Here is a 71,820-nt window from a genome sequence, read left to right on the forward strand (position 1 = left end):
TTATTACAAAAATTAAATACAAAATATTATAATTTTTTTTAACTTTCTTTCACTATTTTTTAATTTTTAACCGTTGATGTAATGTTCCTAAATCTCAATATCCCATAAAACTCATATATTTATAGAATGAAAAGTTACTCATTATTGGTGAATTTTATCTTTTTAATACTATCAGTTTAATATCTTGTTTTGTTTCTTTCTATAAGAGAATTGTGAATGTATAGTTTTTTACTCGTTCTGACCTTCTTAGAGTTTCAAGAAAAATTAATTTTATTTTTCTTTGTTTATTGTTATAAGTTGTTTGGTTTTTTTTTTTATATCTAATATATTATATTTTAGTTGAAAATTTATTATCATTAAGAGATTATTATATTTTGTAGTTAAATAAATTTTAACTTTGTTTTTTTTATTTAATAAAATAATAAAATATTTATATAAAAAAATATATTATTTAATTTTTTATAAAAAAATTAATACTCGAAAAGCTCAACAAATTCTTTTACCTAAAATCTCCAACTCTGTTGGGCGAACTCCGCGTATCATATTTTAACTAATACAATAGTGTTTGCAGAGAGAGACGGGCACGGATAAACAGTGTATTGGATGAAAAAAAAAAAAAGGGACAGTGGTGGGCAAAGAGTCAATAAGTTACAAGTTATTAAAGAATGATCATTAATTATTGGAGTGCTATTCAGTGACTGCACCAATTATCGCATTTGCTAGTTATTTCTAGAGTTGAAAAGGTCATGCATTGGACAAAAATGTAAAAACAAAAAAACATTTCTTGTTTTGATTTTCAAAATTTTCAAAACAACACAAAAATTGAAAATGGTACCAAATTCAACCGGATTATAGAATTATTTTTAGAAAAATTCTATATGCAACTAACTGTTTTGCTCTCAACATCTATATTTTGGGAACAAAATTATATTTATCTTTATTTGTAACCACTTACCATCTCACTTTATTTGCCACCCATAATCATTGGCGACCGTATTATTGCCGGCAACCCAAACTTCCACCGATGACTGCAACAAACATGGTCGCCATCAACTCCCACCTCTCACTTTCTCATATTTTTCTCTCGTTGGCATTATTTGCGATTGCCATCATCACACTCGAACCCCATGGTTTGAAAGCGTCTGAGAGTTCAAGTACAATAATGATAGTTGTGAGGAATGTCGATGAGACAGAGACACACAGAGAGAAAGAGGAAAGTGAGTTTGGTGGGAGTGACATTGACGAGAAAAAAAGAATGAGTGCGATAATGGGTGGGAGTTGATGATGGTCGCCAGAGTTTGGGCCGTCGGCGATAATGGGCGACAATGAATGATACAAGTGAATGACTGTGTACAAGAATATTTTTAAAAAATAATTATGAAATTATAAAAGGTGATTGTGAAAAGCAAAACAGTTACTTACAAATAAAATTTGCCTTTTAAGTCTCATTTCCATTTATTTTTTCTCAATTCAATGGAGGAAATAAAGGTAAATTTGTAAAAAAATGAACAGAAAATATATTTTGTTATCAATTTTTAGTTTACTCAGTTAGTGCCATGTCAAAAACTCAAGATTTTAACTTCTAAAAGAAAAATTAGCTTAAAAGAATGAAGTTATAAAGAAAAAAAAAGGAATGAAAAAGGGCCCAAGAAGCAAGAACAATTCAATCAATGGAGCCGGGGCAAAGACATTTTTCAAATCCAGGAATGGTGCCGGATTCCGACACAAGTGGTGCGTTTTAAAAAGACGCCATCTTTTGCTTACTCCATGGACTATAGCTCTTTCCCCGAAGAATCACACGAGTAGTTCCTTTTTGCTAGCTATTTTTAGCTTTTCCCGAGATGTGGTTTAGGGTTTCGATTTGAAGTACCATCTGGTCTGAGTAAGCATGGCGACATCTCTGATCTTCTTCTACTACTGCAGTTTTTCGTCGGTTCTATCTTCAAGTTCTCTTGTTTGTCTGTAATTTCGTATTGTTTCCCGCATATTGAAGCATCTTTCGTGAATTTGGGGTACCATGCACGTGCTCTTCGGTTGCTTTCTTGTAGGGGTATAGTGTTTCCTTTTGGTTTGGGGATTTTTTTATTTATTTGCTCTTGTATTTGTTGATTTTGCTTCCCTGTTCGCTAAATGTCAAAACTTGCAAACTGGGGGAAGCATTTCCGCTCCATTTCTGCTTGAGTTTTTTTTGACGGTTTTGCTAATTTCGTTCCTTGCTAGTAATACGTTTCATTTTTAATTTATAGTATCCCGTTGTGGTAAGCGGTACTCTTTCTGTTGTTCAAGTCCAGATCTTGGTGACTAGATGTAGCCTTTGCAAGGGGTGAGAGTGTGGAAGAAGAAGACACAGGAGGAGCAAAGAGTGCTGTTTCTTTCTGGAATTTGCGCCTGTGGGATCATAATTTAAGTGGCTTACAGTTTGACTGAAAATGGAGCAAGGCTTTGGCTCTGATTCTGTCCCTGCTCCTGGGTCTGTTGATAAGTCTAGGGTTTTGACTGTAAGGCCCTTACGATGCCTTGTTCCAATTTTCCCATCACCATCCTCATCTTCATCTCCCCAAGGTGGGCCGTTTATGTGTATTCCTCCAAATGGTCCTTTCCCACCTGGGATTAGTCCATTTTACCCCTTCTCTGAGACTCAAAGGACTGATGAACAAAATCCTCAAGCCCCATTTGGTGTAACCAACCAAGCTATGCATTCTGGTTTTAACAATGCCATTGCGTCACCTGTTCCCATCAATTCATTTAGAACACCGGACGCACAGGCAGTAACAAACTCTACCCATTATTCTGGTGCTGCAAATGGAGTTACAGGGTCTGGGAGGAGGAGTACTAGAAGCCGTGCTGCTGGTGTTCAGTCAGACGTTGCAGTCATCAATGAAGATGGTTATAGTGACTCCCAAAATCAGAGTGACCAGTATCTGAGTAGCTTCAGTATGCATGTTATTGATGCAGAAGATAACAGTAAGTCAGGCAAGCGAAGAGGGAATTACCAAAAGAGGACAAGGAGTGGTGCTGACATCATTGCATCACCTGTCGTTGATGTTGATTCAGTGGCCAATAGTTTCCTGGCGTCGTTAAGCCCTGCAGTACTTGATGCCCTCAGACAAACTGATGGTGACAAGGAGTCGGTTAGAATTATACTCATTATATTTAATTTGCTTCGACGAAGGATTACCCAAATTGAAGATGGAAAGGATACAACTCCAGGCATTACAAGGCGCCCAGACTTGAGGGCTGGCACAATCCTGATGAATAAAGGATTTCGGGCAAACATCAAGAAGAGGGTTGGAGCTGTACCAGGGATTGAAATAGGTGATATTTTCTTTTTCAGGATGGAGTTGTGCTTGGTGGGTCTGCATGCTCCATCCATGGCTGGGATTGATTACATGACCCTCAAGGTTAGTCAAGATGATGAGCCTGTGGCTGTCAGTATTGTTTCATCAGGAGGGTATGAGGATAATGTTGAGGATGGAGATGTGTTAATTTACAGTGGACAAGGTGGGAATATTTACCGGAAAGATAAAGATGTAATGTTTCGGGATCAGAAGCTTGAAAGGGGCAATCTTGCCTTAGAGAAGAGCTTGCGGAGGGGTAATGAGGTAAGAGTTATTCGGGGTGTGAAGGATGTTGCACATCCAACTGGGAAAGTATATGTCTATGATGGCCTTTATAAAATCCAGCAGTCGTGGATAGAGAAAGGGAAGTCTGGTATCAATATTTTTAAGTACAAATTGGTTAGACTTCCTGGCCAACCTGAAGCATTTTTGATGTGGAAATCAATTCAGCAATGGAGGGATGGTCTTGCTTCAAGGGTTGGGCTAATCCTGCCGGATCTTACTTCTGGGGCAGAAAATTTACCAGTTTCTCTTGTAAATGACGTTGATGATGAAAAAGGCCCTGCTCACTTCACATACTTTCCAAGTCTCAAATATTTGAAACCATTTAATTCACCACAAACTTCCTTGAGCTGCACTTGCAGAGGTGGATGCCAACCTGGTGACCTCAATTGCCCTTGCATTCAGACAAATGGAGTTCTCCCTTACTCTACACTTGGGGTTCTTCTGAGCTCTAAGTCTCTAATTTATGAGTGTGGTCCTTCCTGTTTATGCCCTCCTAACTGCCGGAATCGAATGTCCCAGGCAGGTCTGAAAGTCCGTCTTGAGGTGTTCAAAACAAAGGATAAGGGTTGGGGTCTGAGGTCCTGGGATCCCATCCGTGCAGAGGCATTTATCTGCGAGTATGCAGGAGAAGCCATTGATAAATCCACGGGAGAGGAGTTTGAGAGTGAAAATGAAGAGTACATCTTTGATGCAACTTCTATCAGCGAACCATTACCACTTATACATGGAAATTTGAATGAGTCTCAAAAAATGCCATTTCCGCTTGTTATAAGTGCACAAAATGGTGGTAATGTAGCTAGATTTATGAACCACAGTTGTATCCCAAATGTACATTGGCAACCAGTTTTGCGACAGACTAATGGTGGAAGTTATCTCCATATTGCTTTTTTTGCAATTGTTCACATTCCACCTATGAAAGAGTTGACATATGATTATGGGTCAGTTCGGTCCAGCAATGCAGAGCAGAGGAGGAAAAAATGCTTATGTGGATCGTTGAAGTGCCAAGGTCATTTTCCTTGATGGCTCTTTTCTGAAGTTGATCCTGGATGTTGCTTGCTATTTAATTCTCCCAGACTAAGGTTAGGCATCTCCTACATGCATATGTTGAGAAGTTTTGGTCTTTTCTTCTGTTGAACAATTGAAGTCTTGATATATATAACTGGGCTGTTCATGGTACAATTGTTTTTAATGACTAAATTTAGTATAATCGTTAACTGTGCATGGTAGTATCTTCCCTGCCTTGTTTTCTCTTGGGTGGCTTTTCAAATTATTTGTGCATACTTTTTTTGGTCTTTATTCTCCCCTCTCAGTGCTCTCACAAACACTTGAGCTCTTGATTGGATTATGCCTACAAGTATAATACTCAGTAGAATTTTAATCTCTGCAGCTAACTTATATTTTAATCAGTGTTGTGGATTCTTTTCTTTACTGTTGATAATACTACCAACAAAAAAGAATAAAGAAACTGCCTTGAATATATTGATACCCATGTTATCTAATCTACAGCAGGGACGTACTCAACCTCTTTATTTCTTGATTCACTGTTATGTCCTAAGTTGCAATTTCTCACTGTTATGTCCTAACTTGCAATTTCCACATTCTGGATTTGAAACAAAAATGCATGTACTGATCTTTAAACTTACTTTAGAACCTTGGGGCCCTAGACCTTTCAACTGCTGAGATTTGTTTTGTGTTGAGCTGGAAAACTGAGATAATTTATAGGAAATCTTTCGTTTTTAGGCATAGTCTTTAAAAGCAAATGTATGCACTGAGAAATTTATTTATCTCTAGAAGGCATTTATTTCACTGTTGGATATTTCTTCATAACAAGATGATTCTTTCTGTTCTGAATTGTTATTTTCTTTCTTCAGTTAATCTGTAGGTATGGGAGAAAGAGCTTCATGGTGAAAGAAACTTTTGCCTTCTCTTATTGTACATATCTGATAGCTGTTTGGTGTAAAAGGTACTCTAGAAATTTAGGTTCCCTGTTTTTCTGTAGTATATGTTCTCAGAAAACCTTTTTATGGCTGCCTTGTTGATGTATTGCTGTTTCAAAAATCGTAACATGGATCTTTTGGGGTGGATTGTGTTTAGATCATGGAGTTTCTTTCACATATATGCTGATCTTCTTAATACCTAGTGTGTTGCTTGAGTAATTTTATTACAATTTGTTATTGTGGTTAACAGTATATATGTTGAGAAATTGTTCCACTACATATGATTGTTTAAGAGCTAAGAAGATGAATATAAATATGAAAATGCACACAACAAAACCTTTAGGCTAGGGATGTTGGGTTGTAAGGGGAAAAGGGATGCCTTGGTAGTTATTTCTATATCTTTTCTTGTTTTTTTTTTTGGTTAAAAGGAAATTAAGCAACAAAGAAAAATGAAAACACTACACTAGGTGGGCGTTTTTCGTTTTGAACATAACTCCAGTCATATCCCCATTGAGAACGTTAACCATCTCCACTAGGGTTCTCTCCAAAACTTCTAGACTTGTGTTAGAATTAACTTCCCTGTTAGCTGGGAAGTCTTGCAATGTGTGATTGATACTGCATTTAAATCTTCTAGCCAAGAAATGAAAATCCTCAATAATTGCTTTGAGAGGATGATTCCTCATAGCACCACCTTGGATAAGATTTATTGCATTTTCAGAGTTGGTCTTAATTTGTACACCAATATATTCTCTATTATCACCTGAAGACCTTTGTATACCCCTCATCCCACAAATTCTAGCTTCTAGGCCACATATTGCTAGTACAATCAACAAATAGGATCCATGTTGTTCTACTCCCTTTGTCATAGCCCAATAAGTGCAATCAATGACGTGCATGGACTTGAGGACTTTGATGCACGGAAATGCTGAAACGTTGTTGTTTTGGCATTTCCAAAACATTTCATACCTCAAAACCTCAAGAAACACACACACACACAAAGTTTCTGGGCCATTTTTGTAAATTTGAAAATGTTTCGGGGCCGTTTTGCAATTTTGAAAAAAAAAATTGAAGACACATTTTTGCTTTGGAAACACATTTCTTGTATTTGGTGATCATATTAGAGATGGAAAAAATTATGTCTCTAGTCGAGATTTGGGTTTAAATCTAAATCTCTTCCCCCCCCCCCCCCCCCCCCCCCCCCCCATTTTGGGAGAACTTTTAGCCTTAACCTTCCTTTGTTGCAGTTGCCATCGTCCTTTAGTCTTCTTGTTGTCGTTTTGTTGTTCTATCATTTTCCTTCCATCTTCTCGTCATTTGGTCATCTGCTTGTCTTCTCATCAGCGACTGGCAACCGTAACCACCACCACATTCAAGCTCTTCGATTGGTGATTGCAACTCCGTCCATCTTCTCGTCTTCGACCGCAAGAACAACAATTTGTGAGTATATATATATATATAGTTGTGAATGTATGTATATATATATAGTTGTGAGTAATTTTGATAGGTGTTTCTTTGTTGTTTTGTTCTTGGGATCTAAATATTTTGTTTTGGGTTTTGGAATGATAGGTTTGATTGATTTTTGTGTGTGTGTTGCGGTTGTTATTGTTAAAAAAATAGAGTTTATGTTTCATAGAGAAAGAGAATGATGACGAAGTGGAAGAACTTTCATAAATTGTATTATATTTGATTATTTTCTTTCTTTGGATTTATTGTTTGTTTTTTAATTATTAAGTCATGATTCATGCAGTGTTCTAAAAATCGGCCTAGGTGGCCCTTGACCGTCGTGATTTTGGCCCAATCGGCCCCTTTAGGTGCTGGCTCGGCTAATCGGCCACGGCGACCGCCAAGCCGCATGGGCCGCCTAGCCCCATGAACTGCCTCCGTCGCACATTAAGTTTAGTATAAGTTGATTTAGGGTGTGTTTGATAGCATGAAAAATACATGAAAAATGTCACATCCAAGGAATTGAATTACATCTTTAGTGTTTGACACACTATATTTTCCATGGAATTGAATTCCATGGTACAATCATTAAAGCATGTTTTTGCCTCTTTTCCATGGAAAATTCCATCTAGGGGGGAGATGGTTTTTGTTTTTCATGTAAGTTGGAAAATGCTTTCATTTCCAACTAAATGTTATCAAACACACCCTTAGGGTTTTTCCCCCCTTACCCATTCTCTCTCTCATCTCGCTATCCCCGTTTGCTCTCTCTGTTGCCGTCGACCGTCTCTCGTCACTTGCTCTTTCTGTCTCAGCCTCTCTCGTCGCACGTTGCCGCAGCCTCTTATGAATAGTGAACTCGCTTCCGCCGTCGTCGCTGCTTGCTTTCTCTAGTTGCAGCTGCCATCGATGTTGCCATCGCCGCTTGCAGGAAGATTTGCTCTCTCTGGTTGCTCTCTCTGAGTCTCAACCTTGGCTCTTTCTCGCCCCTTTGGTTTATATATGCACAATATTATATATATAATATAATAATTCTATTAATATATAGGCATATCATATATATGATGTGTTTATAACTTTATATGTATATATATAAATAGAGATAGATTTATATATATAACCTTTATATATACGATTTGTTTATATATATATGAATATATATGTATATATGTGTATTTAGGATAATATAAATTTTATTTAAATAATTTTTTTATGCATCGCCTAGGCCCCACCTAGGCGCCAGGCTGGCGCCCGACTAGCGCCAGCGCGTTTTAGAACACTGGATTCATGAATAATAGAACTTGTGTTTATGTTTGATTGAATAATTATTTTTTATAATTTTCTATATTAAAAATTATATTTACAAAAAAGGCCTTTATGTTTTTTTTATTTACATGTTTCCCCCACGTATATATCTGTTACCTTTTTGAAAAATTTTGGGGCTGTTCTCTTCATGTTTCGATTTTCAGTTTTGAGTTTTGAATTTATTTTCAGTTTTGTGTTTTGAATGTCTATTTTGAGATTGTTAAAATGCATTCTTTTTGTCTGTAACGTTTTCTGCGTTTTGAAAATTTTTAGTGTGATAAAAACAACAAAAATGACTTTTTGTTATTTTGAGTTTTCTTTACAAAATTTTTCTTTGTTTTCAAAAATGTGTTTTTTAAAATATGAAAATAAACACGTTTTCACTGTTTTGGAAAACTGAAAACTGAAAACGACTTGAAAACAACAAAGATAACATGGCATTTGTTTCTCCATTTTTGTTTCATATCGTATCCATTTTTTATTTCTATTTGCTTTTCCATGCAACCTAGCTTGAGGATCTGGTAGATGTGTGGTCCATGATAGGATCTGCTAGCTTGATTTCAATAGATCTTACGGGGGTGATAAGGTCATATAGGGATATCTTGGTATCCCATGGTCTCGGCGTGGGCGAATACCACAAGAGCCCTAACTAGGGAAACACGTGATCCACCATGCTTTAATATGAAATGAGGATACATCCATCTATAACCTTTGTGTCAATGACAATTCTGTTGGAGAATCTAGGTGACAACAATATCCTAGTATTTATTCCTTTCCTATTGTAATAATTTTTAGAGCTTAGGAAATCTTTCTAATTTTCTCAGTCAACCTTCTAGATTAGGAAAGAAACCCTGTAAATATTACATTCTCCTAAACATTGTTGTTAAAATCCCGATTTTATGCGTACGATTTTACGATTTTACGATTCGAAGACCTTCAAACGATTCAAATCCCATGTAAAATCCAATTTGGGATAAAATCCTATAAAATCTCGATTTTACATGTACGATTTTACGATTTTACGCTTCAAAAATCCCTAAACGATTTTACGATTCAAAGACCTCCATTGATTTAAGTTGTAATTTAGAGGATGCTTCCAACGTCTCAATGTCACATAGCATCTGACATTGGAACTTATGCAATGAATTGTTATATTTTGCCTCTAAATTAGAACTTGATTTAACATTGATTGCATAAGTTCTAATGTCACATAGCATCTACATTAATTGCATAAGTTCCAATTTACTTGATTTAAATTATAATTTTTACTTGATTTAACATTGATTGTATAAGTAAATCAAGACAAACAAGTAATTAATTAATGGACCACCCAACTCCAAATCGGGATATTACTTGATTTAATCAATGTTAAATCAAGAAAAAATTACAATCTAAATCTAATGGAAGACGTTGGAAGCATCCTCTAAAGAATTTTAAGCTATATTTTACCTCTAAATTACCTATATTTTGCCTTTAAATTGCCTATACCAACCTGCTAGTTTTTGAGCTATATTTTGGAAATATCATCTTTTGAATTATAATAAGGAATAATTAGGTTATTAAATGATATTAATTCATTTTCTACAAAATTATGTTATTATAAACATATATTTACAAAAATTAAAGGGTATTTTTAATTATCTCTAAAATCTTACGATTTTACGATTCGATTTTACGATACGATTTTATGGACCCTTTGTCGATCCCACTTAAAATCCCGATTTTAACAACCTTGCTCCTAAAATAGGAAACCTATTCTATTTCTATATAATCTTTAACATCCTAGATTAGGTAATGTTTTTTTGTATATATAACCCTATTTTGTTCATGGTATTAGAGTCTAGTTTTACCTAGCTTGGAATAACCAGACACTATGGCCTCCTCCAACCTTGAGAATGTAGTCCAGACAACTGCAGAATCCTCTATCATCTCCCACTCACCATTTGCAACCATCTCATCCATTCCTCTATCAATTGACAGTCATACCTTGCAGATTACTCAACATAGATTGAATAGGAAAAATTTTCGGTAATGATCTCAATCTGCTATTTTGGTAATCAAAGGCAAAGGCAAGTTTGGCTATCTGTCAGGAGCAATTTCAACTCCACCAAAGGATACAACAGATTATCAAATATGGGAGGCAAAAAATTCTATCATCATGGCTTGGCTTATTAACTTGATGGGGCCAAAGATTGGACGAACCTACCTATTTTACAAGGCTACTAAAGAAGTTTGGGAGGCAGTTTAGGAGATATACTCTAATCTTAAAAGCACGTCATAGTGTTTTGAGATTAGATATGCTATTCATACCACTAAATAAGGTAATCTTAGTGTTACTGAATACTATAATACCTTGATGTAACTATGGTAGGAGATGGATCTTTTCTATGATCCAAGTTGGGAATGTCCTACCGATAGCCAAATTGACTTTTTTCAAGGACTCAATGCTGATTTTGATGAGGTTTGTGGTCGCCTACTTGGCACCAAACCACTCCCATCTCTTCGGGAAGTATTTGCAGAAGTCAGAAGAGATTTGCAGAAGTCAGAAGAGATGAAAGCAAAAAACGTGTGATGCTCCATTCATTTGTGGACCCAAGTTCTAGCTTTGCTCTTGCTATAGTTAAGCGTGAAGAATAGCCTAGGGACAAACAATGGTGTGAGTACTGTAATAAACCATATCACACAAAGGAAACTTGCTTGAAAATACATGGGAAGCTAGCAAATTGGAAGCCAAAGAATAAAAGGGAGAAAGAGCGGCCAGCCTATACTACAACACTTGCCCCCACACTAGAAAAAAGGTACAAACTTGAACTTGACTACTGAGCAGCTAGATTTTCTGTAGAAGCTATTGAGCAGTACCCATCTGGCAAAGGTTATCTGCCCAATAATCCCCTAGTCTCTTTGGCCCAAGAAGGTTATCTGAAATACTCATTATTATCTAGAAAACTGAATGAAAATTATTGGATCGTAGACACAGGAGCATCTGATCATATGACAGGTTCTATAACTACAATAAATCAACTTTAGCCTAGTGATAAAGAATTGCCAGTCTTGATGGAAGATGGTACTATATCTTCAGTTATGGGACAAGGGACTGCTTATGTATCTGGTTTGCAACTTAAATCTATTCTATATGGTGCCTAAATTGAAATACAATTTGCTGTTTGTTAGTAAGCCAGCTAAGGACATGAATTGTATTGTGATATTCTTCCTTTCTCAATACATATTTCAAGATTGGCTTTTGAAGAAGATGATTGGCAGTGCTGAGGAAAATGATGGGCTCTATTATGTTTCAAAAGATGATGCTTTTCCAAGACATTAGTCACCACATAAGCTTTCTCTCAAACGCCTTGGTCATCCAAGTTTCTCATATCTAAGACTTTTGTACCCACATTTGTTTATCAATAAAGAGAAAGTGTCTTTTTAGTGTGAACATTGTATTTTTGCCAAACAAATCCACAACAATCACCCAATCCATGCTCACATCCCTTCCAAATCCTTTTACTTAATTCATAGTGACATTTGGGGACCTGCACACATACTAAATTGTGAGATCCTACTGGATCTGGCAATGGTCAATCCAGATCTTCTTCCGAATTGATGGTGATTTCAGGGAAATCAAGAGAATCACCGAAGGAAAGTGAGAGAGAATAGAATTGCAGAGAGAGAGAGAGAGAGAGAGAGAGAGAGAGAGAGAGTGGGGAGGGAAATTCAGAAATGTTCATTCAATAATCCAGATACTTCTCAAGGTGGGGGTAGGCTACAATTTATAACCTCTCCCCCGCGCACATAGGTTCCTGCCAAATATAAATAAGCACTAACCACATTCTGTTTTATTTGCTATTGCCACACCTACTACTTGCCAGTGTTCTAAAAATTAGCCTAGGCGGCCCCTGATCGCTGCAATTTTGGCCTAATCGGTGCTGAGCGGCGCCTAATCAGCCATGGCGGTCACTTAGCCGCATGGGTTGCCTAGCCCCATGAACCGCCTCAGCCGCTTGCTCTCTCTGTTGCGGCGCCTAAGTTGATTTAGGGTTTTTTTTGTCCCTTACCCATTCTCTCTCTCGTCTCACCATCGCCTCTTGTTATCTTTGTTACCGTCGTCACCGATCGTCTCTCGCCACATTCTTTTTTTGTCTTAGACTTTCTCGTTGCATGTCGCCGCTGCCCCTCTTGTGGACAGTGAACTTGCCGCCGCCGTCGCTTGCTCTCTCTAGTTGCAGCCGCCATCAACGTTGCCATCGCCGCTTGTAGGAAGAGGGTTGCTCTCTTTCTCTCTCTGAGACTCAACCTTTGCTCTGCTCTCTCTCGCTCCTTTGGTTTATATATATAATATATAATATAATAATTCTATTAATATATAGATATATTAATAACTTTTTTTATATATATAAATAGAAACAAATTTATATATATAATCTCTCTATATATGATATATATATATGAATACATATGTATGTATGTGTATTTAGGATAATATAAATTTTATTTAAATAATTTTTTTATACACTGCCTAGGCGCTAGGCCCCATCTTGGCGCTCAACTAGTGCCTAGCGTGTTTTAGAACACTGTTACTTACCACTTGCACAATTACTATTATGCAAGTACATGTAAAAATACCCTTCCCTTAGTAGGTTTGCTGCTTGAGGGAGCTGATTAAGTAAGTTTGGGAGGTACTCCCATGTGTTGTCGGACGACTTTACAAGTACTTGCATAATTGGTGCTCCTTGGGGATAGATCACCCGCCTATCCACAATAACAACTAGTTCAGGGGCCTCATTGGTCTTCAACACTTCCAAAGGTAGGTGGGGATTCACCTGTTGTCCCCCTACGGCCTTGTTCAACAAAGACACATGGAAGATCGGGTGTATTTGGGTACCCTTCGGTAACTGAAGCCTGTAGGCTACACTCCCAATCTTGGCTACAACATGAAAATGACCAAAATACCTGGGGCTAAGTTTGGAGATGGGCTCGTAGCTAGCAACTCGAGGTGAGGCCGTTTCAACTTCAAATACACTTCTTCCCCTACATCAAATTCCCCCTCACTTCTCCCATGGTCAGCTAACTGCTTCATACGATTTTGAGCCATGGCAAAGTCCTTAAGTTGTTGTAGGACTCGCTGCCTCTGTTGTAAGTGCTCATCCACTGCCACACTTGTAGGTCTTGGAAGGGTTGGCAATAGGGGGTGGATTGTAACCAAATAGAGCTTTGAAAGGGGACATCCTGATGGCTCTGTGATGGCTGGAATTATACCACCATTTTGCCACTGAGAGCCATTTGTGCCAGCCTCTAGGATTCACAAAACACAATCATCGAAGATAGGTCTCCAAGCGTTGGTTGACCTTTTCGTTTGCCCATTTGTCTGAGGATGATAGGTAGTGGATAGGTTCAATTTAGCCCCTAATGATTTCCACAAAATCTGCCATAGGAGACTGGTAAATACTTTATCCCTGTCAAATACGATAGTCTTGGGAACACTGTGCATCTTCACCACCTGATCTAGTAAGACTCGGGCCACTTCTTGTGCAGTATAGGGGTGAGTGAGGCCTAAGAAGTTTGGCAAACTTTGTAAACTGGTCCACCACAACAAATATACAGTCTTTCCCATTCGATTTTGGTAGTCTTTCCCATTCGATTTTGGTAGCCCTTCTATAAAATCCATCGACACACTCTCCCATACTTGGTTTGGGATAGCACGTGGTTGTAGTAACCCCGGGTAGGCTATAGTCTCATGTTTGCATCTCTTGCACACATCACAAGCTAAAACGAATTGCATTACTTCCTCCTTGAGCTTAGGCTAGCAAAACAATTGCTTAACCTTGTGGTACGTGTTCTGTATTCTAGAGTGTCCCCCCATAAGTGATTCATATAAGGCCTAGAGTATCTTTTTCTTCTTCAATTGCTCACTGCTCCCAATTACAAGCTTCCCCTTAAATCTTATCATCGCATTCTCATAAGTATACCCCTGTTTACTCCTTGGATTTATAATCAGTTGCTCTAGGAGGGCCTTGACTCGTTCATCCCCTTCATAACTCCTTACCACTTTCTGGCACCAATTGGGTATCACGACAATGATGGAAGCTACCATCCTTTCCTCCGTGCACCTAGATAATGCATCTGTTGCAATGTTATCCTTACCCTTCCTGTGTTGAATGACATAGTCTAGACCCATTAGCTTGGTCATTCCTTTCTTTTGCAAGTGGGTGTGGAGTTTCTGTTATTGCAAAAACCTCTCATAGTCTGTTTTAATAATAAACCTCCTTCCCTTCAGCTAATGTCTCTAGTTTTCTTTCTATTGTAAATATGACTACCAGAAGCTCCTTCTCATATATGCTGAGGCCTACATGCCTCGAGGCTAAGGCCTAGCTTATAAAAGCAATGGGTCTTCCCTCCTGCATGAGAACAACCCCTATCCCTGTCCCACTTGCATCTGACTCAACCACAAAAGTTTTGTCGAAATCAGGTAAACTCAACACTGGGGATTCACTCATTGACTTCTTCAACAATTCAAAAGCATGCTCTGCCTCCTGACCCCATAAAAGCTATCATTCTTCAGCAAATCTGTTAAAGGTTTGCTGATTCCCTCATACCCTCTTAGAAATCTTCTATAATAACCAATCAACCCCAAAAACCCTCTCAAGGCCTTAAAGGATGTAGGCCTTGGCTAATTGGTTATGGCTACCACCTTGTTGGGGTCGGTACTTTCCCCCTGCCCAGATATAACATACCCTAAATACTCCACCCGACTTTGTGCAAAGGCACATTTTGACCTCTTGATATACAACCTATTGAGTTTGAGAATCTCGAATGGAGCCCTTTTAAGTGTTTTAAATGAAGGTCAAAGGTGGGGCTATATATCAAAATGTCATCAAAGAACACAAGTATAAAGTCTCTGAAGTGGGGTTCAATGATCTAATTCATGAGAGATTGAAAGGTGGCTATAACGTTTGTTAGGCCAAATGACATGACTAGAAATTCGTAGTGACCATGGTGGGTACATAAAACAGTCTTAAGTTTGTCAAGGGGATTCATTCGGATTTGATGGTAGCTGAATCTTAGGTTAAACTTAGTGAAGATAGTGGCATGTTTTAGTTCATCTAGCAAATCTTCAATAAGTGGGATTGGGAATTTGTTCTTGATGGTAATTTCATTCAATTGGCGGTAGTCAATGCCAAATCGCCATGTACTATCTTTTTTTTTTTAACTAACACAGGGAAGCAAATGGGCTATGGCCGAGTCTTATGATTGATTTCTAAAGCATCTCCTTAACCAAATTTTCCATTACAATCTTTTGGTTAGGAGAGTATCGATAGGCACATGTATTGATAGGGTTTGGTTAGGGGTAGGGATCTAGGTTCTACAAATAGATTTTCAAACTCAATAAGTAGCATATTAAGGAGATTAGTTTGATGTACCTCTAGGTTAGCTTGTGGGATAGTGCTAACCATCAACATGAATTCCTCTTCTGTCTTCAACTCCTCAACTCTTCTTTCAGTGGCTTGGATGGAGAATAATTGAGCTACCTGATTCATCTTTTGCTTGAACATCTTCTGCAACCTTCTCTCGGTTATCATCTTACAAACTCCCCACTCCCTACTCCCTATTAGTGTCATGTGCTTTCCTTCCTTCTCAAACTTGACCTCTATTCTATTAAAATCGAAGCAAATCTGGCTGACGTGGGTCATCCAATCCACACCTAACACCACATTGCAACCTCCCAATTTAAGGAGCCTCAAATCAGCTTCAAATCCTTCTCCCTGCATCTCCCAACAAAATCCTGCACATGCTGATTTGCTTATGACATTGTTGCGATTTGCCATAGTCACTGTCAATGGCTGTGTTGGGATCAGGGGGCATTTCAATCTCCTGGCCATTCCCTTATCCAAGAAATTGTGGATACTCCCGTTGTCAATGAGGATCATCAGCTTATTGTTCTCCACATTCCCCTCAACCTTAATGATTTTGTTGTTAGTCAAGCCCTTTAAGACATGCATGGATATCTCCCCATTGCCCTCCTCCTTGTGGTTGGGGTGCTTCCTCCCCCTCTAACAACTTCTTACCTAATAAACTAGTTACCATCCAAAGTCCTCAACTACCAAACTCCTTTGCACACCCTTTTGGCCACATTCCCTCATGTTTGACTCTTAAGTTCTTCTCTCTCTCCTGAAGTGTTTGGCTGTATTGTGTATGTTCACCAAGTCAATCCTACTTGTCACAAACTTGAGCCAAAAGCCCTCAAATGCATTTTTGTTGGCTATTCTCCTACTCAAAACGGATACAAATGCTACTGTCCACTCTCACAAAAGTTCTTTGTCTCTTGTGATGTGACCTTTTTTGAAGACAAATTCTTTTACCAAGTGCTTCTATTCAAGGGGGAGATATTAAAGGAAGAGTGTCATTGGGATCCCACGGTTTCTATCACCTTCTTTAAATTCTGACCTGACCCCATTTGCTGCTCCTGATCTCACCCAACTAGCTACTCTTGACCAACCCAAGTCAGCTACTCTTGATTTAAACCAAGCCCCTTGTCTTTGCCCCAATCCACCAACTCACCCAACTAGTTGAGCCAGTGGTGACTAGTCAAGGAGGAGGATTAGACTTAGAAAAACCTATTGTGATTTATTCTAGGCGACCCAAAGGTCTTGCTCCTCAACTCAACCAATCATTGGAACCAGAGGCTAGTCCGTCAAGAGAGGAACACACTGAGGTTGACAATGACTTGGATATCCCCATTGCTCTTTGAAAGGGAGTAAGATTCTGTGTTAAGTATCCAATTTCCAATTACTTAACATACTCTAGATTGTCTCCACAATTCAAGGCCTTTATCACAACAGTTGATAGAGTGGCTATTCCACAAAATATTGAAGATGCTTTGAAAGATCCAAAGTGGAAGGAAGCTGTTATGGAAGAAATGAAGGCGTTGATTGGAAACCATACGTGGGATGTTGTTGAATCTTCCAAAGATAAGAAAGTAGTGGGATGCAAGTGGGTATTTACCGTCAAATACAAGTTAGATGGGAGTATAGACAGATATAAGGCAAGATTGGTAGCTTAAGGGTTCATACAAACCTATGGAATCGATTATGATGAGACATTTGCTCCTGTGGCAAAGCTAAATTCCATAAGGGTGTTGTTGTCTCTTGTTGTTAATTTGTATTGGGAACTGCAACTAGACGTCAAGAATGCTTTTCTCAATGGTGAATTGGAAGAAGAAATTTATATGAAGATTTCACTAGGTTTTTGAGAAAGGAGAAAAAGTTGGCAAAGTGTGTAAGCTGTATCATTCACTTTATGGATTAAATGTAAGCAGTATCGTTCACTCTTTGGATTAAAATAATCACCAAAAGCCTAGTTTAAGAGATTTAGTTCTACACTTACAAGGTTTGGGTACATGTAAGGGGAAACATATCATACTTTGTTTACTAAACATGCAGCTAGTAGTAAACGGTTAATTTTGATTGTGTATGTGGATGATATTATAATCACTTGTGATGACATTTAAAAAATTGTTGCACTTAAATAGAGATTGAGAGATGAATTTGAGGTCAAAGACTTGGGCACCATGACATTTTCTAGGAATGAAAGTGGCTAGGAGCAAACAAGGCATTTTAATCTCTCAAAGAAAATGAGAGATTAACAGTTACACGTCTCGAAAGAAATTGGAAATGGAGGATAACTGAGGATGATCCCCCTGTTGATAAAGAAAGATACCAGAGGTTAGTTAGAAGACTTATTTATTTCTCTCTCACTTGTTTGGATATTGTTTATGCTGTAAGTATTGTGAGTCAATTCATGCACTCACCTACTTAACAACATCTAGCGGTAGTTTATCACATTCTAAGGTTTTTAAAGGGGACATTAGGGAAAGGGTTACTGTTCCAGAAAAGTGATGTTGAAGGAACTAAAGGATTTGGTGATGCTGACTGGGCGAGTTCTGTGATGGACAGTCGATCAACATCTAGGTTTTGGATTAAATTGTGGGGAAACCTAGTCACCTGGTGGAATAAGAAGCAATTTGTTGTGGCGCATAGTAGTGCAAAAGCATAATTCAGGGCTATTACTCAAGGAATCTACGAGTTAATTTGGTTGGCAAGACTGATGGAAGACCTAGGGATGCCCCTGACATTACCAACAAGGGTGTATAGTGATAGCAAGTTAGCTATCCGCATTGTTACAAGATGAATCATGTAAGGATTGATAAAAGTTTTATACAAAGGGAAATTGAACAGGATGGGATTGTCATGACTCGAAATCTGGTATGTCATGACCGGCACTAATCCCTAGGCCCAGCGGCCCCAAAATGGACTAGTAAGCCTCTTCTCTAGCTCGATTTGAATAAAACAATATTACTGACAAGATATAGAACATGAATAAAATATCAATTCACCTTCTAACATAATATCTCAATATTTCATATACAGCAGCTGTACAAAATAAGAATATCTATCACACTGCTGTCAATAATACATACCCGATCCCGTATCTCGGGCCCTTGGCACAATTATGTGCCAACAAAAATAAAGACAAAACATCAGACTCTACAACACGTGTATGTCTCCACAGAGCATCCTATAATACATCCGGAATCAAAAGAGGGTATGATATCATACCAAAAGATCTGCTGGACCAATAATCAAAAGGAGAATTCCCTGAAAATATTTTTAATAAAACGAGGTGAGTCTTGTGGACTCGCGAGTATAAGGTATGTCATGCCCACTAGGAGAGTATACAATAAAATGCTAGGATGATCATCATGAGTATAATAACGTAATAACAATATAAACAGTGGAAATATGAACCATAAGTTTAAATAATTTGAGGTTTCAAAAAAAAACATAGTGTAAGATAAATAGGTGTCTAAAGACAACCCTCATAAGTTGTTCCCTAACTACCTAAGTCCCCTATACTTTTGTATGAGATGCATGCACTGATTCTGAGGACACACTAGTAGAAACTGGCCTAACGCCTATATACACATGCCCACAAGTATATATATCGGCACATACATCATCATCACACAATATCATCATAAAGGCCCACGTGATAGCAATGCTGAAACATACTATCCGTGTCTCTCATGGCCTTGGCATGCCAAGCCTCACAGTACCATGATCTTTTCCTGCTGTGAGTCACCAGGGAATCTACTAGATAGTCCTTTAATAATAATGCAAATGATACCCTAATTTATGCACAAGTCATAATCATTTATCATTTCATGTGGTGTCTAAAATACACCATATCATTCAACATTTCACATTCTCAAAACAAGAAATCAGTTAGGGTATCTTTCTGTTTATGTCTCTCCTAGTAGGATGAAAATATTTCATGCAAGTTAGAAATTTAAGGGTATTTTTCTATGATCCGCATATAAAAATCATGTACGAGTTATGCATATAAAAATTTATACAAGTTTATAATATTTATGAATGAAACAGTATATACGTGCATAATATAAGGTAAACATAACATATCCTGTCTACTCGCCTGGGAAACGATGACTCAAGTCCGAGTCTGGGGAAAAGATCGAACAAAATCCTGAGAATTTGAGCCTACAATAAATAGAATGAGGTGTCACATTTAGGTAACAAGAATTACGACGTAATGAAATTATCGAAAATCCTAACCATTGCCTAACACCCTGAATCAATTATTTGGTACCTTGGCCCGCGCAATATTCAAATCTGGCGTCATGGAATTCGTCGAGCTAAGCCATCAACTACGTCATCATGTCTCGCTTTGCTTGCTACGCGTAAGTGTATAGTGGAACTACACACCCACTTATAGGCTGCAATATCATAATATATATATATATATTTACCCATAAACTAGTTTTTTTTAATATAAATAATATATTTTTTTATCTAAATTCCTCATTTATAAAAAATACATACATATATATATTTATAACTAAATTGATAAATTTTCTTAAAAACTTAATAATTAATTAACAGTTTAATAAATGGTTTAAAAGGAATAAATTGCAATATTCTAGCCTCAAAATAGAAGGAATCCATCAGAAATCAGGATTCGAAATAAACCCACGTCATCATCATAGGCTAGCCTAGAACGCACTCGGGGTCAGTCTTGCTCGGCCTCGAGTCATCTAATAGGACTTCGTCCTTAAGACTCCGATCAACAAAATGACTCGCCAATCATATCGCCAATTCTAGGAGACTTAAAGAGAACCCAAATTAGATCAACCTCGATATCCTGAGTAGGACCAATCCAACCAAGTCATCATAGGTCCACGGACAAGCGACAAGAGAGAACAAGCCGAGTGGGCCAGCCCAAGGGCTGCCACAACTGGGTCAGTTATGCCCAACACATTGGGCCATCCTAAAACCCAATCGAGCCCTGCCATCCTAGGCTAAAACCTAACCCGATATGCCCAACACCAAAAGCCCTCATTTCCTTTTTCCTTATATTTTATTTATTTTTATTTTTCTTTTCTTTTCTTTTCTTTCTTTTTCTTTTCTTTTTCCTTGCCATCAAACTGCCGCCGCCGGCCGGCCAAAAACGGCCGACCAATATACCAATACGAAGCCCTCGCCACGAATAACAACATATATTAAAATGAAACCAATCGGACGGTCAGATCTTAATAGATCTGAAAATAAATTTTCGGCCAAAAATAGAGGCAAATCTGGCCGTCGCCGTTCGCCGGCCATTTTTTCGACGATCAGAAACTACCCCGAGGTGCGCAACACTAAGGAGAGCAACATACCCAAAAATGAGAAAGATCGGACGGCTAGATCTTTGTAGATCTAGAGTCAAAGTCTCGGCCAAAATGGATAAACAAACTGCCAACGTCGCCGGCCACCGTGGCCGGCGATTTCCGGCGATCCAAGACCGCCACCCAACCCCCTCAAGAAAACCGACCAACATATCCAAGAATCAAAGAAATCCAACGGTCGGATCTTCGTAGATCTGACATTAAACATTCGGCCATCAAACCCCATCGTGCCTCAACCCATATTTCACGAAAACAACAAGAAAAATCGAAAAGATGAAGCCAAAGCACTTACCTCCTTGTAGATCGGGGGCACTTTAACGGTGAAAACGAAGTCGGATCGTCGATCGAACGGTTGGATTGCTCAAAATCGCCGAAAATCCGAGACAGCACCCACTATGATCCAACCAAGCTTGCAATATGAAGAGCAACCTGTTAAGATCTTAGATAGACAGGTTAGAAAGCTTAGATCTAAAGAAATAGCTTCCGTTAAAGTTCAGTGGAGCCACCATAGTGAGGGTGAGGCCATTTGGGAGATGGAAGATGCTATGAAAGAGAAATATCCTTATTTGTTTCCGTGAAATTCGAGGACGAATTTTTATAAGGGGGGAAGAATGTAAAGATCCAAAAAAAAAAAAAAAAAAAACTAAATTAATTAATTTAATTAAATTATATATATAATAATTAAAAAAAATGAAAAATATAAACAGAAAAGGGGGAGGCGCTCGGCAGCCCCCCCCCCCAAACAGAAACAATACTCTTTCTCTCTCTCTCTTTTATTCTCTCATTTCCCCTCTCGGATTTTCGGCGATTTTGAGCAATCCGACCGTTCGATCGACGATCCGACTTCGTTTTCACTGTTAAAGTGCCCCCGATCTACAAGGAGGTAAGTGCTTTGGCTTCATCTTTTCGATTTTTCTTGTTGTTTTCGTGAAATATGGGTTGAGGCACGATGGGGTTTGATGGCCGAATGTTTAAGGTCAGATCTACGAAGATCCGACCGTTGGATTTCTTTGATTCTTGGATATGTTGGTCGGTTTTCTTGAGGGGGTTGGGTGGCGGTCTTGGATCGCCGGAAATCGCCGGCCACGGTGGCCGGCGACGTTGGCAGTTTGTTTATCCATTTTGGCCGAGACTTTGACTCTAGATCTACAAAGATCTAGCCGTCGATCTTTCTCATTTTTGGGTATGTTGCTCTCCTTAGTGTTGCGCACCTCGGGGTAGTTTCTGATCGTCGAAAAAATGGCCGGCAGGCCGGCGAACGGCGACGGCCAGATTTGCCTCTATTTTTGGCCGAAAATTTATTTTCAGATCTATTAAGATCTGACCGTCCGATTGGTTTCATTTTAATATATGTTGTTATTCGCGGCGAGGGCTTCGTATTGGTATATTGGTCGGCCGTTTTTGGCCGGCCGGCGGCGATCGCCGGCGGCGACAGTTTGATGGCAATGAAATAGAAAAGAAAAAGAAAGAAAAGAAAAGAAAAATAAAAATAAATAAAATATAAGGAAAAAGGAAATGAGGGCTTTTGGGGTTGGGCATGTCGGATTAGGTTTTAGCCTAGGATGGCGGGGTCCGATTGGGTTTTAGGATGGCCCAATGTGTTGGGCTTTGACTGACCCAATTGTGGCAGCCCTTGGGTTGGCCCACTCGGCTTGTTCTTCCTTGTCGCTTGTCAGTGGACCTAGGATGACTTGGTTAGGTTGGTCCTACTCAGGATATCGAGGTTGATCTAATTTGGGTTCTCTTTAGGTCTCCTAGAATTGGCGATATGATTGGCGAGTCATTTTGTTGATCGGAGTCTTAAGGACGAAGCCCTATTAGATGATTCGAGGCCGAGCAAGACTGACCCCGAGTGCGTTCTAGGCTAGCCTATGATGATGACGTGGGTTTATTTCGAATCCTGATTTCTGATGGATTTCTTCTATTTTGAGGCTAGAATATTGCAATTTATTCATTTTAAGCCATTTATTAAATTATTAATTAATTATTAAGTTTTTAAGAAAATTTATCAATTTAGTTATAAATATATATATGTATGTATTTTTTTTTATAAAGGAGGAATTTAGATAAAAAATATATTATCTATATTAAAAAAAAACTAGTTTATGTGTAAATATATATATATATATTATGATATTACAGCCTATAAGTGGGTGTGTAGTTCCACTATACACTTATGCGTAGCAAGCAAAGCGAGACATGATGACGTAGTCGATGGCTTAGCTCGACGAATTCCATGACGCCAGATTTGAATATTGCGCGGGCCAAGGTACCAAATAATCGATTCAGGGTGTTAGGCAATGGTTAGGATTTTCGGTAATTTCATTACGTCGTTATTCTTGTTACCTAAATGTGACACCCCATTCTATTTATTGTAGGCTCAGATTCTCAAGATTTTGTTCGATCTTCTCCCCAGACTCGGACTTGAGTCATCGTTTCTCAGGCGAGTAGACAGGATATGTTATGTTTACCATATTTTTATGCACGTATATAAATTGTTTTATGCATAACTTGTAAATGATTTCTATATTCAAATCATAGAAAATATTCTCTTTTAATTGTTCCTAAATTATATGAAATATTTTTATCCTACTAGGAGAGACATAAACAGAAAGATACCCTAACTGATTTCTTGTTTTGAGAATGTGAAATGTTGAATGATATGGTGTATTTTAGACACCACATGAAATGATAAATGATTATGACTTGTGCATAAATTAGGGTATCATTTGCATTATTATTAGAGGACTATCTAGTAGATTCCCTGGTGACTCACAGCAGGAAAAGATCATGGTACTGTGAGGCTTGGCATGCCAAGGCCATGAGAGACACGGATAGTATGTTTCAGCACTACTATCACGTGGGCCTTTATGATGATATTGTGTGATGATGATGTATGTGCCGATATATATACTTGTGTGCATGTGTATATAGGCGTTAGGCCAGTTTCTACTAGTGTGTCCTCAGAATCAGTGCATGCATCTCATACAAAAGTATAGGGGACTTAGGTGGTTAGGGAACAACTTATGGGGGTTGTCTTTAGGCACCTATTTTTCCTACACTATGTTTTCATTTGATACCTCAAATTATTTAAACTTATGGTTCATATTTCCACTGTTTATACTGTTATTACGTTATTATACTCATGATGATCATCCTAGCATTTTATTGTATACTCTCCTAGTGGGCATGACATACCTTATACTCGCGAGTCCACAAGACTCACCTCGTTTTATTAAAAATATTTTCAGGGAATTCTCCTTTTGATTATTGGTCCAGCAGATCTTCTGGTATGATATCATACCCTCTTTTGATTCCGGATGTATTATAGGATGCTCTGTGGAGACATACACGTGTTGTAGAGTCTGATGTTTTGTCTTTATTTTTGTTGGCACATAATTGTGCCAAGGGCCCGAGATACGGGATCGGGTATGTATTATTGACAGCAGTGTGATAGGTATTCTTATTTTGTACAGCTGCTGTATACGAAATATTGAGATATTATGTTAGAAGGTGAATTGGTATTTTATTCATGTTTTATATCTTGTCAGTAATATTGTTTTATTCAAATCGAGCTAGAGAACAGGCTTACTAGTCCATTTTGGGGCCGCTGGGCCTAGGGATTAGTGCCGGTCATGACATACCAGATTTCGGGTCGTGACAGATTTAAAACTCACTTATCTTCCTACAGATAGTCAAGAGGCGGATGTATTCACCAAGGTTATATCAAGACTGGGTTTTGAATCACTTATTCGCAAGTTGAGAATGAGGGACATTTATTCATTAGCTTGAAGGGGAGTGTTAGAGAATCTGGATGACAACAATATCTTAGTATTTATTCATTTCCTATTGTAATAAATTTACAGCTTAGTAAATCTTTCTAATTTTCTCCGTCAACCTTCTAGATTAGGAAAGAAACCCTATAAATATTATGTTCTCCTAGAATAGGAAACCTGTTATGTATATTCTTCAACATCCTAGATTAGTTCTTCAACATCCTAGATTACGCAATGTTTTTTTTTGTATATATAGTAGAGAGATCAATGAAATCAGTGAGGTGAATTTATTCTAAACCCTATTTTGTTATGGTGGGGTGACATATCCTACAAAAGTAATAAGTGGTAAAACACATGAATGACAAATTTCCCCTTTTCGTTTGGAATTCGTAAACACAAACCATCCATTGAAGGGGGAAACGTCAAGTTATGCATAAACCATGCAAAAGTATCATTGTGTAACGGCATACAACCCCACGATCACATACATCAAGGGGTAAATTCCATCTGGACCCTATGTGGTTTGAACCATATTCACGCAAACCCTATGTTGTTTGAACCATATTCACGCAAACCCTTGTGGTTTACTTTTCACATTTAAGGTCCTTATGGTTTAAACTCTCTATGAGTTCTACCTTCGCACGCGCGCACGCACATGCACACCCTATTTCTATAATGCTCTCCCCATTCTTTTGATGCAGCCAAACGCGTTTTCAAGGGAATCATATTCCCTTTCCCATTCACTCAACCAAATGTAACCTAAAGGGCTTGGTTTGGATTTGAAGTTGAAAACATTGATTTTCTCTATTTAATTGGTAAGATATCATTTGGGTTTTTGATTCAACTTTTTTTTTATCTGCTTTGTTCTTGATGGATATTTTAACACAAAGAAGTTTTGCAGGGAGGAATTGGAGACAGAGAGAGAGAGAGAGTTTTATATTTTTTTAACAGTGTTAGTAGTGAAAGGGGTGTTTATGAAGAAAATAAAGCATAGGGATCTTAAATTTCAAAAGTAAACCACAAGGGGTTTCATTGAAAATGACCCAAACCATAGCTAGGCTAGGTGGGATTTATCTTAAAAAGTAAAACATATATGAGATGATCAAAATACTAGCTATGGGGCATAGTTGTCAAAGGTGAAAGGTGCAAGGTGCAAAGGACGCTGAGGAGCAAATTGGTGCTTGGGGCCTAGGCGTGAGGTGTAAGGCGAGGCGTGAGCCTCGGGCACACATAGGCACACTTTTATTCAAAATGCATATAAAATACTGATATACTATTCTTTTTAATATGTATCTGTAAGGAGGTAGATGCAAACTCATAAAATTATAAATGACAACTAACCAACGCCATAATAACAATTAATATTATTGTAAAAAAACAAATAGTTTCTTTTAATTGCAAAAGAGATTAGACGAAAAAAATATTAAAGCAAAACACACTACAAAAAACAATTAGTTTTTTTCTAATTTCTTTTGCAATTAAAAGAAAGGGGAGAAAAAAACTACGGTAGAGCACACAACACAAAAGGTTATAGAAAAACGATTAGCTCATTTTAAATTATAAAAGAAGTACAAGAGAGACAAAAAAAAATTTAGTAGATCACACATTGAAAACATTTGTTTCTTAGCAATTAGCTTTTTTTTTTTTTTTAAATTGCAACATAAAGTAGAAGAAAGAAAAGAAAATTAGAGTAGAACACAAAAATTAGAAGAAAGAAATAAAAATGAAGTAGAACACAAATATGAGCAGTTCTTTAGTGAGTGAACATCATTGCCAAAGGATCCCAGTGAGTGGGAGATCTGACAGACCTTTGGCTTACACTGCGAGGTTTGTCTCTCGCCAAAATACAAGAATATGCAATCAAATCAACAAGAAATAAGATCTAAGATGACAAATGAACAAGGAAATAAGGTTTTAATACACTTGTATATACAAGGAATGCGCCTCAAGCATGGTGCTGCACCTCAGAGGTGATGAGGCCTCACGCCTAGACGCGCCTTTGACAACTATGCCATGGGGTAGGGGTTTGAACTGCACATCAAATCTGCATCGTTATTGGAAGGACTGAAAGAACATCTAAAATAGGTGGTCATCTTCTTCAGTGACAGTTGGCTTTTTTTGTTGTGTCTTTTTCAAGACAACAATGATATTCTGCCCCTTAGATTCTCTTTCAACATGGGTGTTGGAGCTTCTGGTGATACCTCCTTCAATCTTCTGGCGACTATGGCAGCTTTATCTTTGGTGGGCATGCAGCGGTGGTGCCCATGTGTCACAAGCTTAATGGCTTAAGTGTAATAAACCTATAGATGCATAGCTATAGCGGTAATAACAGAAAGCATGTGATGGGCCGTTCTGCCTAGGCCACTTGTAGGCAATTGGTTGCAATAACAACCAGGTGGGTTAGCCTATAAAAGGCAGTGTATATGAGGATGAGATCTATCAATGAATACATTCGGATCTTTCCCTCTCTAATTTCTCTCCCTCTCTTCTTTTTCTCCTTAATTCAAATCCTCCCTCCCTTTCTCTTTCTTAAATTTCCTGGCTCTTCCAAAATTGCCCAAGCCTCATATTCGAGGCTTGACAATTGGTATCAGAGCTAGCGGCCTCGACAGTGTTTGTGGAAGGAATTGCGAAGCAGAAGATGGCGGAAGGAACGAGACTCAAACAATAATGGAAGCGCTAGAGTTCGGAATGTCGCAGACACACGAAGCTATCACCCAAAGTAGGGAAGATGTGGCTGCAATGCGAGAAGGAATGCGAGAGGAACTGGCGACTTCTCGTGAGGATATGCATCGCGAGCTGGAGAGGCATAGAGAAACGATGGATCAGTTTGGTCAAAGGATCAATAGCATGTTTAATATGCTATCATCCTTACCGCAATTCCGTTTTCCATCGAAATTCCCCCCGCGATTTGGAGCTGGACCGAACTCGAATGGATTTGGAATACTTCTGAGACCTCCAGGAGAAGCGGAGTCGGAAGGAGTGTAAGGAATTGACACGGACCCTCAGGTAAGAGAATTTCAATTACAATCTGGTACTCACACGCCAATGCCAAGGCTGGAGATACCATTGTTTGATGGAACAAGGCCAAGGTGGTGGATCCGCCGGTGTGAATGTTTCTTCCAATATTATAATGTAGCTGAGTCATAGCGAATTACACTGGTCACAACCTATCTTAATGATACGGCTGATTCCTGGTTTCAAGGATGGTTTAGGTACCAAGGACTTGAGGTGAGATGGATTGAATTTGCTAAAGAATTGTGTAGGCGATTTGGAGAGAAGAATATGGCAGATGTGATAGAAGAATTCAATAAACTTCGGCAAGAAGGGGCTATAATGGAGTATTTGGAAAAATTCGAGGAACTAGGAGCCTTAATGTGGAACGCTCAACCGACACTTATTGAGCAATATTTTGTGTCCAGCTTTATTAGTGGGCTTAAGGATGAGTTGAGATCAATGGTGAAGATGATGATGCCAATTACAGTTAGGCAGGCAGCAAAAAAAATCAGATTACAAGAATTGACGTTAGAAGCCATCTACAAAAGGAATAGGGCCTCCTCTCGTATAGGACCACTAATCAGTTTACCTCCTAGTGGACATGCTAGAGAGATAGGAGCGACGGGGAGTACAGGTCCACTGAGAGGAAGTCAGCAAGCCTTGGCGATTAGAAACCCCACTATGGAATAGAGGAGGCAGATGAGGCTATGTTTCAAATGTGGAGACCCTTACAGTCCTGGCCACCAATGTAGAAGGCAACTACTAAACATGGAAGGTGGTGAGGAGCAAATACTAGAGAAGGAGCAAGAAGACCTTGAAGAAACAAAGAAGGAGATTTCTTAATGTGATTCTGTCGGTGAAGGAGGGGAAATTTCATTTCATGCATTGAAAGGGGAACATGCGGGGCAGATCATTAAGGTTGAAGGAAGAGTGGGCAAGAGAAGGATAATGGTTCTGATTGACAGTGGCAGCACCCACAACTTTCTCAATGAAGCAACTGCTACTGAATTAAATTGTGCTTTAGTGAATACTTCCCCCTTATTCGTAACTGTAGCCAACGGAGTAAAATGTACAGCAATTATAAGAGTGTAGGGTTTAAATGGTTGATGCAAGGGGAAGAGTTCTCTACGGATCTAAGAATTCTGGAGCTAGGAGGTTGTGACATTGTTCTTGGGGTGGATTGGATGAGGACAGTCAATCCTTTGACTTTCAACTTCAACAAATTGGAAGTCATATTGGATTTGAAGGGAAGGAAGCTGACTTTAAAAGGGTGCCTCGAGGTAGGGGAATGTAAGATGATTACAGAGAAAAGGTTACAGAAGCTGTTGAAGAAAAGGAAAGGGCATATATCCCAGCTGTTCTCCATTCAAACTATGGAGAAGGATGAGCAGGAGGGCCCTCCCACCACCGACCTCTTTGCAAAGGTAACCTTTCCTACTGTATTACGCCCATTGCTTATGGAATTTCAGGAATTATTTGTGGAACCACACACCCTACCCCCAAATCGCCTGATTAATCGTACTATACCTTTGAAACCCAATTTCGAGTCGGTGAACGCCTGAGCCTATTGTTACTCCCCTTATCAGAAGGCTGAAATTGAAAGACAGGTCAAAAGTATGCTCCATGCTTCCATTATAAAACCTTGTCAAAGCCCTTTCGCATCTCCCGTTCTTCTCGTCAAAAAGGAGGACGGTACTTGGCGCTTTTGCATAGACTATAGACAGCTAAATGACCTTACTGTGAAAAACAAATTTCCCATTCCCTTGATTGAAGATCTATTAGATGAGTTAAATGGGGCTGCCATCTTTACTAAACTAGACTTGAGGGCAGGGTATCATCAAATCAGGATGAACCCTGCCGACATCCATAAAACAGCCTTCAGAACACACCAATGCCTCTATGAATTTCGGGTGATGCCATTTGGACTCACCAATGCCCCAGCTACTTTTCAGGCCCTTATTACCTATTTGCCCCATACTTGCGGAAATTTATCCTAGTATTCTTTGATGACATTTTAGTTTATAGCCCTAACCTCAAACAACACCTACCCCACCTTCAAACCACATTTGAAATCCTGAAATTTAATCAATTGTTTGTTAAACTCTCCAAGTGTTCCTTTGCAAAGAATGAGGTAGATTATCTAGGGCATATCATTTCCGGCCAAGGAGTCAGTACAGACCCTACTAAAGTTGCAACAATGTTGGAATGGCCTAAGCCTTCATCTATAAGGGAGCTGAGGGGATTTCTTGGCTTAATAGGGTATTATAGAAGGTTTATACAGAATTATGAAGTGATCAGTAAGCCATTGACTGAGCTACTCAAGAAGGACAATTTCGGATGGAATTCCCAGGCTGAAAATGCTTTCAACACTCTTAAAAAAGCAATGACACAAGCCCTGGTTCTGGCTTTATCGGATTTCTCTAAGGCCTTTGTGGTGGAGATCGATGCATGCGACATTGGGGTAGGAGCAGTGTTGACACAAGAAGGAAAACCCTTAGCTTACATCAGCCAAGCACTGGCTGCTCGACACCAAGGGCTAAGTGTGTGTGAAAAAGAATTGCTAGCCATGATCATAGTTATCGACAAATGGAGACATTATTTGGAAGGAGCCCCCTTCATAATACAGACCGACCATGACAACCTAAAACATCTTGTACAACAGAAGTTGCATACACACTTGCAAAGGAAGGGAATATCCAAATTGTTGGGCCTGAATTATGTGATACAATATAAGAAGGGGAAGGAGAACATTGTGGCAAATGCTCTGTCACGAAGATCAGAAGCAGGGGAATGTAAGGCCGTTACCGCAATGGTGCCTGATTGGGTCAAAGAAGTTATTGAAAGCTATGAAAAGTTTGATTGGACTAAGTCCCTACAAACTCAATTGGCAGTCCGGCATACCAATGAACAAGGGTATTCTATGTCTAATGGTCTAATCAGGTTTAAGGGCAGATTAGTCGTGGGAAATGACAAGGAACTAAAAGCCAAAATCTTACAGGCACTACATAGTTCTTCATTACGCGGGCACTCAGGGGTTAGAGCTACTTATTATCGGGTTCGACAAATGTTCTTTTGGCCTGGCCTCAAAAAAGAAGTTATGAAGTTTGTGGCAACTTGCATGACATGCCAACGTTGCAAACATGAACAAGTGGCTTATCCAGGATTGTTACAGCCACTGGCTATACCGGATCAAGCGTGGGAGGAGATATCCGTGGATTTCATTGAGGGCCTACCCAAGTCAGAAGGCCGAAATGCGATCCTAGTTGTGGTCGACAAGCTGACCAAATTTGCTCACTTCATTGGCCTCACACACCCATTCACAACCCAAGAAATTGCCCGAGTGTTCATTGATATAGTGGCCAAATTGCATGGACTACCTAAATCCATCGTCTCGGATCGAGACAAAATATTTACCAGTCACTTCTGGTAGGAATTGTTCAAGAACCTAGGGGTGAGTCTACATATGTCATCAACATATCATCCTGAGTCAGATGGGCAGACCGAAAGAGTCAACTAGTGCTTGGAATCTTACTTGCGATGTATGTATTTTGCTTGGCCTAAGAGTTGGGGTAAATGGCTATCTTTAGCTCAGTGGTGGTATAATACAACTTACCATAGCACTATCAAGAAGACTCCCTTTGAGGCTCTATTCGGATACTAGACACCTACAATGCTTGCCATGACTGGTGCCAACAGGGCGTGAACTAACGCAACTGAGTATTTGCAAGACAGACAGGAGATGATTTCACTACTCAAACAGGAGTTGGCTATCGCTAACAACAGGACGAAGCAGGTCGCAGACCGCAAACGAAGTGATCGAAACTTCGAAGTAGGCGATCAGGTCTTTCTAAAGGTTAGACGCTTCCTACAGTCCTCCTTTTCCACCATCACCCCCACCAAGTTGAGTCCTAAGTACTTCAGACCATTTTGTATCTTGGAACGGGCGGGTCAAGTCGCCTACAAGCTGCAGCTACCTCCCAATGTGGAATGCCATCCCATATTTCGTGTCTCTCTCTTGAAGAAGTACATCGAGCCTAATGCTATTGTGAGCTCATAATCGCCTCCTGTTGCTGAAGAGGCCGACGGAGCAGTGGAACCACTAGCCATCATCGATAGACGGGTAGTCCATCAGGGCACCTTACCTCTCATCCAAGTGTTGGTCCAATGGTCCAATCGACACCCTGAAAATACCACTTGGGAATACCTTCCCCAGCTGTTGAATCAATTTCCACGAGCTGCTCAATTACTCACCTTCCTTGGGGACAAGGAAGATTTTAAGGGGCAGGGATTGTCACAAGCCATTAGGCTTAAGTGTAATAAACCTATAGATGCATAGCTGTAGCGGTAATAACAGAATGTAATAACATAAAGCATGTGATGGGCGGTTCTGCCTAGGCCACTTGTAGGCAATTGGTTGCAATAACAACCAGGTGGGTTAGCCTATAAAAGGCAGTGTATATGAGGATGGGATCTATCAATGAATACATTCGGATCTTTCCCTCTCTAATTTCTCTCCCTCTCTTCTCTTTCTCCTTAATTCAAATCCTCCCTCCCTTTCTCTTTCTTAAATTTCCCGACTCTTCCAGAATTGCCCAAGCCTCATATTCGAGGCTTGACACCCTGTTCTCTCACACTGGGTTTCTTCTGCAATGCCAGGAGCCTTCCTTTGGTGTGGTGGTTGAGCAAGCTCTCTCCCTCTCTGGCATGATTACAGAAATTTTATTGGGTCTCTTTCAACCTGGCCAGTGCCATCTACTGCATCTTGGTCTTCTCCCTCTGCTGTTGTTGTTTGTTGGTGGCAGTGTGGTACTTAGCCTCCTTCCTCAACCTCTGATGGTTGCCTCCTCTCTCTTGTTGCTCCACCAACTAACAAAACGTACCTTTTTTTATGTTATTTTTGTCTCTTGTAAAAGTTCTCTCTGCAACGTGATTTTTATATCTCATGATCACTAATCAATCTTGACTCTGATGCCATTTATGAGGATCAGATCACACACACCATACTTAGAAATCAAGAGAAGAACAATTCAAATTTGGTAATGTGATTTAGTCTCAATGCCTATGTCCACGATCCCAAGACAATGGGATAATCTAGTCACTCAATCTAGTCACTCAATTAAAATACAGTTTTGCATGGAGAAAATTAAAAAACCCTTACATTGCTCTCTACTCCAGATAGCCGCTCACACTTCAAGGACTATACTTATTTGGTTGTGGCACTCACTTTTTTGTCCAAGTCTATTGGGCACGTCTATTGTAGATATCTCAGCATAGGATTACTGAGACTCATTCAGTCATTCTCTGTCAGACTGTTTCCCAGATGAGCTCACACCTATCCTTATTTGGTATGGATTTTGAGAAGCTATCTAACATGGTGAGTTATAGATTAATTTGGCAACCAAACTGAATCAAAATTTTAAAAAACTGATTTAACCAAATAACTATATTGATCAAAATTAAATAAAGCAATTGGAATAATTGAAATGACCAAAATTAACCAAAATAATCGAAATAATTGAAATGACCGAAACTAATCAAAATAATTGAATTTTGTTCAAAATAACCAATTATTGTCAATTATTAATAAAAAGTGTAATTACTAATCAAAGTTTTTATAGTAGGAATTTTAGATATTTTAGTAAGTGTAATTATTGTCAATTTGTCATAGGCAGCAAGTTATGTTTATTTTAGTGGTAATTTTGTAAATAGCTTAAAGTTTGGTTCTAATTTTTGAAAATAGTCATAAATTTTGGTTATTTAGGTCAATTGTTTTGTTAAAAATTGAATTATAATTTTTAAAACCAAGCAGAATTAAATTAACCAAAAAACCAACATTTGTTGGTTCAATTTAGAAAATTGATTTTTACTGAATAATGCTCTCCCTACTTTTAGATATGATAAATTATAAGAGCCTTATAGAAGATGAAGTCATATTTAGAAATGACTAACGAGTTAGAATTTATGTTGCCGACTCCACATAGTGGGGTTAAGGCTTGATAGTTGATATGTGTGGTTTGATTCTTGCCTAACATGGTATAGCATATCTCATATCTAGATAGATAGTGTAATTAGGGTTATCATTAGAAAATAAGAATAATGCCCAAGTCAATTCCCCACAATGTACTTGGTTGGAGTCACCAGGAGTGCACTTGGCTTTTCTCCTAACTAACTGCTGAGTAGGTAGAGTCACCATTTTGCCTCATTTTTGGTAGTTCTCACTTCGGTTGCCATGGTCATCACTAGTTCACACTTAATGCCTAGTACTATCTCTCGGACTTCACCTTAAGGGTTCCTTCATATTGATTTCTCATGCTAACACCATCGACACATATTTTTCCATAATTCTCAGCATCACAAATTTTCAAACCATTGTTCTCAATTTGTTCTCATAATTCAAATATTTTTCATATACTATGAAGTAAAATTAAGATCATATAATCATGTGAAATCATTTCACAATCATGCATGACAATAAATTTTAAAATATATATTCAACAAAAACAACTACCAATGTTGTTTTTATATGCGTTTTGCTTGGCTCAAAGTCGTCATTTCTTGTTTCTTGTTCTCTTGCCTTAGCTGGTTTATATATGTCTCTTTCCTCATCTTTTGTGTGAAGTTGGTATGAATTTTCATTACCTTTGATTTTGCTTCGTTTTTGGCCTAAATATACTACTTCAGGTTTTCTTCATCTCACTACATGTATGTAACGTTTTCTTGCAAGTTCTTGTACCCTTTTATTCAACCACCAGGACTATTTTTGGTTCTGATTTGTCTAGAATTTATAATTGTCTGATCTAATTTGTTTGATGTTGGTTGTTGGCTACCAAATGCGACTGCTCTTTTTCATCTGGGCTTGGGACGAGCTTTGGTTATAGCTGTCAATTAATCCGTAGGAAATATAGATTGGTTAAAACTTATAATCCTACAAAATAGGTCGGTAGAATAGTGAGTGATGACAACTCTAGTTCAATTAGTTAGTCTTTGATTAGAAATAAATAGGGAACAGGGTTTCGGAACCTGGTTTCAACTTTACCTCTTGAACTGGGGTAAGTGTTGCTTCCTGTATACTTCTCTTCAAAGCAGATAAAGTATAATGAACCTGGAACTGTCATGGAAGCAGATGGTGAGAAGGAATTATGGGATAAATTTTTTGGTGGAATGGTCTTCTTTATAGAACAACATATCCAGCCTTTATCCCAATATGTGGTCTTCTTTATACATGAAGGATAATTGCATTGACAAACCATGCTACCTGATGTAGTATCCTTGAAATTTGCTAATAGCACACAGCGTCAAGAAAGACCTGGTTAGCATAAAATCAGCAGTGTTAAACACAGATGAAGCCGCAAAAACTTGTAAGTGTGGGTTAATTAGGTATAAAAATTAAAACACTTTCCAATTAATGGATGGCTGCTATGCTAATTCACAATAACTGTTGGAATTATTGTTCTTGCTTGTCCTGATATTTCCATTTAATCTGTTTGTTGGCTTGGCTTGGCTACTTGATCTCGTTCCCGGATGGTCTGCTTTGATGGCCTTTAAATTTTGACCTGAAAGAGAGAGAACTAACAGTGTTTGATGACTGTGGATCTGAGCCAGATAGTAACCATGGCGGTTAATTTGTTGAATTGCTCACGGGCTCTTTGATTATTCAGGAAACTCTAATGGTAATTTCCTCGATCTTGAACTAGTTATCAATCAATATGTTACTGGGCATTATTTTGTTGGCAAGTCTCCTCAAGAGAGGGCTCACGGCTTTCAAAAAAAAGACAAACTACATATGGAGTTGTTTACTAGATTGACACTTAAATGGCGTAATCTCGTCATATGCATCTTCAATGCGTAACGCATGGCTACAATGATTGGGTCAGACAAATGTTGTCAAGCGTCTTTATTTAATGCAGGTCACATTAACTACATAGCAGCTTATCATTATCATTTATTTTATCAAATCCGTATAATCTTTCATCCCTTTTCTTTATATAGTTTTAAGTAAAAGGTTACGTGATATTACCATTGATTACATTACTCCTATGACTCTCGCAAAACAAGAGAACTAGCACCCCACGGTGTTCAACCATGGGTTTTGGAGACTAGAAGCTTCGGGCACTAGTCTCCCAGGGTGTTTAATGATGGGTTTGAAGGAAGGGAATGGAATGAAAATGGATTGAAGGTGCATTCTACTTGTTTGGGAGATGCATACAATAGTCCCGGAATGCGAATGGATGGAAATTCAAAGCGCAGGTTTTGTTCTCTACTCAAACTTCAAACCTTGAGGCTTGAGGGCGCCAGCATGCCATTCCTTTTCTCTTTTTTGATCAGAACGTGACACGACTGGAACCTACTTCCCAATCCATTTAGCCTATTTTTCTACCCACTAGTCAGATTTGTTTAATAATTTACACACTTTCTCGTAGCTACCTGAGTCTGGCCTTTGTGCTATGATAGTCAAAATAAGGAGATTTTAACTTATATAAAAGAAAAATCGATTCTTGAACCGTCTTTCACACTCATGTAGGAAGAAAAGATTGCTACATTTGATCTAATTTATTATTGTAAACAATTAGTTAAAATCTATTCTAGGGCACAAAATAAAGAAGAAAAAAATTATTTGCTGATGGAATTATCCATGGAGCCATGGAAAGATTTAACAAAAGACAAACAAGTTCACTACTTTGTTTGATGCCTGCCAAATATAATAATATATGGAGTAACTTAATATTGACTCTTGAGAAATGTAAGTGAGTTTAATTATAATTATAGAGATGTGTTGTCACGTAATTTTGATTCTACTTTTGTTTTGTTATTTGTTTAAAAAGGTATTGAGAAATGGTGAGTATAATAAATAAGGGAATAGTTGGGAGAGTTTGATGACCAACGAGTAGGGTGCCACTTAATCATTATTTATTTTTGATAAATAAGAACTTTTAATTATTATATTTTGAATGTATAATAATAATAGTTTTAGTATGAAATAAATAAATATGAATTATATATAAATTTGGGGATGGCGATGATAAAGGAAAAGGATAATTTATGGAAAAATAGGTTTACACGAGGCGAAGAGAGGAGTCAGAGTGGACAAGCGCGTTGTCATTCTAATTTTACCAAGTCTGATTTGGAGAAGTGGACAAAGAATGGTTTCCTTAATAAACTTAAACCAGAGATGGCGACAAAACCTTCTTCTTGTACCCGCAAGGATGATAATATAGGCAAGCAAGCGCGGACAATTTCAAACAAGCTTCCGAGCTTGACAGCACGTTGCCATGGCTGCAGCAACAGCAATGGTAAACGCTTCGCGTGGGATGGGACAAATTATTTGTTATTCCTGCCTGTAAACTCTTCTTAATGGAATAATTAATGTTGCCAGCGGAATTGCCGCTACAATCTTGGGAACATCCGTCTGTTACAGCATCCTCGGCCAGCACAGACGGAAGGAGGAAAGAAGAAGAAGAACAAGAAGAAGAAGAAGAAGAAAAAGAAAAAGAAGATACCGAGCGATTCGATTGGTTCCTAAGAAATCCTCCTGGTTTAATCCGTCTGCCAAAGAGAGAGCAGACGCAGCTGGTTTTTGATTCCCCTTCGTTGATTCTCTCTCCCTCTCTCTCATTGTATACCCAAATCGATCCATCAACAGCCACTCGCATTTTGAACTGCGGATTTCGAGATACATCCATTAACCGATTCACGCGTGGATATGATTGTTGGAGGACTGAAGGAATTCGCTATGGCCTGGGGTTTCTGATGTCCTCCTCTTGTCTGATCGATTCAATTTGATTGCGGATCTTCGATTACGAAAAAAGGTGGTTTTGCTACTACTGGGAACGATAAAATCCGTATTTGGGGCGGAACGAGCAAGGTATGGCCCCAAAGAAATCAAAATCGAAGAGAGTCTATCAGGTGTGGAAGGGAAGCAACGTAAGTGAAAAGCGCAATCCAATTGCTATCGTCTGATTTGGTTGATTTGTGCGATCATTGAATTGATATACATTATCCTTCATCATCTGGTGGTTTCAACTCGTATGTAGGGTTTGTTTCCCTTTATTTATCATGCTGGGTTTTCACGTGACACATTCCTATATAGTTTTTGTGAATTGTGAGGTTGAGTTAGCTGTCAGAAGTTGTTAAGAGAGTATCTAGGTGATACTAATTTGTTAGTGGTATTGGAGACTTGTGACACTTGAGGAGAAGTTAATAACGCAAGCCTAATTGTTCCTGATTATTGTTGTAACCATGAACTAAAATATTGTGAATGGAAGCCCGCCTAAAGATGTGAATAATCCCAGGTCCCTAAGCTTCGTTTGTCAGCAAAAATTGGAAAGTTTGACACAAATTTAGCTTGTCCACACTTCTTTGATAGTCTACAAGTATCAACCCTTTATGCATAATAAATTATTTCTTTGTTACCCATTTGATTGGAAGAGAGTTGTTCAATCAGATAATTCTTTGACATTATCAGCGTTTGCTTTCCGGTCAGGATTTTGTTTCTTCATTCACAAAATATGAGGTCTTCAGCTGCATTTAGTTGAAGGTAATTTTTGGGTTCATGAGACCAAGTAATACACTCAAGACCTCCATGGAAGACCACCTATTTGGAGTGGAATTGGGTCATGATAGAAGCAATGGTAAAACTAAATTGAATTTAATCATCTACAGAAATGAATATGCATACCCTATACTGTATGAACATATGTCAGCGTTTCATTCCTTAACAGATCTAAAATTCCAAACACATCTTTTCTACTGGAATGTAGGTCAAGAAATAGTTTAACCATTTGAAAAAATTCGACCATTGTATTCTGTCCTTATTTACATTTTACATGAACCCTGATTATCTTGTTGCCGGTTGCTTGAGGTTTGTTTAATCTGCTTGACGAGGAAAGACTTCAGGTGTTTCATTTGCTAATAATATGGTTGGCCTTCTAAATATTCTATTTGTTGGTTTACAATTGGAGTTCCGGGAGCTAGTGTTGAAATTGCAGACTCACAAAGCTTTCTGCTGTTTTTATTCCTTCCCCCTGTTTTTTTTTTTTTTTTTTGTTTATTTCATTTTTACTAATGTTTTCAGAGATTTCTATGCGGGGGAAGATTGATATTTGGTCCAGATGCAGCTTCTCTATTTTTGTCAACCTTCCTGATTGCATGCCCTGCAATAACATTTTGTGTAAAAATCTATTGCGATATCAAGCATGGCAAACTTAAAGATGTTGGGCTTTGGTACACTGTGCTGGCTGTGGGTTCTATTCTCACTATTTTGGTAAGTACTTGGGTTTCAAATATAGCTTCCACAATTGCTTACTATCCCCTGCAAAGAGAAATATTAAAGGAAAAACAAAGGAAAAGGTCTTATGGTGGTGGTGAAGGCTACAATTCTTTTCCCAGATAAAACTACTTTTTATACTTCCAAACCATTTCATCGTGGCCATGTTTGGGCTGACATAATTTGTTGGAGGTTCTAATATTTTCAGAAGGAAAAAGGCACGTGATGGAATAAATATGAAAGATATATCAAGTACATAGCTAAGTTGGGTGCCGCTTAACACAGTCTGAAAATTGAACACCCACATATTATACTGAAACAGCAGTTGCAGTTAGTTATGCTTTGTTTTTCATTGCACTAGAATCATGATGACCATTACCCCTGAAACAAAAAGATGTTTTTTTACACCTTTGTTTCCCTTTTCTTTTGTTTCAAGTTTCTTTGTGTAATAATTCCATATGGAGGTGCCCATCTATATTGTTTAGGCTTGTGAAAACTTTTTGTAGTTAGCAAATTCTCTCTCGATGCTGGTTTTCATTATTATAGTTCTAGTCCAGTTTAAACCATTTCTGTTTGTAGTAAATGAATATCAGTATGACCACTTGTCTTTGAAATTTTCTTGTAGGATATAACATTTCTGTTCTTGACATCCAGCAGAGATCCTGGGATATTGCCTAGAAACTCAAAGCCACCTGAAATGGATGAAGCATATGATATGACTACCCCTTCCATGGAGTGGGTCAATGGTAGAACCCCTTATATGAAACTACCCCGAACAAAGGATGTGATTGTCAATGGGCATGTAGTTAAAGTGAAGTACTGTGATACTTGCTTACTTTATCGTCCTCCTCGTGCTTCTCATTGCTCCATTTGCAACAACTGTGTTCAAAGATTCGACCATCACTGTCCATGGGTCGGCCAGTGCATCGGAACAGTAAGTAATTTCGATAGTTATAGTATTTTGATAAAGACAGACCACACACATTCTTAGTGAATTACAATTGTATGTGAAAACATCTTTTGGGCTTGCAATAATTGTTGTTCTTATATGTCAGTGGTTTATTTTCTCTTTCTTCTTCTGAGCATTATTAATTTTTTCTTGTTGGAAATTGGTTTTCAATTTGAAGTGGAATGTATTTTAGCTGATTATCCAAGTTGCTTGATATCCTAAAATAATATTTTAAAACTGCCTCAGCTACCAATAATGTCACATAATTGAACTGGGATCAATATCAAGGTTGTAAATATAGATAGTATTATTTCATATGTAATGCTACAAAGTGCTATGAAACCTAGATAGAGTGCCTTCATCTTCATGTAGTCTACTACAAATAACCTTGTAATTGTGTGTGTGTGTGTGTATCTTCTTTCTTTCCAGAATTAACTTCTTTCTTGCTAATCTGGTTGCAGCGTAATTATCGGTTTTTCTACATGTTCATATCAACTTCAACCATCTTGTGCATATATGTGTTTGTGTTTTCTTGGATCAACATCATTCAACGAGCAGGAAATCCCTGGAAGGCCATATCAGGGCAGATCTTTTCAGATATTCTCATATTATACTGCTTCATTGCCTTTTGGTTTGTGGGTGGCCTTACAGTTTTCCATTTCTATCTAACTTGCACAAACCAGGTGATGCTCCTTTTCCTTAGAATCAAGTCATTTCAACTTTACAGTGGACACTAAATTCTTATATTATTTCTAGAATCTCTTGGATTGCTTACTAAGCCACCATCAATGTGCCTATTGCCTTTTGTCTGTAAATGCCATGTCCAATTTCTGAGATTGAGACTGAGACTGAGACTGAGATTGTTAGAACAGTTTTTAGAACTACTGTGCAAAGTCATTATTTTGTATCCTATGCTAGCAATGTGCTGATGCTATAGTTAAGACATTATTATGCAGAGCAACATCCCTTATGATTTAGCCCATGGTAATACTGTGAATTTTGACTGCTTAATTTGCTTGTGAACTATTTCTCTCATTCTTAGAGCTGATTACCATTGCCAGAGAGCGAGCCCATAATTACCGTTGCCAAACTGGATATTGTAGTAATTATACCTGTAAAGGTGTTGGCCAACTGATACAACATTTGTTATAGAGTTATGTATAATTCATCCATAAGGAACTTTAATTCCCATAGATTTTATGCACGCTGGTCCCTACTCTCTGTATACATAGCATATCTGCTAAAAGATTTTTTCAACTCAGTGGATAGAAAACTAGTTGCATTATTTCATGGGAGCATGTATCTTTACTATGACTGGAGTACTGCTACCATCTGAGCAACTGTAGATATCCTGATTGAATTTTTTAAATGGGATAGATGGAGTAGTTGAATAAACCATGTTTAACAAGTACAATAAATTTAGTCTAGAATCTAGATGGGTTTGTGAGAAAGAAAAATTAGCAAGCTCACATTTCACCCAAAAATAATTTGACTTTCTTCCGTATCATCTTTTTTCTGGTGTACTTAACATAGACATATCCAAACATCTCTTTTTTGTTGATAGTGGAGTCAACTACATGTGTTTTTCAGGTATAAATTTGACTAATTCTGGCTGACTAATTTGCTGGGATTGTATTTAATCAAGCAGTGACTTTTGCTCTCATGCAGACAACTTACGAGAACTTCCGCTATCGATACGACAAGAAGGAGAACCCTTATAACAAGGGCATGATAAATAATCTTAGAGAAACCTTTTTCTCCATGATCCCACCTTCCCTAAATAATTTCCGAGCATTGGTGCAAGAAGATGAAAGCATGGTGATGGAGACCACTACCCCAAACGTTGCAGGAAGTCATGATAGCTCAAAGGAGAAGATTGATATTGAAATTGGAACTAAGCTTGGAGAAGAAAGTGCCTTGTCACTCCCTGAGATTTTACGTAACTTGGATTACGATGACATAGACGACAATTTCAAACCTAAGTGGGGAAGTGGAAGAATAGATTCTGACCCAGTTGTCTTTCCTGCTGAACAAGGACCAACAGAATCTATTCAAATCTGCACTGTTGAAGATGAAGCTCGTGCTGTTGGGAATATTGACCAAGGGAGTTGCTCATGTCCAACTACCGAGAGCTCCATTTTTGAAAATGTGGCTGGTGTAGAGGAGAATGCTGAAGAGTCTGATCAAACTTCAACACCAGTTAATCAAGTATAGAGGTATTATGTTGTATTCTTAACATCATATTTAGTGAACCTTTTCTTTGTTCTTTGGATATGGAATTCTTTCTTAGTTTGATATTGTTGTGCATCTAAAACTAATTAAATTGAATCAACAGTGGTCACTTGATGAAAATAATCTTAGCAGTGTTTTCAATTTGAGTAAGGTAGCTAAGATTACCATGACGCCATGGAAAACTGATGTATCAGAAACTCAGCATGAAAACAAGATACTCAACCTCAGTACTGTATACCACATAACCAAAGATCTAATTACACCTAACTTCTTGAAATTTGTGCATACAGCCAAGAGTTGTCCATTTGAATGATAAACTCAACCTGTGGCATTTTTTTTTATGCTAAATAACATGTGGCATATTTTGATTAGTAACATAAATTTATTTGCTTTGTGTTTTTTGGGCTTGGTATTTGCTTTGTGTTTTCAACTTTTCATCAATGATATTGTATCATCTCTGTAATGGCAAACATGCTCTAGCTTGCTGAGATCACTATAGTTCAACTGCGCTGTTGAATTGGACAGGTTGGCTATATGGAATTCTTAGAAAATTCATGTTTTACGTATTTACATGCTAAAAAACTTGTTCATTTCAAATGCTATGAATGTGGGCACAGAACATGAAAAAGTTGAAGTTTCATTCATTGCATTTTACAATAAATCATAAATATCACATAGTTCAAAATTTTGCACACCTATTATTCCGCGTTCTGTTTCTACGTTACCTCTTCCCCTTTTTTCCGGCTGGAAATGGTCGCTTGTACAGAAGTTATGTTGCATGGTAGTTACTCACTGTTAAACAGACTACTTTTTTCTTTTTCGATTACAAATTTCATGTTCATGTTCTATTACAGGTTTCATCTGGGATATCTTTTATGGCTGAAGAAATACCAGTGTGGATTCTGAGGATATCTTTGTTTCTGCTTGAATGATGTTTGGGGGCTTGCAAGGCTGTACGAGGTTTATTAAGGATGAGTGGGAGTTGGTGTTGTTTACTCGGAAAGTTTGAAAGATACGGTGGAACCTTAAATATGTTACAGACAAATTCTTGTTGTAAGTGGCCGAGTCTTTGTATTCAAAATAAGAGAGGAACTTGCAACAAAATGGAGAATCCTGTGAGGTTGAGAATGTTAGTAGGTAGGTTGTGCCCCCAGCTTTGCCTTTTTCCTTTTGTTCTCTCTCTCCCTCTCTCTTGCCTTCTTAAATTGGAGATTTCTTAGTTAGCCAGGAACTGTAGATTAATGCAAACTGTTTGTTGGATGAAAGTTCAATTAGATTGAATTATTTGCAGAGTGCTTTTTCCTTCTTTTTTTAGAGGCTTGAGGGAGAGGGAAGTAGAAGTTTGAAAAATAACAAAGTTTATTTATTTATTTATTTTTGGTGGTAAAATAAATTTTTTTAGATAGGAGTTTCCAGAGATGGTAAAGAATAGATGTGGGGAAAAGAGATCCAATTGAGGATTATATATTTTATATATTGGCAAAATTATCTTTCCCCCAATTTTTCCCTTAATCTTCTTTTTTTATTTTACCCTTCTAATCCTCAACCATTGAATCCACTAGGTCTTGACTATTTTTCTTTGTTTTTTTTCTTTCTTTCATTCTCTATTGTAGACCAGGGTTCAAATCCTATCCTCACTAAGAGTGAGTGAAGAAGAAGAAAAGAAAAAATAATAAAAAAAATAAGAAATGAGTTAAAATTAAGTAGGTCTGTGACTTGAAAAAGAACTTAATTTAACAAAAATTTTACTAGAAAATGATAAATTTATAACTTTATAAATTCATACGAAATTTAATTTTTTGGTTATAATTACTTATTCTATTGTCATTAATCATCCCGCAAAAGATTTTTGCTGAGGGTAAAAGAATCAGCTATTTATTTTCAGTTGAAAAAAAAACTATCGAACTTCAAGACAAATACATGCAAATGCAAATGCAAATGCAATGTAATACACAGCTCCAAGCTGAGGAGAACCACAAGTCCCCCCCTTGCCTTGTGGCAGTGGCAATGTCTTTGCCTTGCTAACAACAATCCAACAAGGGGAAATCAAGCTTCCAATAATTATCAGCCACATGTCAGAAACCCATCAAAACTCATGGATTTTCTAGGATGACATTATCAAAATTTCAATCCATTCCCACCAATTACGAGAACCCACGTCTTATCACGAGGCCCACGTCCTCCACCTCTCTGCTCCTTCTAATCCTCCTTCCTCCTTCCTCCGTCCGCCACCCGCCAAGTCGCCGGACAACCCCAAAAGATGGCGGCTGAGATGGCCTTAGTGAAACCCAACATCTCCAAGTTCAGCACAACCGCCGCCAGCCCACGGCGGCTGCCACCGCCTCACGTGGTCACCTTCTCCTCCAGAACTAGCACCGTCAATATGTCCGCCGCCACCACGACGCCGCCTTCTTCTCCGGCAAGCAACAACCGGAACCCGAAAAGGAAAAGTGGGAAGCAGGGCATAAAGGAGACGCTACTCACCCCGAGATTCTACACCACGGATTTTGACGAGATGGAGACGCTGTTCAACACGGAGATCAACAAGAAGCTGAACCAGGCGGAGTTCGAGGCGCTGCTGCAAGAGTTCAAGACGGACTATAACCAGACCCATTTTGTGAGGAATAAGGAGTTCAAGGAGGCGGCCGACCAGATTCAGGGCCCGCTCCGCCAGATCTTCGTCGAGTTCTTGGAGAGATCCTGCACCGCCGAGTTCTCTGGATTCCTTCTCTACAAAGAGCTCGGAAGAAGGCTCAAGGTAACTTGGCTAATCTATAGTTCTTCAATTTTAAGTATATGTTCTGGAATTTTGGAATGACGCTTTAGATAACTCCTTAAATTCTGTTCCGTTTTGATAGAAATAAAGTTGGTTAGATAAAGTTCAATAACTTCAATTCGATTGTAACCAGAGAATAAGGATAATAGTAGAAGACCAAATCCTCAGAGCTATTGCCTATAAATAGGGACTTCCAGTTCAATTGTTGATGGGCCACACATTGTTAATATGTGACATGATATAACTAGGTTATGAGACTGTGTGTCACTTGATAATTAGAGTTCTCAGAGTTTGACAACCAGTTATTTGGAGTTGAGCATTGAGTAAGCATACAAAGATTTGTATATGGGCTTGCCATTAGGGAGGCTTGAACCTTGATTGTAGAGGAGGCCATTATAGCCTCTTACCACCAGACCAATCTTTGGGGGTACAATTGTGGTTTTCGTATTATCAATTTCCCCTCTCTGTGGATGTATCTTTGCCTCTATATGTATTCCTTTTGTCTGCAAAACTTACTAAAAATGTCCAGCTTTTAGTTTGCCATAAAATTTGTGTAGTTTTGTTTGGTTCTTCATATTATCCATCCAAACTTTTGATGTGGTTTATGAAAATTATCTGAAATGCTGATTTTCTGCCCTAATTCCCAGCATACGCTGAATGCATTTTTCCGCTAAGCGGATTGAACTAAAGTTTCTGCTGCTCTTGGCAAGCTATTCAGTTGGAACCTTCCAATTAACTTATGCTGGCCCATTGCTGGTTCATACTTGTTTTTTTTTTTTTTTTCCTGGAGTTCAGCTTCAATTCAGCTGTGAACGAAGTCGTTGTGAATTATATCCATCTTCCCAATCTTTAATTTGACTAGAAGGGATGTTTTGTGTGCAGAAAACCAATCCTGTGGTGGCCGAGATATTCTCTCTCATGTCTAGAGATGAAGCCAGGCATGCTGGGTATGTGGACCTACTTTGATTATTTTCTCCATTTCTCTCTTGCATCAGTGTGGTTATATTTTAGATGCTAAGATAAATTGGGTTATTTTTCAATTGACTTTTCCAGGTTCTTGAACAAAGGGTTATCCGATTTCAACTTGGCCCTCGACTTGGGATTTCTGACAAAAGCCAGAAAGTACACATTTTTCAAGCCAAAGTTCATTTTCTATGCGACTTATTTGTCTGAGAAAATTGGATACTGGAGATACATAACCATCTACCGGCATCTCAAGGAGAATCCCGAGTACCAGTGTTATCCCATTTTCAAATATTTTGAGAACTGGTGCCAGGATGAGAACCGGCATGGTGATTTCTTCTCTGCACTGATGAAGGCACAGCCCCAGTTCCTCAATGACTGGAAGGCAAAGTTGTGGGCTCGCTTCTTCTGTCTTTCAGTAAGCTTCAATGCATCAAAGAAAATAAACCATAATCTTTTGTCAACTCTAAATTCTACATCTTACATGAATCTTTATTGAAGTTTCAATATCTCAATTTGTTTCCATCCCCTCCTGTTTTATACCATGCGCATACGATGTTTATTTGAAGTTCCAGATCCCATAATTATTTCATTTCCCTATATTCCTTCTGTGATAAAAGGACATAGAGTTCATCACTAGTCTGGAGTTTTTAATTCCCCTGACAGCTAGCAATTTTGTTTTCAGGTATATGTTACAATGTACCTAAACGATTGCCAACGAACAGATTTCTATGAGGGCATTGGGCTCAACACAAAAGAATTTGATATGCATGTGATCATTGAGGTTAGTTTGTCCTGAATTTGTATTTTCCTTTATCTGCTGGATTGTATGCTTTTATGATTGTAATCTGTTTATGCATACCTGATCACCTTGCATACTGCTATCAGTTCGAAGTTCATTTCGATGTGTTGCCAAAACTTTATAAAAAGATTCATATGTTTCAATTCCTCGAACTGTATTTTTGCAGACAAATCGCACAACAGCTAGAATATTTCCAGCAGTATTGGATGTTGAGAATCCGGAATTCAAGAGGAGGCTGGATAAAATGGTGGAGATTAACGAACAACTCATGGCAGTTGGGGCAAGTGAAGACATTCCTCTGGTCAAGAACTTGAAGAGGATCCCATTAATTGCTGCACTTGCTTCTGAACTCTTGGCCACATACCTGATGCCACCCATTGAATCTGGCTCAGTTGACTACGCCGAGTTTGAACCACAGCTTGTTTACTGAAAGCTTCCATTTTGCAGGCAATCCATCACTTGTTTGGATGGTCTCTGATCTGTAGTTGACTGTAATCACGTGTTTAAACAAAGGGAACACTGTTAAGAGTAGCAACCCTGTAATTTTCGATAATATAACTACGTATTTTTGTTAAACTTATGTAGTTGTTCATAGTTTCTAGCTAATAATTGTGATTCCTGTCCTCCTCTCTGATTTACTTTCTTCTCGACCTAATTGAACCCGGTTTTATCTTATTATCCTGATCCTCAGCTGCAGCTGCTGTTTTCTCTCGCTGATTCATGGGGAAGATTTCTAACAGACCATTAATGCTGGATTATACAGTTTAACCATAGCTCTTATTTGGTTGATTGCCGAGATTTGGGCTTAACCTTGATGATTCTAACACAAAGCCTAACTCCACAGCTTCATAAATGGTAATGCTCTTCTCTATGCTAATTGCATTCCCCTTGCTTTGTTTCTTTCCTTCCATTATCTTGCTTCCTAGGAGAGACTGTTCCTCACTTCTTTTTCCGTTATATTGGTCTCACTTGACTGTTAATAGTTTGTTTCTTCTTCATCTTCATCTTCATCTTCTTTTTTTTCTTTTCCTCTTCAGTCGATCCGATTGTGAACATCACAGACAAATTTTTGCACTAACCATTGAGACCTTTGAGTCATCAGTCCTTGCCACAAGAAAATATTCGATATAATTATGATACTATGTTATCGTTTCAATGTAGTATCATAATTAATTATATATTATCATGTATTTAAATTATGAAAACATAATGATTAGTGACGATTGTGAAGTTTTATGTACGAATAGGTTCTTTGACAATAATATCAATTCTAACCATCCTTTCGCAAACTGTAAATCTGTCATCTACTCTTATGAAGTCTCCAATCACTGTTGCAATTTTCTTTGCATTTCCTTATTCATTCCATCCACCTATGTACCAATACCCAGAAAAGAAGAAAAATGATTTGAGAAATTTACCCCACTCATAATCAGATCATTTCCCCTCTTGCTTGTAAAGGGAGGCAGAGATTTAATATTTTCTTGGTTTTTGTTTTTTTTTTAATTTTTTTTTCTATTTTCAGTATCTTACCATTCAGACAAATTTAGATAAAAGATAAAAATAGGTAAGCCCTCATTTGATTTCACTTTCGTTATCAAAATTTTGTAAACAAAAACATAAAATTCTGTTTGATTACTTATTATATTTTCAAAAATTTGAACACACAAAAATTTATTCGCTTTTAGTTTTTGTTCAATATTTCACGCATACTGATACTAAACAACTATCACCAATGTACTTCTTACTAAAGATTTTAAAAGAGTTAGTCTAGCCCGAGCTGAATTGATCCCCTAGCTTGATAATTATAACATTAACTGGAATATGCTTATTAGTTTTCACTTTCTGTTAGTTAAAAATAAAAACTAGAAATGAATAACTATTTCAAATAGTCCCTGGCTTCTCTTTCACTTAGTTGAAAAAATGTTACATAATATAATATATACTAAACTAAAACTGCTACAAACTTTACATTAATTATAAATTATAAGATTATTTCATGTGTGATGATGGCGAGGCTCGGGCCGGCCCTGGCCCCTGGCTGCCCCGTTATTGCCCATTGAACTTCCACTAGTGCTCAGCGAGCAAAGCAACAAGAAGGAGGGAGCTTTCTCCAATTGTGATTGTTAGTAGATAAAAAAAAAAATAAAAAATGAAGTGGAATTAAGAGATTAAAACTGATGTGTCATGAGTTGTTAATGCCTATAATAAAAACACAAGTTTATAAAAGAAAAGATTCGAAAGGTTGAAGAAGGCCGTTACATGAGAGCCTGGAAAACCAGAATGCTTCCTGCAGACTTTGTTGTAGAGCAATCCTACAAAGAGAGAAAAGAAGCCTCGAGACACCTAGAGGTCTCTCAAGTCTATATACTAATTTTTTTTATACTATTTAATTATCTTCATCTTTTTTTTTTTAAAGAGAAAATAAGTGTTAGAAAACATAATAATTTGTATGCACAATGTCAAGGGGGCAAGGGCAATTTTAGAAGTTGCTCACCCTCAAACACGCCCTTATCCTATATGGTATTTATGGTATTCAAGTGAAAAAGCGCAAACAAATAATTGCAAAAATCTTTCTGATATAATCTCTCAAATGATAAGGTTTATTCATAAGAGTTAAATCTTAGTTGATCTGAGAATAAAACAGTCTTTATAAATAAAAGAGATTTTATTCCTCAAAAATAAGTCAATGCTATCCAAAAAAAGAACTTTATTAACTTTTTTTAATATGATGATCTGATTTATATATTGAAGTGTTTGGACGAAAATATCTTGTGATTTCTGACTATCTTCTTTTTTGTAGAATCTTGACGATTTGGAGACGATCCTCAATATCTAACCTTATTGTTGTATTTAGGCAATAATAAAAATAAAGAAAGTAGCATAGATATTATAATTAGGCCTGTGCACTAATGAATAGATTCTAGTCTTAGTTTTCGGTTTTGAATTTTTGGTTTACTATGAAATAGTTTTGGGTTGAAATATTTGTGAAGGATATTCGGGTTGATAAGTTGTCTTGTTTATAGCTAAAATTTTGTACTATTATCCTTTTTGAATTTTTGATATTGTAGATTTCATGCTACATTTTCTAATTTTAGAGATTATTACAAGTTTAGGTGATTGGATTAGAGCTGAGGATGTTATTCTCAAGTGAACTTTGGCATTGGAAACTACCCCTATCAATGTAAAATAGGAAAAGGTATTTTCTTTTTCTTTTTGGGGGGATAGGGATGGAGGGGCAATTTTATTAGAAAATAATAATACTTTTTTATGGAGTAAAATAATAATAGGGATCACAATTAGAAAAAGTGTGAAGAAATTGTAATTTTTTGTAGATATTTTATAAAAGTAAATATTTATATAAAATTTTAATTAGTTAACATTCTCCCAATGGTGTTAGGGTGGGGGAGTCCCTTTTTTTTTTTCCCTTGTAAATACTGGTGGAGTCTGTTGTTATGGTACCATTTCCAGCAAGGAAAGCAATTACAGTCCAAGGGCTTTTAAACAGTTGAGAAATGCTATTTGTACAGGAGGTGATTTACAGAATAAATTACAGGGGCGATAAATCGTGATATATTAGATATGAGTTGGGAGCAATTTATCGCGAGAAATTAAAAATTATAGACAGAAATGGGTAAAGCTCGGCGACCCTAATTTTTTCCCTAATTATCTACTATACTCTAATTTCTTCCCATCACTGGCGAAATAGAAGGCGGGAGAAGCTCGGCCAAACCATCCTTCTTTGCTTTGCTGCTCTACTCTTCTGACCATCGTTATTTCTTCTTTGCTGCTATGCTCTTTTCCAGCTTCCTTGCTCTTCAAGCATTTTTTGGAAAGTTCTCTTAGAAAATGACTGGAATTTTTGTCAACTAGTATAATGAACCAAGCTTGTGCTTGTTCTTTCCTTTCCTATTGATTTATTGAGGTGAAATGAATGATCTATGAGAGCAGAGGAATAAAAGCATTGAATTAATTGAAAATGGAAATCTTAGAATGATTTGATGGCACTTGCAGGCAGATGCCAACATTATATTTCGTTGATTTCCAGCATTATAAGTTTGATTTCTTGATTGCATTAAACCTTAGAATGATCCACCACTGTGAGCACAGAGTTCGGAGAGGGACGGGTTGGTGGCCGGAGGGTGGGGCACACGGTGTCGTGAAACGGAGACGTGGATGAGGACGATGGCATCTCTGAGAGGGAGACGCGGGGGGGGGGGGGGGGGGGGAAGAGAAATGATTTTGGTTCATTTGGGTTTATCACAGGGGCAAAATGGTTATTTCATTATTCTTATAAACCATCAAAGAGTGCTTCTGTACAAAGGATAATGCTACATAGCCAATCTGGCTGACAATGTTGTTGACAATGTGGTTTAAAATTACACATATATCCCTTGATACAATTACTCATATACCCCTAAAACATTACAGAGTCGGACGAGTCTTTTCAGCTCAAAATTAATACCCACCCCGTCCAGCTTCATCATCCTCACCTACTCTCTCTCTCTCTCTCTCCAGTCGCCTAGCTTCTTCCTCCCCCCCTCTCTCTCCAGCTGTGATGTTCAGAAAGCAACGAGTCTTATGCATTATGGGTGCTCTTTTTTAAAAAAATTCAAGCTTTTATCATCTCATTACTCTTTGTTTATAGCTTCTTTATGTGGGTTTTCTTTGAATGGTTTTTTTTTTTTCTCAAGCAGAAGGAATTTTTCGAATAAGCCCAGAAAACAGCCACAAGGAGAATGCGAGGAGGCGAAGTTGGAAGTTTTGTTTTGAGCTCAAGTGATGAGGAAGATTCAGAGGCAAGCATGGTTGTTCTCGGCGAGAACCATCCAAAAGATCTAGCACCTATGACGTGAATATGGTGGACAAATTGGTGGATCCTGCTTTTCCAGCGCCATTGCCTGTTGTTATTTTGAGCTCAAGCGATGAGGAAAATACCCAAGTGTAATTGTTCTTGGAAAGGATGACTTGCAGAACCCTCAAAAAGATCTAGCACCAATGATGTGGAGATGGTGGACAAAGCGGTGGATCCACATGCTTTTTCGGTTCCTTTGCTCGGTTTTAGGGGAATTGTAATAGTAAACTATCATTTAAACTCATTTGTGTAGGCAATCGTTTGCTAATTCTGGGTTTATCTCCATAGCCATCCATTCGTTGCTTCTGTAAATTAGATTATGGTTTGGAGTGTTGTTGCTCATCAGTCATTAGTTGCTTTTGTATGCTTTCTATGCAGCGAATGAGACATTTGACAGATTCATATTGAAATTAGTCTCCCTGTTGTTTGGCTAAAAAATCCTTCCTTCAAGGATTTGTTGGGACTCTGTCAAAGAGGTGGCCTATTTTTTGTTTGTATTTTTACATGGTTAAGCAGCTAAGAACAGATTATTTCAAACAAGTTTTTGCACACTAATTTTTTTCTCAGTCAAAACAATTCAATTAATTATCTTTCCATCTTGCTTACAAAACATTAATGTCTACATTTAGCCATGGAAGTCCCAAATCATTAATGTTTACAAACCTAGATAAAGGAAAAGAAAAGAGTTGAATCAAGCAGCCAACATCTAGCATAAAACGTGTCTGAAATACCCACAATTGCATTCAACATGGAGTGAGAGAAGGCAATACAGATTTTTTTCCCTTCTTTTGTGCAACGTATACTCGAAAAGTAGAGGAAGGATTAAAAAGTAGCTAACAAGAGGAAGGAGTAAAATTGCTGGAGAATAACAAGAACAAGAACAACCCAAGAATAACCCAAATCAACAGCAGAGCAGTAGCACAAGAACAACCCAAATCAACCCATTGAAGAACAACCCAAAGTAGGTCAGTGCGAGTAGGTGAGAGAGAGAGAGATAAAGAGTAGACGGGGGGCGATCTAAGAGAGGGACGACGACAGTGCACGCAGCGTTGGTAAGAGGTCACGGCGACAGTTGTGTGAGTGGGGGGCGACGGCAGGTGGTGCTCGCGGCGTTGGCGGGGGAGACAGCGAGTGACAACGGTGTGAGCAGTGCCTGGCAAGGGTCACGGCGACGATGCTGGCACAGTCCTCCCTCAAGGCAGAGAGAGAGAGAGAGAATATGGGTGAAATTTGGACAGCCGTGGGTGATTGAGTGAAATTTGAGCGGCAAAGAATTAATATTTCATCTTTCAAATTATTGATTTGTTGAGTTTAATTTATCACAATATTTTAATATCAAAATATCATGATAAATTGACATTGTCAACAAAGTTGTCCACCAAATGGTTCGTCTAGCATTGTCCCTGTACAAATAGCACAACTCTTTAAAGTTAGTGTGCAAGCATTCAGCCTGCCACAGCCTTGGTTGGCTTCTATGATGGAAAATGCTATTTGTACAGAAACTTGGTTACAGAAAACGTACAGGGATGATATATCGCGAAATATCGCGATATTTTGAGTTCATCCCCTTCTCCCTCTCTCCCATCTCTCTCCCTCTTTCCCTCGCCGCTGCAACCTCACCTGCGGCCGTTCTTCGCCTCCGCCTGGTCTCGCCGCCGCCTCGCCTCGCCAGCGCCTTGCCTTGCCTCGCCTCGCCGCTGCAACCTCCGTCGCCTCGCCTCGTAGTCTCTGCCGCCTCGCCTCTGCCGCCTCACCTCGTCGTTGCCGTCGCGCCTCGCCTCGCCGTTGCCGTTGCGCCTCGCCTCGCCACTATCGCCGTGCCTCGCCTCGTCGCTGCCGTTGGAGCCGACGGTGTGAGAAGGAGAGCGAGAGAGAGACAGAGGGAGAGAGATGCTGCATTTGGGGCATTTGGGTTATTAATTGCAGGGGCAAAATTGATATTTTCGTTGCCCTGTAAATTTTTCTGTAAAATTTGTTCTGTACAAATAGCATGACTCCTTCTATGATAGCCTTGAATAGACGTTTTCACTTTCCCAAAAGCTTGGCCACTAGGCACCAAATTTACGCTTATCTCGTTGAAAAGGTTGGCCACATGTTGGTCACTGCCCAAGAGGTTGAGTAGTATCCGCTTAAATCGCAACTCCTTCACATGTTTAGCATTACCAATTAGCGTATCCATGAAATATATGTAAGAGGAAGCCCCCAAATCATCAGGATTATCAATGCAGGCTTCAAAGGTCTTCAAGTTCAAAAGCATAGATTTGGTGCCATCATCGATGATTATTGGTGGGACTCTGAGCCATCCTGACAAGATTGTAGACTCGAACGTGATATCAGAGAACCTGCATAAATGACTAGGTGCGAAATGGATTCTCACTGGCATAATAAATCCTAGCATCGAGTGCTTGCTGTTTTACCACTCGATAGAACTCTCCAGTTGATTTTCCACTTTGATCACTGTACTATCTTACAAATTCGATTTTGAGAGATTTCATCTGTTTTAGCTCTCGCTTCCCAGGGTGCGAAGGACCAATCGCAACCACCATTGGATCGTAGCATTTCTTATTGGACTTGATCTCTCCAAGTGTCGAGGAACCTTCTGTATCTTTGGCTTCTGCCCCACTTCATTGAAGCATTTCTTGTTGGATTCAATGTAAAATATCCACGGATCCGCCTCCACCTCCTGTATCTTTGCGTCAACATCGCTTCCTCCAGACATGCTTTCGTCGTGTTTGTCTTTGGGCTTTGGCCACCTTGAGGTTAAACAAAATATCATATGGGTATAAGGATGAGTACATATATGTAGAGACGGACAATGGGTTTTTAACCCATACCTTCTCATTGTTGGAAGTAAGTGTGTGTTTATGGTTTTCCTTACTTGCTAAGTCTTTGAAAGTCTTCCCTAAATCTTTCCTTCCTTGCAAAGTCATTCCAAGTCTTTTCTTCATCTCCAAGGTTTTCTAGTCTTACTTGGTCTCTAAGTTCATCTTTATTTGGTCTCTAAGTTCATCAAGCCTATATATATTTTCTTAAACTTCTTTGAGATTTTAAGAGACAGGATTTTCTTTGAGTTTTAAGATTTGTTTTCTTCTTTGAGCTTTGGAAGAACTTGTTTTTCTCGAGTTTTCCATCATTGAGAGCGAGCCCGTCCTGAGTTCTGTTAGCTCCGATTGTTTGTGGCTGCTGTTCACCGAAAATGTCGTTTCATCCTACTGAGACAGTCGTCGTAGTCTACTTATTGCCAGTGCAGGGTGCTAACTGTCTTCAGGATAGTGCAAAACGCGACTTGATTTACTTCTGTTCCTACCTTCTCCATGTTCCAGAAATTTGTTCCTGATTCCTAGTCGTTCCAGCTGTGAGTGTTGCTGTTCAACCGTCTTCTCCGCTTTGCTGTTTTGATCTAGTAATCTTCGTTATTATTCATTTGTTGTTGCTAGTTACAAGCTCCTGTTGCTAATAATATCAACTATTATAATAATAATTAAATATTGTAATTTATGTTTCTTGCATTGTAATGGATTAGATCTATTTTTTTGTATCAACCAAGAACATACGCATCTATATACTTTGTATCCCTAACACTCATTGCCATCCCTGAAATCTCTTCTTTTGATAGGTTTTCCAAGTTAAGTGACTGTTTCCACAAATTCTTTTCCACATATCCATAATGGATCAAGATTAGATCTGATCAGAATCTAAACCAAATCCATTGACAACTTCTTTTGTCACTTTAGCGTCTGAATCTCCTTTTAGTCTCAAATACACCCGTATAATTTACAAATTTGACCTTAGACTAAAATAAAGTGACAAATGTTGAAAAGTTAAATTAGAAATAACCATATCACAATTTTATAAAAATAAGGAAAGACAATTTATACTTTTGAACCCACGTCTGTCAAAGTGAGTTTCTTTTCAATTAGTTCAAGTTTGGGTTTGAGTTTGAATTTGAGAAAAATGCAAAATGCAAAGACTGGGTTTGTAGGGGTGGGATAGTACTCCCCACCCCAATTCAAAACCAAACGTGTAAATACATATATATTATTATAAAAATAAGAAAAGATAATTTATACCCTTGAACTCACGGTGGTCAAAGTTGGTTTTTTCCCATTAGTTTAAGCTTGGGTTCAAGTTGGAGCTTGAGAAAAATGCAAAATGCAAGACTGGGCTTGTAGGGGTGGGGATAATACACCCTACCCCAAGTCAAACCCACACCCAAACGTGTAAATAAATACATACATAAATATATATATATAGTTTATCATTTTATGTTATATATTATCTATACTTCAACTCTTAAATAAATTTGTAAAGGATTAAAATACATTAAGAATGTTATTTTAATTTTACAATCTTAATTTTTGTTTGATGTCTTAGCCTTAATTATAGATATGTTAATTAGATGTTACAAGTTGAATTTAATTTAATATTAATTTTATTTTAATCACATGTTTACATAAAGTTTGAGCCAATTCATTATCGTCTGGATAAATGATTTAGGAAATGAGGAGGTGGTCTTGGACTTGACTTTTTTGCCATGATCAGATTTGGCTTGAAGTTTAAAATAAAGTTTGAGGGTTTAAATTTAAAGTTAGAAATGACATTTTTTATCCTCCTTTTACCCTAAAAAAAATAATAACCACCAAACAAAAGACCAAAATATTCTACTTATAATTTGAAATTTAACTTATATGTTCCTATAATTTAAGTTAAGCCAAACTCCCTCAAAGATTAGTTGATGTAAATTGATGATAATGCTGCACAAAATTATGGTAAAAACCCAAACTTTGACAAAATGAAAGCATGGCTACCATTTTAATCTACTAGAAGTCAAGACACATGTAATATTTGTGTAATTCATTTATAGACGTAAATATATTTGTTTTTGTTAAAGCATGGCTACCATATTAAAGCATGGCAACCATATAATCTACACTCTCTCAGTTTTTTTATTCTCTCAACTTCAGCTTTGACTTCTAACTTTATAAGTAATGACGTTTGAATAAAGAGAGTTCAGTGAAAAAGAGAGTTTGAAAAAAAAAAAAAATAAGAAAACTTGTGAGAGTTCTCAAAAATGGCATTTATACCCAAACTTGTTGATAAAATTATTCCTGATTTTTAGAATATTGAAAAGTGTTTTTAAAATAACAAAAAATTGATAGAATTCAATCTTTGTAACACCAAATGGAGGGTTTGATGTGGTAAAACTATAAGTGTGGCTCTGCTCGTGTAAATAAAAAAAATAAAATATTTTAAATAAAAATGTATTAGGTGATAATTGATAGTTGTAGTATAATTTTTATATTTGTTTAAAGAAAAATTTAAATGAAAGTTAATGTTAGCAAAGTGATAAAATTAAATCATTTTACATTTACAGGATCATAAGATCAAATATTGAGAATTAAGTTATATCTTTATTTTTTTTAAAAAATTATAAAAAAGTATTTTAAGAATTTATTTTAATTGACATGACTTCTGAACACCAAAAAGCCTTCTTTGCATATATAATAAATATAGATATTGAATTATTAAGATTTGATATAAAAATTATTTGATGACGATTGAAAGTAGTTAAATTTTTTATTTTTAGAATTATTGAAGCATATTAATAAATATACAAGATGACTTATGTGCTACTATAAATGGGTCTCCTTTCTTGTAATGATTAAAATTCTGCATTTATTAAAAGAAATGCCCCAGAAAAAAAAGAAAGAAACATAATTTAATAATAATAGGATAAAATGCAATACAGTTTCTAAAGTTGAATGGCAGAAAAAACAGTTTGAGCAATGGTCAAGCCCAGGACAACAATTGCAGCAAAGAAAGCAATTATGGCCCAAGGACTTCTAAAATGATTGTGCAAACATTCGGCCAACCACAACCTTCGGTGGCTTGTATAGAAGTTGTTAAGGCGGTGCTTAACATTTCCAAAAACTTCACTATCGGGCACCAAATTTTCACTTATCTCGTTGAAAAGGTCCGCCACCTGTTGGTCACTGCCCAAAAGGTTGAGGATTACGCCTTTAGACCGTAGTTCCTTCACATCTTCAGCATGATCAATCAATGTATCCATGAAATAAACATAGGAGGAAACCCCAAAATTACTTTGAGTGTCGCAAGCTTCAAAGGCCACCAAATTCAAAAGCAAAGACTTGGTTCCATCATCGATGGTTATGTGGGGGAGGCTGAGCCTTCCATATAAGAGCATATAATCAAATGTGATATCAGAGAATCGACGTGACTTCTCGCTACACTGCAAATGTATTCCTACTGACTTTAACTCCTTAACTGAGCGATATGAGCACCAATTGGAAGATGGTTTCTTCCTAGTCCCATTTCTTATTTCTTCATCATCAACAAATTTAGTCTGAACAAGCTCAAGAAGATGAATAGGCTTTTTCTTTTCTTTGGTTGTTGCCTTTGACTTAGAATTTGTCTTGCAAAACCCAAAACAAGTCTTCCTTCTTGGTGCTTCTTCAGTACAAAAGTCATTCATGATTAGCTTGATGAATTCATTTATCATCTTGTCTCCTATACCATCTTTAAACCTTGAGCTCAAATTCATTAGTTCAATGAGGATCTTAAAAGGGAGTTGATTTTCCAATAACATAATATCACGCATAATGAGTGATGTTTCAAGATATGTGATCTTTATATTATTCTTCTCAGGGTACACACAACTATTCATGAACTGGATGAGAAAGCAACTATCAATAAACATCATCTCTGCAAACTTCTTGTTGTCAAAGGCATCTATTACGTGTTTGTCATACTGATTCTTAGCAACAATCAACAACTCTTCCATCTCTTCATACAATTTCTCTATCGATTTTTCACTTTGATTCGTATACTCTAGTGTAAATTGAATTTTGATAGCTTCCATTTGTTTTAGCTTGTGGTTTAGCTTGGGGTTGTCATTGGTGTAGCAAGGGTTGTGGTATGGGCCAATTGCAACTATCTTGGGATCGTAGACGCTATGGGACTCGTGGATCTCACGAGGAAGCATGGTTGGAACCTTCAAGATTTTTTGCTCTGGCTCTATGGGCCATTTTTTGTAAGATTTTAGCTTAAGTACCAATGTAGAGTTGTCCCCTTCCAAATCATCCTTTATCCCTGTATAATCGTATCTTGGTTCCAAATCATCCTTTATCCATGTATAATCGTATCTTGGTCCTGTACCACCATGGTGAACCAATTTTACATGTAATGTGTAAAGATTGACTTGAAATTTAAAAAATGATTTAGTTGTCCTATATAGCTTGTCGTTGCCATCTCTCACTCTATCTCTTAGTCTACCATAGAAAACTTTTATCACAGTGCCACAATCCACAAAAGGGGGGGGGGGGGGGGGGGGGGGGACTCAAAATGGTGAATTCATTTTATTACTACAAACATGAAAAACATCATGAGTCTGTTTGGCTGATGACAAGAATCAAACCAAAAATTTAGCGGATAAAAAAATTTAATAATTTTAAAAATTAAAGACAAGTGACTAATTGGATAATGACTCTATTCTTAATACCAATAAATTGGCAATTTATAAGCTCCTTTCTTCTATGGTTATAATCTTCACTAGCTTTTAAGAATTGAATATTTGGTCTTTTTAAAAATAACTTAAATCTCTTCACTAGCTTTAAGAGTTGAATATTTGGTCTTTTTTAAAAATAACTTAAATCGAATATTTTGAATGATTTTCTTCAATGGCTATGTACATCTATGTACAGGTGTATGTGTGGTAGAGTGAAGTGAAATTTGTTCGGGAGTAAAGTAGTTCATGTTTATTGTGTTCTTCCTCTCCTTGCAAATTTTTGAATTCTTTTTGTCTACCAACATGCAATCGGTTAAAAGAAATGAAATGGAAGGATTAAGTATGTTAATTCCATGCATGCATCCATGTAAAATTAGGAAAGCCTACAGTAAAGAAAAAAACATTAAATTAAGCTTAATTTATTATAATTTTTTTTAATTTTCTTTTCATAAGATGTGGATTTGGTTCATGTTACTCACCATTTTGTAAATCCACTTTCTCTGTGATGGCATCCATACACCAACCTGAGTCAGAAATATAAAAATGAGCATTGAATCATAATGTATATTTAAATTTTATTTTTTTATAATAAAATATTAAATAAATAAATAAATATTCATACCATATCAAAGAATAATATAAAAATTTTCAAAATAATCAATTAAAAACTACTCTTTTTACAATTCTTAAGACAAAAATATCAGTCAAATTAACATAATCAAATTGTTCAACCATTTTTTTTAATAAACAACATAGTCTATCTATTCAACCTGTCCTATCACATAATATATCTCAAAGAGTCAGCTATTGCGCGTGTGTCTTAGCCCATTGTCTAATCAACTAATCAACATTTTAATCTATTTATGTATTATAATTAATCCTAATTTTTAGACAACACTAAATTAACATTAGCAAATATATATATATATACACACACATATATATCCATATATAATATATATATATATAACTAGTTTAGGGTTGAGCAGGAAACAAACCCAATTGATTGTGATATTACAAAAATATTAAAATAAAAAACAATTATTGAGTCTTAACTATAATAAGGAAAAATAGTGATTTACATAGATGTTTTTGAGAGAAAAAGAGGGAGAGAGAGAGATTGCAATAGAGAGAAAGAGAGAAATGTTAGGCATTTTGTAAATTTTGAAGAAAGAGAGACTTTATACAGAGGCAAAACTATAATTTTAAAATAGGGTCAAAATGGTGATTTTATCTCCAAATTTATGATTCCCCTAAATTGACAAAATTTCTGGTCCCTGAGACAACCATCTCTTGGGCCACACTGTAGGTTCGGGCCTATTTATAGCATAGGCAGGCGCGGGGGAGGGGGGTTTGGATACCTTTGTGGCTGGTGTTGTGGTTGAGATGACGTCGTCATCTCTTTAAAGTTGTCTGCAAAAATATATATTTTATGATGTATTTATATTCACAACATAGAAAATAAAATACCAAAAGAGAATAGTAAAAAATCCTTTTTCTTTTATTGTCGCTACATTATTAGACTTTGGATGGTCTAATAGCAAAAAAAAAATAAATAAAAAACCTGGGGCGGCGGCATTCATCTCAGAATCTCCAACAATATCCGCTTCAACCCCCCCCCCCCCCTTTTTTCTTCATTCTGCTGCTTGCAAATAAAGCAACCGAAACTCGAGTCCGATCACAATTCGGTCTCGACGTTTTGTTTGGGAGTGCTTATTCTTGGTATTCGGAAATAAATTCTTCTCTTACTTGTATTCTTTTGACTATTAAGAGATTTATAGACAACACTACCGATCTCTAATTTATGAAATTTATAAAGAGACAAATATACAATTTGAAAATTAAATATTGAGAATAGTTAAAAAATTAAATATTTGATGAGATAGTTACTAAACTTAAGTTTAAGAAATTAAATGTGGTGTGTCAATAAAAACAAACTTGTGGATTTGCCACGTTGATAGCTCGATTCCACCATGACCAATCCAAGCTTGGGACACTAATCTGGGCTGAGATCCAATGCAAAGAATTTTTTCCACTAAAATTCGTATTTTTGGACTCTCTTTGTTTGACCCAAAATTAAGATTTGGGTTAGATTCTCTACAGAAGTGGAAATTAGGGTGAAGAGGCAGAATATGTGACCTTAATTTTTCTTGGGTTTGATCCCTATTATTGGGCTCAACCACCAAGTTTTCCAAGACTCCACTCATCAATCCCCGCAAACAATCAACAGCCCAAAAAAGAAAGATAACTGTAGCACATTAAACCAATGAATCATCAGACTAAGCTGAGACAACCATGAATGCATAGCTCCATCCCCTTTCTCAGGCATCCAAAAAAAACCAGAAACTCTAAAAAAAATCTAAGACTTTTAAAATCTCATAGTGGTGTGGGGGCAGTGAGAGAGATAGACATGGCGACGTCTTCCACATTAGACTATGAAGTTATTGAATGAACTGTAAGAATTGACTAAATTTAACAATAATATATAACTAAAGTAAAATTAAATATTTTATTGCCTCAATAATCAAGTTGAGTTTATAGATATTGCCGAACTAGACGTTACTTACCACTTTCAGTTGATAATGTGCCTGATGCATAAATATCGATGGCATGACTGGGGGAGCCGTCCTGCTTTTTTGGTACTGTACAAATTAAGCATGTCGCATATTTAATGTGCAGTCCATATTAAAGTTTCATGCAAATTATAAATTCAGACGAGATACCCCATTTAACCAACACAGTTTATGTCCAGGTATCATTTCCAAAACAAAGTATTAATAATGACCAATGACCATATTCTTACCAGATCTATGCATCCAAAACCAAATTGATTTAGAGATTGTTGTTTACTTCAAACCCATCCAGCATAATCCCAATACATTGACAATTTATAAGCTCATTTCTTCCATGGCTATAATCTTCACTGGCCTTTAGGAGTTGAATATTTTGTTGTCTTTTTAAAAATAACTTAAAATCGAATATTTTGAAAGATCTTCTTCAATGGCCTCGTACAATCTATATATAGGTGTATGTATGGTAGAGCGAAGTGAAATTTGTTCGGGAGTAAAGTAGTTTATGTTTATTGTGTTCTTCCCCTCCTTGCAATCGGTTAAGAGAAATGAAATGAAATGGAAGGATTAAGTGTGTTAATTCCATGCGTGCGCGTATGTAAAACTGGGAAAGCCACCAATAAAGAAAGTAACATTACATTTAAGCTTAATTTACTATGAAGTTCTTTTATTTTTTTTTAAATTTTCTTCATAATATGTATATTTGGTTCATGTCACTCACCATTTTTCGTTGGCCCTTCAAAAACTTCATCTTCACGGATTACATCTTTCGCTTTATTCACCCAGTTTGCTCCACCTCCACGGGGTACAAGCGCTTGCACCGGGGCAGTTCTAGGGGTTGGTGGGGGTGGGGACGCTTGGACCGGGGCAGCTACAGGGGGTGATGGGGCACTACGAAGTGGCTCCGATATAACGTTGTCTGCAAAAATATATATTTCAGTGTGTTTATATTTTTAGTTTATATGAAACATCATTCACAATATACAGAGTAAAATACTAAAACAGAATAATAAAAAATCTTTTTTCTTTTATTCTAGCTACATTATTAGACTTTGGATGGTCTAATAGAAAAAAGAAATAATAAACGGAACCTCGGTCGTCATTCTCAGAGTCTCCAACAATATTCTTCTGCCCTTCCTCTTTCTTCATTCTGCTGCTGGCAAATATATCAACCGAGAGTCCAATTACAATTCGGGGAAGCTTAAGGAGACACACTCAATTTAGCAAAAACAGTCCATGGATCGAGAACCAACCGATTCACATATGGCTGTTTAATGTCTGCTCCCAACTGATCCTTATATATATATACATAGGCTGGCTTGGCTTGGCTTGTATGATTAAGAAAGCTTTGCCATGCCTATTGGCTCGGGTAACGAACCTGAGAAATTATTAATCCAAGCCGTGTCCTATCATGTCATGTCATTTTCAACGCCATTAATCACTGATGTGCAATGGAATGTTACGTGTGGCCAAGTGAAATGTTCGATATTGTAAACTTGGTTGGGCCAGGAAGAGGTTGGGCTCTAATTGAAGTCCGAGCGTCCCAAATTCTCGTTGGACTTGCTTCATCGATCAGGGATCGTGAATTTGGTTGGTCTGGTCCAAAGGGGACGAAAAGCGACGTGCCATGTTGCGTGATCACTAACTCCAGCAAGCGATCTCAGCCATCGAGATAAATTCAAGAGCCATTTTCTCCATTGACTCTCGAGTCAACTTTTGGTCCACCCACACGAACCATCTTTGCAATTATGGATTTTGCTACATCCATTCCAATATATAATTAGTCACGTGTAGTCATCATTATATCTGCCTAAATGTATTCATTATGAGATATGCTATTTCTACATATGGCCGATTACATGTGGATTTACGGATGAGGAATATCGCCATAAATTAAATATTTTGAAGTTAAATTAAATTAATTTATTGTGATAAATTAAAGTAATTTAATGGAAAGAGGGAGAGAGAAGGCAGGACTTGTGAGAAATCAGCCAAACCCCTCATCCCTTACTCTATCCAAACCAACCAACCATCAATCTCCATCAATGATCTGCCTCCTGTCCAATTTGCCTCCCATCAGATTAGCCCATTGTTTTGATCAATCTGCCTGCCGTCTGATCAACCCATCGTTCCCTAGGACCCCTTCCCCGATCTCTCCATTTCCATCTCTATGACATCATGGTTCTCCCGATATTGCCATAGCCACCATCTCCACGCTCCCCATGAAAGCGTCACCACTACGAAACCATCAAACTTCGTCACCGACCTCTTCCTTTCTATCTCTCTGTGGCATGGAGAGCTACTGGATTCACCTCAAGTGGCTATCGATGCCCTTTTACAATAGACACTGCAAGGCCACTACTATTTGACAATTCATATCTGCCTCCCTCTGATCATTATCAATATTATTTTTACATTGTTCTTCAAATTTTCAGGTTGAAAGTAGCTCCATGTTCTTTAATATTATTTTTTTCGATAGAAAATAGCTCCTTGTTTGCTATCCATTTCTTTTTATTAATCTTTTTACTTATTAAGAATTTGTTTAACAAATTTGATGTCTCCACAAATATATTTGTGAATGTACTCAAAATTTAGGAATAAATTAATTTATTATATATTTATGCATAAACAAGTATTCCCCCAAGAGAAGATTAAGGATTCAAACAATGTAACTTGAAACTGCTCGAAATATTAATGAATTTTATGACAGTGTTGATTAAGGATTCGAACAATCACGATCTCCAATTTCTGACATAATACTTCTTGATCCATTTTGGATGTGGCATAATGCTTAAGATTAACATTGCTAACATCTTTATGATGATAAATTTTAGGGCAAATTTATTTATTCAACAACAATATACTCTCCTATATATACAAAATTAATAATTCACAAAGATGTTCTTGAGAGAGAATGAAAGAGGGAGACAAAGCAGAGACTTCACGAAATAGAGGCACAATTCCATTTAGAATAAATAGGGACAAAATTGTTATATCTGAGATTTTCTAACCCAAATATGGGAGGAAAGAGGACATTCCAAGAGATTATGGAAATTTTGAGATAAAAGTTAAATTTCGGAGCTAGTGGCGAGATCGTAAATATTGAGACCTGGTAAAACTGTAATCGACTCGAAGACTTGGGAATTTGTGAGATTCAATGATAACTTTAGGAGACCTAAGTGAAATGGACTTTAAAGTTTTATTAAAACCAACATTAGATTCCAAAAGTTATTAAAAATGACTATGGATTTCAAATCCAAACTAAATCAAGCTTGGGACACATGGCAACCCTTCATTTGCTCTTTGAAAAGAAAAATCAAAAGTAATGATTAAGCACCAATCTCAAAAGACACTTATCAAAAGGAAGAGACTCATAATTAGGAAAACAAATGGCACAAATCCATGGAATCAAGTGGCAAGCTCTCATTGGTTTAAGATGCCTATATATGTTAACCATTTGGCAAGCTTTTGGGCACCACTTTGAAGGGGGTAGGTAACATATCAAAGAGGGGAAACTCTGCTGGAAAGAAGGGGATGAAACTCTGCCCGAGTGGAAGCCGAAATCAAGATGTTGGAAGATACGACCCCGTCTTGAAATCCGTGCGAACAGTCACCAAATCTGTCAGGTAAGCTCTTCTTTTTTGTAATCACGTAGAGGGTCGAAAAAGGAGTCCGTAGGTTCAAACGACACTTGAATCGGAATTAAAATGAGAGAGTTATGCTCGTTTTAATTTTCGGGATCCGAAATCCGCAACACGTGCGCCACATGCGCCCAGTAGGGCTGCGCATCCAAGCGCGTGGCAAGCCCTTGTGGCAGCGCGTGAGAGGCCCTCTGGGATTGAAATTTTTCATATAATCTCATTTTTAATTTCTATATACCTATTCAAAAATATTTCAGGTTTGGGTACCAAAAAGTTTTAGTTTTTGCAGAAACAACTCACTTAGAGCGATGTTTGGCCTTAAACTTGCGCAACCGAGAAGTGAGAAGCTTTGGTGAGTGGTTTATGCATCTATTTGATACATATTGATCATGTTTATTTACATTTGTGTGAGGCTTGTGGTTGTATCTCACTTTCCCTTATGTTTCATGCATACTTTTCTTATGTTTATTATGCTTCGTTGCATTTATGGCTATGGTAAGTTCAGGGGGCTGACATGTACGGTCGGGGACCGTGAAATGGATTTGGTGTGTTGGACATATCGGCACTGATTGTGACAGGTTTGTATGTTGGGACTTGGATGCCAGGATAAACATTTCTTATATGGGCCCCAAGAACCGTTTTGTGCATTGGTATATTTATGTTAAGCATTGGATATCATGTTTAATGGTATGGTGTGGCATTATCATATGCAGCATTGCACTTTGTGGAGTGCAATCTATGTGAGAGAGTTATTCCCAGTCTTATCATTGATATATCGTGGAGTGTATTCTGAGTATGGTTTATCTTCAGTTTTATCTTTGTTTTAGCTATATTTTGTGGGATGTATTCCACTGTTTATCCCCAATTTTTCTTTTACTCTTATATTATGCTTGCTGAGCCTTGTGACTCATATTATTTTAACCATCATTCTAGGTGTGGGAGTTGATGCCGTGGCTAGACTATTTGGCATGTCAATCTTAGGTGGTTGTGTGTACAAAACAGTCCCGACCGAAAAGATCTTTGGGGTGTGAGTTGGGAACAAGGGCTCGGGTATTGTGGTTTGTTTAATTTGATTGGTTGTTGTGTTGTCATGTATAATTAAGTCGCTGAGTTGTGTATTTACGATTAATTTTCTTTCGTTGTTGCATAATTATGGGGCAAGATTCTAGCCCATGTATTTGAATTATTAGAGTGTTTGTATGTATAAATTGAGGAATTTTTGGGTCGTCATAGATTCTCCTAATAACAAAAAAGTGTAAATTAATTAAATTTAAATAGGGTTCACGGCGACGATGGTGGAGGAACTAGATCGAAAAAATAAGGATTCTAATTATAAGATATCTAATGAAACTGTCACTGAGATTGAGATCTTATTTAAATAGAAAAATTAATTTATATTTAAATAATATTTAAATAATATACTAAACAAAAAAAATAATATATAAAAAATACTATATAAATTATATATTTATACTAAATAAACAAATAATATATATAAATAATATTTTTTTGACTCCAACTTAATGTTAAAGTATCAAAAAAATAAATGATTCATGATTTATATGTTAGACAAATAATTTTGTAAGTTAATAATTCTAAATATTTGATAAAAAATATTTTCAAAATCTAACAAATTTTGTAAATAACTCTAAGTTTATTTGTACTAATAATTTTTATACAGATAAACAACGATCGAGTATCTTCCATGATATCTGAATATGCAAATATATGTTTGTGTCTTGTATCTAGATATGTTTTACTTATATTTATCTTATATCCGAATATATATTTTTTTGTTTTTGTTTTTGCCTTGTATTCGAATATGGACTTTTTTGTTTGTCTTGTATTCGAATGCAAATAGAATATTTTGTTGCTAATTCAAACAGAAGTTTTAATTTTTATTATATTAGCGGCAAAAAATTTTGTCCCTATTTTGATTTTAATTTGTAATTTCATCTTACATGAAAATTTTGCAACTTAACCATAAAATATTCTGTCATTAATTTTAAATTTTTATAAATTCTACATTTAAGTATGATTTTTTTTTTGTTAAATGAAATTTTAAATTTAATTTAGATATTTTATGAATTTCATATTTTAGCAACGCAATAATTTAGTTGTTAACAGAATTAAATTTTAATTTAAATTTTTTCCCATTCAGTGACTAATTTTATTCTGTCACTAAATTATTTTAAATTAAGTTTTGATTTTATTTTCTTTTAGCAAAAAATTATTTTGTTGCTAAAAGATTTTAATTTTATTTTAATTTTTTTTCATTTAGCAACAAATTTATTCTGTGACTAAATAATTTTAAATTAAGTTTTAATTTTATTTTCTTTTAGTGGTAGAATTATTTATTCGTTAAAAGATTTTAATTTTAATTTTAATTTAAAGTTTTCCCATTTAGCGAAAGATTTGTTCAGTCACTAAATAATTTTAAATTTTATTTTCTTTTAGCGATGGAATAATTCTGTCACTAAAAAATTTTTAATTTTAATTTAATTTTTTTTTTCATTTAGCGAACGAATTTATTCCGTGACTAAATAATTTTAAATTAAGTTTTAATTTTATTTTTTTTAGCGATGAAATTTTTCAGTCACTAAAAGATTTTAATTTTAGTGACTGAAATTATCCCTTTTTAAAATAAAATAATCCCTTCCCCAACAAGAAAAGCTTTCTTGATTCGTCCAAAGGATAAAAAACTCTAAACAAATTGGTATTTATAAATAAATTTCTTCTATTTACTTTATTCTTTTAACCATATAAAAGGTTTATATACAGCACTAAGGATCTCTAATATATGGGATTTACAAGGAGACATATACAATTAGGAAATTAAATATTGAGAACAATTAAGAAACTAAATATTAATTTGATGAGACAATTACTCAGTTTAAAAAACTAGAATTTAGGAAACTAGTGATATGCCAATAAAAATGAACTAAATATTTAATTTAAAAAAATTAAATATTTGATGAGATAGTTACTAAACTCAAATACAGGAAACTAAGTATGTGGTGTGCCAATAAAAACGAACTTGTGGATTTGCCATGTTGATAGCTCGATTCCACCATGACCAGTCCAAGCTTGGGACATTAATCTGGGCTGAGATTTATTGCAAAGGATTTCTTTAGTAAAATTCATATTTTTTGGACCCTATTTGTTTGACCCAGATCCAAAATCAAATCGGTTAACAGATTATTGTTTATTTCAAACCCATTCAGCGTAATACCAATACATTGGATTTATAAGCTCATTTCTGCCATGGCTATAATGCTCACTGGCCTTTTAAGAGTTGAATATTTTGTGGTCTTTTAAAAAATAACTTAAATCTAATATTTTAAAAGATTTTGTTTGGGAGTAAAGTAGTTCATGTTTATTGTGTTCTTCCTCTCCTTGCAATTTTTTGAATTCTTTTTGTCTACCAACATGCAATCGGTTAAAAGAAATGAAATGGAAGGATTAAGTGCGTTAATTCCATGCATGCATGTATGTAAAATTAGGAAAGCCACCAATAAAGAAAGAAACATTACATCAAGCTTAATTTACTATAAAGATTTTTTATTTTCTTGAAATTTTTCTTCATAATATATATGTAGATCCGGTTCATGTTACTCACTATTTTCTGTTGGCACTTCAAAATCTCCGTCTTTGAATGGTACTTCATCCACTTTGTCATCATCTGGTTCCTCCAATAATATAGAGTCGTTGTCTGCAAAAATATGTATTTATATTTTTCCTTTGTATGAATTATCATTCACAACATATAGAATAAAATACCAAAACAGAATAATAAAAAAATCCTCGTTCTTTTACTCTCGAGACTTTGGATTGTCTAATAGAAAAAAAAATAATAATAAACGAACCGGAGGCGGCGGCATTCATCTCGGAGTCTCCAACAATATCCTTCTCTCCTCCTTTCTTCATTCTGCTGCTTGCAAATAAAGCAACCGAAAATAAGAGTCCGATCACAATTCGGGGAAGCTTGAGGAGACACACTCAATTTAGCAAAAACAGTCCATGGATTGAGAACCAACCGATTCACATATGCCTGTTTAATGTTTGCTTCCAACTCATCCTTTATATATACATAGGCTTGCAGTGCCGGCATCAGGCTTGTATGACTAAGAAAGCTTTTCCATGCCTATTGGCTCGGGTAACGAACCTAACATTGATGAGAAATTATAAATCCAACCCGTGTCCTAGCATATCGTGTCGTGTCGTGTCGTTTCGGAGAATTTTCATGTAACAGACGAAGTATTAATTGAAGTATATAAGAATATTATTTTTATGTTAATAACAAATAGACATGATTAAGAGTTGGTATTGAGCTGGTATAGTATTCTTATCCATCATTAAGAGTTAATGAAAATTAAATTATCATTAAAAGTTAATAATTAATAAAAATTTTAGCAAGATAACAGAAAGGAAAAAAGTTCTCTGTGTATAATTAATAATATATAATATTAATGTATATAATTGTTATACATATTATATATTATGTAAACTATATTAAAATTAATGAAATTAAAGTTTGAAGAGTGAAAAGGAAAATGGAACAAAGGGATGTGGCTCTCGCAGGATTGCGCCTGTGGAAAGAGAAAGCAAAATTGCAGGAGACAAAATTGAAGAAGTGCAGGCAGCTTGGTGGCGCTGCAGTGGTCAATTTTATATATTTATGTATATATGGATTACTCACAGCTCCCCTCTCTTTCGCTCTCCCGGCAGATTTATATTTATATATATATATATATATGATATTTATATATGTATGATATATATATTAATGTATTAAGAGAGAAGCAGAAAAGCGTGCGTGGCTCTGATCATCTTCTTCTTAAAAAATGTTATCAAATCATGAGTTTATAACAATTCATAAATACGTTTATATCATTTTTCTAATTTATTATGGGAAATGAGTAAGGAGTTTCTCCTTCTTCTTTAATATTCTGTGTCTTTTTCTTTTTTTAAAAAAAAAATTCCACAAAGTGAAAATAAGAAAAAGAAGAAGAAGAAAAAGGAAAAGCTAAACATCAAGTTTCTATTATTTAATTTTAACTTAAAATTTTCTTCAATGAAAACATATAAAAAAAATTCACACTCATTATTTTGACATGATAAATGTATTTCAAGTGATTATTTTAAATATCTTATATAAAATATTCAAGATGATGACTGTGTAGTAGTTTGAATATGTAATCCGTAAAAGTTTTATGACATTTTAAGTTGTTGAAACGTTATCAAATCAAATGTGTTTATTACACTTTTTAAATAAGCTTGTATCATTTTTCTGATTAATTGACAGAAATCACTAAAGAATTTCTCCTTCTTCTTTTATATTCAGTCTGTTTCAATTTTTTTAAAATTTTCATAAAGAGAAAAGAAGAAGAAGAAGAAGAAGAAGAAGAAGAAGAAGAAGAAGAAGAAGAAGGAAAACTAAACCTCACGTTTTTCTTCTATAATTGTAACTTTTAGATTTCTTCAACTAAAGGGTATGAATAATTTTTTCACACTCATTATTTTGACATTATAAATGTATTTCACGTGATTATTTTAAATATCTCATAAATGGAAATATTTGAAATGGTTTTTTATGTACTAGTTTGATATTTTTAAAATAATATGTTGAAGTTGTAATTTGTGAAAGTTTTATAACATTTTGAGTATATAAAATATTATCAAATTAAATGTGTTTGTATAATTTTTCTGATTTATTGAGAGAAATGACTAAGAGGCTTCTCCTTTTTCATTAATATTCTCTCTCTTTCTTTTCTTTTCTTTTTTTAAATTTTCACAAAGAGAACAAAAGATGAAGAATAAGTAAAGGAAAAGCTAAAGCTCATGATTCTATTATTTAATTCTAACTTTTAGTTTTCATCAATTAAAGGGTATGAACAATTTGTTTTACACTTATTATTTTGACATGAGAAATGTATTTCACGTGATTATTTTAAATATGCTGTATAACAATATTGAAAGTCGTGTTTATTTTTTGATTTGACATTTTGAGTTGATAAAATGTTATCAAATCAAATGTGTTTACAACACTTCTAAAACAACTTTGTATCATTTTTCTGATTTATTGGGGGAAATGACTAAGGAGTTTCTCCTTCTTCCATATTCTTTCTCCTTTAATTTCTTCTTAAAATTTCCACAAAGAGAAGAAAAGAAGAAATAGAAAAGGAAAAGATAAAGCTCAAGTTTTTCTTCTTTAATTCTAACTTTTAGTTTTCTTCAACTAGAGGGTTTGAATAATTTTTTTACAGTCATTATTTTGACATGATAAATGTATTTCACGTGATTATTTTAAATAGCTTATATTAAAATATTGAAAATGGTATTTATGTACTAGTTTGATATTTTTTAAAAATAATGTGTTGAATTGATGATCCGTGTTATGACATTTTGAGTTCATAAAATGTTATCAAATCAAATG

General features: G+C 36.7%; 4 protein-coding genes and 1 long non-coding RNA gene across 15 annotated transcripts; 4 read left to right on the forward strand and 1 right to left on the reverse strand.

The window, feature by feature from the left end:
- The first annotated feature begins 1,624 nt into the window (after positions 1-1,624).
- LOC127789986 (histone-lysine N-methyltransferase, H3 lysine-9 specific SUVH1-like) lies at positions 1,625-39,007 on the forward strand. Of its 9 annotated transcripts, none has more exons than XM_052319172.1 (4): positions 1,650-2,050; positions 2,292-4,702; positions 5,495-5,586; positions 38,883-39,007. In XM_052319172.1, the coding sequence occupies exon 2, from the start codon at positions 2,430-2,432 to the stop codon at positions 4,641-4,643; it is 2,214 nt and encodes a 737-aa protein (XP_052175132.1). In that variant the 5' UTR covers positions 1,650-2,050; positions 2,292-2,429; the 3' UTR covers positions 4,644-4,702; positions 5,495-5,586; positions 38,883-39,007. The 9 variants fall into 9 exon arrangements, with proteins under 9 accessions (XP_052175129.1, XP_052175132.1, XP_052175130.1 ...); XM_052319170.1 differs by lacking the exon at positions 38,883-39,007 and adding an exon at positions 24,290-35,358; XM_052319171.1 differs by lacking the exon at positions 38,883-39,007 and adding an exon at positions 23,417-23,435.
- LOC127789987 (probable protein S-acyltransferase 4) lies at positions 36,958-43,545 on the forward strand. The gene is made up of 6 exons (XM_052319173.1): positions 36,958-37,732; positions 38,883-39,071; positions 39,700-40,008; positions 40,485-40,706; positions 41,692-42,239; positions 43,110-43,545. Exons 1-5 carry the CDS (start codon positions 37,676-37,678, stop codon positions 42,235-42,237), a joined length of 1,323 nt encoding a protein of 440 aa, XP_052175133.1. The 5' UTR covers positions 36,958-37,675; the 3' UTR covers positions 42,238-42,239; positions 43,110-43,545.
- An 861-nt stretch (positions 43,546-44,406) lies between these two features.
- LOC127789988 (magnesium-protoporphyrin IX monomethyl ester [oxidative] cyclase, chloroplastic) lies at positions 44,407-47,372 on the forward strand. Its single transcript, XM_052319174.1, has 5 exons — positions 44,407-45,013; positions 45,914-45,978; positions 46,085-46,412; positions 46,680-46,778; positions 46,963-47,372. Exons 1-5 carry the CDS (start codon positions 44,516-44,518, stop codon positions 47,224-47,226), a joined length of 1,254 nt encoding a protein of 417 aa, XP_052175134.1. The 5' UTR covers positions 44,407-44,515; the 3' UTR covers positions 47,227-47,372.
- Positions 47,373-51,066: 3,694 nt separating this feature from the next.
- On the forward strand, positions 51,067-52,058 carry LOC127790577 (uncharacterized). Its single transcript, XR_008020794.1, has 2 exons — positions 51,067-51,385; positions 51,491-52,058. It is a non-coding gene; the product is annotated as an uncharacterized LOC127790577 (long non-coding RNA).
- Positions 52,059-57,306: 5,248 nt separating this feature from the next.
- On the reverse strand, positions 57,307-69,449 carry LOC127789707 (putative UPF0481 protein At3g02645). Of its 3 annotated transcripts, XM_052318661.1 has the most exons (7): positions 69,251-69,266; positions 69,004-69,096; positions 62,835-63,501; positions 62,465-62,662; positions 61,741-61,815; positions 59,653-59,697; positions 57,307-58,818 (listed from the first exon to the last, which is right to left on the reverse strand). In XM_052318661.1, exons 3-7 carry the CDS (start codon positions 62,890-62,892, stop codon positions 57,401-57,403), a joined length of 1,794 nt encoding a protein of 597 aa, XP_052174621.1. In that variant the 5' UTR covers positions 62,893-63,501; positions 69,004-69,096; positions 69,251-69,266; the 3' UTR covers positions 57,307-57,400. The 3 variants fall into 3 exon arrangements, with proteins under 3 accessions (XP_052174621.1, XP_052174619.1, XP_052174622.1); XM_052318659.1 differs by lacking the exon at positions 62,835-63,501 and having other exon boundaries at positions 69,251-69,449; XM_052318662.1 differs by lacking the exons at positions 62,465-62,662; positions 62,835-63,501 and having other exon boundaries at positions 69,251-69,449.
- Between the last annotated feature and the right edge of the window lie 2,371 nt (positions 69,450-71,820).

The sequence above is a fragment of the Diospyros lotus genome, chromosome 14, assembly GCF_014633365.1.
Source record: "Diospyros lotus cultivar Yz01 chromosome 14, ASM1463336v1, whole genome shotgun sequence".
Taxonomy (NCBI): Eukaryota; Viridiplantae; Streptophyta; class Magnoliopsida; order Ericales; family Ebenaceae; genus Diospyros; species Diospyros lotus.

Bases quoted from the DNA above. Each gene is read 5' to 3' on its own strand.
- LOC127789988 (XM_052319174.1), top strand. From the start codon at position 44,516: ATGGCGGCTGAGATGGCCTTAGTGAAACCCAACATCTCCAAGTTCAGC. The intron at 45,014-45,913 runs GTAACTTGGCTA...TTTTGTGTGCAG, and splicing joins AGCTCGGAAGAAGGCTCAAG to AAAACCAATCCTGTGGTGGC. The intron at 46,779-46,962 runs GTTAGTTTGTCC...GTATTTTTGCAG, and splicing joins ATATGCATGTGATCATTGAG to ACAAATCGCACAACAGCTAG.
- LOC127789707 (XM_052318659.1), bottom strand. From the start codon at position 69,311: ATGAAGAAAGGAGGAGAGAAGGATATTGTTGGAGACTCCGAGATGAAT. The intron at 69,097-69,250 runs GTTCGTTTATTA...ATATTTTTGCAG, and splicing joins GATGAATGCCGCCGCCTCCG to ACAACGACTCTATATTATTG. The intron at 62,663-69,003 runs GTGAGTAACATG...ATATTTTTGCAG, and splicing joins TGAAGTGCCAACAGAAAATA to ACAACGTTATATCGGAGCCA.
- LOC127789987 (XM_052319173.1), top strand. From the start codon at position 37,676: ATGGCCCCAAAGAAATCAAAATCGAAGAGAGTCTATCAGGTGTGGAAG. The intron at 39,072-39,699 runs GTAAGTACTTGG...ATTTTCTTGTAG, and splicing joins GTTCTATTCTCACTATTTTG to GATATAACATTTCTGTTCTT. The intron at 40,707-41,691 runs GTGATGCTCCTT...GCTCTCATGCAG, and splicing joins ATCTAACTTGCACAAACCAG to ACAACTTACGAGAACTTCCG.
- LOC127789986 (XM_052319169.1), top strand. From the start codon at position 2,430: ATGGAGCAAGGCTTTGGCTCTGATTCTGTCCCTGCTCCTGGGTCTGTT.